Raw genomic sequence first — 72,089 nt, forward strand, 5'->3', positions numbered from 1 at the left:
TAGTCATGAGTAATTCAGTACGTGGACAGCAGAAAATGGGTGAGAGGGGTGGAGAGGGAGGTGCAATGTGGGAGATGTGAGGAGAGGGATTTGAGAGACAAGGGTAGAGATATTAAAGGCCAAAGGAGAGGGGAGTGTGTGTATTTCAGAGGACAGATTTGACCTGGACTTGAGCCTCCTGTTCCTGCCATTGAGTTCCTTCCTGATTGAAGGTAAAACTTGTTTACTACTTTACCCTTCCATTGTATCTTTACTTATTGCAGAACATCTGTCGGACACAACTCGGGAACGCCAGGGATTGGTGACCGGAGAGCCTGGTCCAGGGTTGACCACCGGCCCAGCAGGGTCTGTGAGCTCAGGTACAGATTCCCAGTCAGACACCACTTGGGAAGCCCAGGAAACAACGACAGGAGAGCCTGGTCCAGGGTTGACCACCAGCCCAGCAGGGTCTCTGAGCTCAGGTATTCATGATGGGGTTTGTGAGGGTCGATGAATAGAACGATCTTTCCCTCCTTTGGTCCTCGATATTCATCTGGACTTTGTCTGAGAGACGTGTCCAGTCACAGAAACTTTGGGAGGGAGAGGTGGTGAATGGTGACTAGATGGTTTTCGTTTCTTTTCAAATTAGAGACCTCTTTGTTAAATTCCTGTTCCGGTGGCTACCCAATTTAATTCTACTTACCATTCCCTTCTGATATGACTGTCCACTGCCTCCTCTAACTTGATGAGACCACCCCCAGGTTTGAAGAGCAACACCTCATAGTCTGTCAGGGTCACCACCAACCTGATGGCATGAATATCGATTTCTCTTACATCCTGTAAATTCTTCTCCCTCCCACTTCCCTCTTTTTCCATTCCCATTCGGGCTCTCCTCTTAGCCCTTCCCCTCTCCTCATCTGCCCATCTCCTCCCTCTGGTCCCCCTCCTCCATCTATTTAATCCATTGTCCACTGTCCTGTCTCGTTGGATTTCACCTGCTTCATCTCTTTACCTTTTCCACATATCACCTCCCAGCTTCTCGCATCATCCTGCTCACATTTCCAGACATCTTCTCACTGCCTGGCTTCACCTATCACCTGCCAGCTTGTACACTCTCCACCTTCTTATTCGGGCTTCTGCCCCCTTCCTTTCCAGTCCTGAAGAAGTAACTTGCCCCAAAACTTCGACTGTTTTTTCTCCTCCAGAGATGCTGATGGACCTTCAGCATTTTCTGTGCATTGTTCTGGATTCCCAGCATCTGGAGAAACGTTCGTCTGTACAACTGCTTGTCCCTGTTGTGATGTTTAAGGTCTGTCAATCTCCCGTGTCTGTGTTACTTTGTTCCAGACCTGGAGACTTCAATACTGGAACAGTCTACAGGATTGTCTACTGGAGAACACACCCAGGAACTGTCCTCTGTCCCAGCGGGAGACACATCCTCAGGTAGCAAGTCTCATGTCTGTCTGTGTTCATTCAGTCTCTGTCACTCTGTGAGGCTGAAACTCCCATGGACCAGTTCACCTACTGGATGTACAGTGCATTGTGGGTAGGGGTGTGAATGATGGAGTCAGTGGTTCCTCTCTCCTGTCTGTTGGGTTGGGTTTGGTGAGTCGTGAGGGATGAAGCTCTGTTGGGGGTTGGAGAGAGTAGGCTGGGAGGAATGAGTGGAGAGGTGTGGAGTGACTGAGTGGTACTGGACGGAGGAGCGGAGTGATGGAGGTGAGAGGGGAGGATGGTCACAGAGAGGAAGGAAGGAATGACTGTGAAGAGTTACACGGTGACTGATGAGACATAGAAACGACTGCCGTGGGAATTGAGTAATTCACTACGTGGACAGAAGGAAATGAGTGAAAACACACAGGGGAGAGGGATGGAGAGAGGTGGGATGCTGGAGTGTGAGGAATGAGGCGAGTGAAGAGAGAGTGATGACTGTATGAGGAAAGTTGGGCAGAGAGATCAGTGAGATTGACACTCCAACTAGAGGGAGGGAAGGAGAGACTGAAAAGAGAGTAATGCAGACAGAGTGAATGCCGAGAGGGAGATGTGAGGAGAGGGATTTGAGAGTGAAGGTTAGAGGTATTACAGAGCAAAGGATAGGGGAGTGTGTGTATTTCAGTGGACAGATTTGGATGCTGGTGATGGGTGGGGGAATAAATTTTGCGTACCGGAAGGAGACATCGATATTCATACGAATAGGTAGGAGGCTACCCGTATAAGGTGTCGCTCCTCCACATTGAGGGTGGCCTCATCTTGACCCAAGATGCACCTCCACACCTCTGCAACATCTGTTCACAGGTTGTGGTTTTCCATTCCAAGACATCAGAGATGTTCTCCTCATTTAAAGAACAGAGTTTCCCCTCCCTCACCCACAACTCCTCCATTTCACGTACATCTGCACTCACTCTACCTTCCCACTGTCATAATAGTGATCGTCCTTCTTGTCCTCATCTACCACCCATCAGCCTCCCTCTCCAACAAATTATGCTCTGAAACTTCAGCCATATCCAAAGAGATCAGACCATGAAACATATCTTTACCTTCTCTCCCCCACCACCCCTCTGCTTTTCACAGTGGTCGCTTCTTCAACAATTGCCTTGTCCATTTATCCCTTCCCACTAATCTCCATCCCAGCACTTACCCCTGCAAGTGGCCTAAGTGCTACCCCTGCCCCGACACCTCCTCCCTCTTCTCCATTCAGGGCCCCAAACAGGTGAGGCAACACATCAACCATGAATCTGCTGTCTGTTGTCCAGTGTTCCCGGTGTGGTTTCCTCTACAATGGTGAGACCTGTCGTAAGCTGGGGGAACAGCTTCTCGAGCACCTCCGCACTATCCACCATAAGCGGGATTTCCTGATGGCCAAATATTTTAATGACTATTCCCATTCCCGTTCTGACATGTTGATCCATGGTCTCCTCTTGTGCCAAGATGAGGCCACCCTCAAGGTCAAGGAGCAACACATTATATTCCTTCTGTACCCTCTAACCTGCTGGTATGAATATCGATTTCTCCTTCTGCTGAACAAAATTCCCCCCTCCTCCTCCTACTTCCTCTATTCTCCACTCTGACCTTTTATTTCTTCTCACCCAACTGTTACTTACCCCTGGTTCACATTCTCCTCTCCTTTCTCCTATTGTCCACTCTGGTCTCCTATCAGATTCTTTCTTCTTCAGCCCTTGACCTTTTCCACCCACCTGGCTTCACCTATCACCTTCCAGCCAACCTCTCTCCCCTACCTCCACCTTTTAATTCAGGCATCTTCCCCCTTCCCTCTCAGTCCTGAAGAAGTGTCTTGGTCTGAATCATTGAGAGTTTACTCTTTTCCACAGATGTTGCCTGACCTGCTAAATTCCTCCAGCATTTTGTGTGTGTTGCTTTGGATGTCTGGCATCTGCTGATTTTCTTGTGTTTGTTACAGTAATAAACAAGTGCATCGATAATAAATTTAATCTGAACTTTAATCTTTGATGCATCTGCTTTTGAAAATGTCCTCGATGATGGGGAAGATAGAGCCCATGATGGAGCTGGCTGAGTTTACAACCCTCAGCAGCTTTTCCGATCCTGTGCGGTGGCCCCTCCACACCAGACAGTGATACAACCCATCAGAATCCTCTCCACGGTACATCTGTAGAAATTTGCTGGAGTCTTTGGTAACAAGGCAAATCTGCTCAATCTCCTAATGAGATATAGCTTCTGGTGTGCCTTCTTCATGATTGTGTCACTGTGTGTTGCCCAGAATAAATCTTCAGTAATGTTGATGGAATCTCTCCACCCACCACCTCCCAACCCATTCCAGATTATTTACATCCACTGACCAATTTACATTTATGAAATGTTACTTTGTATCTGTCATAATGAAACATCCTTTGTTCCCTCACGAAAAATTAACCTGTGAGATGTTTCTGTTAGAATTGTTGGAGCACCAATAGACAATTATTCAGAAGATATGGTGTAGGAAACTGTAAATCAGTCCAGCAGCCCCATGACAGTGATTGATGGTGTCTGGGGAGTGTTGTACAATAGATGGTCAAGATGGTGTCTGGGGAGTGTTGTACAATCGATGGTGATGGTGTCTGGGGAGTGTTGTAGAATCGATGGTCAAGATGGTGTCTGGGGTGTGTTGTACAATAGATGGTCAAGATGGTATCTGGGGAGTGTTGTACAATAGATGGTCAAGATGGTGTCTGGGGTGTGTTGTACAATAGATGGTCAAGATGGAGTCTGGGGAGTGTTGTACAATCGATGGTCAAGATGGTGTCTGGGGAGTGTTGTACAATCGATGGTCAAGATGGTGTCTGGGGAGTGTTGTACAATCGATGGTCAAGATGGTGTCTGGGGAGTGTTGTACAATCGATGGTCAAGATGCTGTCTGGGGAGTGTTGTACAATAGATGGTCAAGATGGTGTCTGGGGAGTGTTGTACAATCGATGGTCAAGATGCTGTCTGGGGAGTGTTGTACAATAGATGGTCAAGATGGTGTCTGGGGAGTGTTGTACAATCGATGGTCAAGATGGTGTCTGGGGAGTGTTGTACAATAGATGGTCAAGATGGTGTCTGGGGAGTGTTGTACAATCGATGGTCAAGATGGTGCCTGGCTGAGCTCTCCATCGACATCATGTTTCAGGATTAGTTGTTTTTATAAGTTTGTAGAGATGGTATTGGGGACAGAGTGGGAAGTCAGTCATCAGGTTACAGTTTAGGGAGAGGGATGTGGAGGAGACCAGGGCATTTGAAGATGTCCTCGATGGTGGGGAGGCCAGTGACCATGATGGAGCTGGTTGAGTTTACAACCCTCAGTAGCTTTTTTCAATCTTGTGCTTTGGTATCTCCATATCAGACAGTGATACAACCAGTTACAATGATCTCCACAGTACATCTATAGAAATCTGCTGTGTCTTCAGTTATAATTTATTATTATAAACTGATTATTACTGATTATTAAAACACATTATTAGAATATTAGAATTACTATGGCAAGAAGTACAGACAGACATTGTTTACCCTTCTTGGTGCCTCAGTAAAGCAGCCAGCATAATCAAATACCCCACCCCAGACATTCTCTCATCTCCCCTCCCATCGGGCAGTAGATACAAAAGTCTGAAAGCACGTACCACCAGGCTCAAGGACAGCTTCTACCCCCACTGTCATCAGACTCTTGAACAGACATCTTGTACGATAAGAGGATCTGTCCTGGGACCAGTATGTAAGTGTCATTACAAAGAAGGCATGGCAGCTCCTCTACTTTCTGAGAAGTTTGCACAGATTCAGTCTGTCCCCTAAAGATTTAACCAACTTCTATAGATGTGTGGTGGAGAGTATTTCTGACTGGTTGCATCACAGCCTGGTCTGGAAACACCAATGACCAAGATCAGAACAGTAGTGGATGCAGCCCAGTCCATCACAGGAAAAGCCCTCCCCACCATTAAACACATCTACAAGCAGCATCCATCATCAAGGACCCCACCATCCAGTCCATGCTGTCTTCTCACTGCTGCCATCGGGAAGGAGGTACAGGAGCCTTAGCTCCCACACTACCCTTCAAACCATCAGGCTCCTGAACCAGTGTGGATAATCTCAATATTTATCTCAGTGTTTCTTAAATACCCCTAATATATCTGAATCTACCACCACCCCTGGCAGGACGTCCATGCGCCCATGACTCTCTGTGTGTAAAAAATATAAAGAAAAAACCTTAGCTTTGAAAATTATGACCCTTGGTATTAGCCACATTCGTCCTAGGGAAAAAATATAGCTGGCTGTCCATTTGATCCATTCCTCTTCCCATCCTTTACACCTTTATCAAGTCCCCTCTCATCCTCCTTCACTCCAGTGATAAAAGCCTGAGCACACTCTCGAAAGCTTCCACATCCTTCCCATAATGAGGTGAGCAGAACCACCCAACCCAGTCTGCCCTGACACACATGGGGAGCAGGGAAACATTGTAAAGGCCACGGTGGGGAGGAAGGGAATGGGGAAGAGTGAAGGCGAGTGGAGGGGTAGGAGAGGAAAGACTGGGGTGGAGGGAAGACCAAGGGAAGAGGAAGAAGGGTGGGGAGGAGACATCAGGGGAAGGGAAAGTGGAGGGAGACCGGAGGTGGGGGATGGGATTAATGTCTGGTGTGTGGGATGAAGCGAGGTGATTAGAGGTGTGGGGGGGAAGTCATTCCCTTCTTACCCCTCCCTTCTTTTCAATGTCCCCTCCTCTCTTCCCTTTACGATCTTCACATGCTCATTATGTGTGAGAGGGTCACAGGTCACCTCATTGTAGGAAGGATGTGGAAGCTTCAGAGAGAGTGCAGAATAGATTTACCAGGACAATATCTGGATTAGAGAGCAGGTCTTGTGAAGAGAGGTCGAGTGAGTGCGGGCTTTTTCTTTCGAGTTAAGGAGGATGAGGGGTGATTGATGGAGGTGGACAAGATGGTAAGAGGCATAGATCAAGTGGACAGCCAGACCTTTCCCCAGGGAAGAAGTGGCTAATACCAGGGGGTGTAATTTTAAAATGACTGGAGGAAAGTATAGGGTGGATGTCAGAAATTGTTCTTTACACAGAGAGTGGTGGGTGTGTGGAACACCCTGCAAGGGGAGGAGGTACACACAGAACCCCGAATGTATCTGTCTATACCGCAGGGTGTTCCACACACCCACCACTCTCTGTGTAAAGAACTTTACCTCTGACATCCACCCTCTACTTTCCTCCAGTCACTTTAATATTACACCCCCTGGTATTAGTCACTTCTTTCCTGGGATAAAGTTTGGCTGTCTGCTCGATCTATGCCTTGTACCATCTTGTACACCTCCATCACGTCACCTCTCATCCTCCTTCACTCCAAAGGGAAAAGTCCTCACTCACTCAACCTCTCCTGACAAGACATACTCTCTAATCCAGACTTCGTCCTGGTAAATCTATTCTGCACTCTCTCTAAAGCTTCCACATCCTTGCTACAATGAGGTGACTTGAGTCCCTGTATCCCCCCCCCGGCTGAACATCGCAAGGGAGGGGGGTGGACATTGAGGAGAATGGAGGGGTGAGAGGAGAATGACTGGGGTGGAGGGAAGTGGGAAAGTGGAGAGGAGGGAGAGTGATGGGTAGAGAAAGGGGAGAGAGGAGGAGGGAGGAAAATGAGGACAATAGAGGGAGATTGTAGGTAGGGATGGGAGAGAGGTCTGGGATACAAGATGGAGACTGGAGGGAGGAGGGGTGCTGAGAGGGAGCTGTAGACAGTTGTGTGCGTTGTGGGGTGAGAAACAATGGATGCCGGATGGTCCACAGCTGAGGAATTGGTGGTGGGATCATCTAAGGGAACGCTGATCCCCATGGTCAGTCCCAGAATTTCATCCCGACCCGTAGCGATGAAGGAGGAGACAGGCGTTCGAACATTCCAGAGGTCTGATCAGCGTAGGGAGCAGAGCACTGCAAATTAAATAAAAGTACAGAAGGGGCAAACGGGGCGGCCATTGTTGGGAAGTAGGTCAGCGATGAGGGTAGGAGTTGTCAGGCTTTGATAAGAAGAGGCTGAGGCCAAAGAAACAGGTTAAAAGATCTGGTCTTTGTTACCCATCGTACAGTGCAGGCAGGGTGGCAGATATGATAGTGGAATAGAAAGATAGAAATATAGAAATCCTGCAGCACAATTCAGGCCCTTTACCTACAAAGCTGTGCCGAACATGTCCTTACCTTAGAACTACCTAGGATTACCCATAGCCTCTATTTTTCTAAGCTCAATGTATCTATCCAGGAGTCTCTTAAAATACCCTATCGTATCCGCCTCCACCACCGTTGCCGGCAGCCCTTTCCACGCACTCGCCACTCTCTGCGTAAAAAACTTACCCCTGACATCTCCTTTGTACCTACTTCCGAGTACCTTAAAACTGTGCCCTCCCGTGCTAGTCATTTCAGCCCTGGGAAAAACCCTCTGACTATCCACATGATCAATGCCTCTCATCATCTTATACACCTTTATCAGGTCACCACTCATCCTCCGTCACTCCAAGGAGAAAAGGCCGAGTTCACTCAACCTATTCTCATAAGGCCTGCTCCCCAATCCAGGCAACATCTTTGTAAATCTCCTCTGCACCCTTTCTATGGCTTCCACATCCTCCCTATAGTGAGGTGACCAGAATTGAGCACAGTACTCTAAATGGGGTCGAGCAGGGTCCTATATAGCTGCAACATTACCTCTCGGCTTGTAAATTCAATTCCACGATTGATGAAGCCAATACACCATACGCCTTCTTAACCACAGAGTCAACCCGCGCAGCTGATTTGAGCATCCTGCGGACTCGGACGGCAAGATCCCTCTAATCCTGCACACTGCCAAGAGTCTTACCATTAATAACATATTCTGCCATCATATTTCACCTACCGAAATGAACAACTTCACACTTATCTGGGTTGAACTCCATCTGCCACTTCTCAGCCCAGTTTGGCATCATGTCCCGCTGTAACCTCTGACAGTCCTCCACCCTATCCACAACACCTCCACCCTTTGTGGCATCAGCAAATTCACTAACCCATCCCTCCACTTCCCCATCCAGGACATTTATAAAAATCACCAAGTGTAAGGGTCTCAGAACAGATCCCTGAGGCACATCACTGGTCACCGGCCTCAATGCAGAATGTGACCTGTCTACAACCACTCTTTGCCTTCTGTTAGCAAAGTAGTTCTGGATCCACATAGCAATGTCCACTTGGATCCCATACCTCCTTTCGTTCTCAGTAAGCCTTTTTAAAAAAAATTTTTTAATGCTTTTTCGACAACACTACAGGTAAGAAAAACCCCAAACCAAAATGAAGAAAATTAATAGTGCAAAAATAAACATACAATAATAATAAAATACAAAAAAGGTAATTGAAAAACCACCCAAATTGAAGTCATGTAAAGTTAGTATCCTCCCCAAGCCCCACAACAAAAAAAAACTCCAGACCAACCACAACACAATATAGAGCATATAAATCAGGACATTCAAACCCCCAAAACTGTAAATACACTTGAAAACAGAAGATAATAATGCCTACTACCAAAAAAGAGAGCTGAAAGCAAGGGACCGAAAAAAAAAACCTTAATTAAGAGGAAGGTTATAAAAGTACTCAATAAAAGGTCCTCAGACCTTATGGAACTTTATATCCGAATTAAGAACTGAATAATTAATTTTTTCAAGGTCTAAGCAGGACATAATATCATTAAGCCATTGAGCATGCGTGGGCGGGGCAACATCTCTCCATCTAAGGTGGATTAAACGTTTAGCCAGGAGAGAAGCAAAAGATAATATTCGACACTTAGTCGAACTCAAACGTATATCTGTCTCACCCAAAAAACCAAACAGAGCAATTAAAGGGTTAGGTACTAAATGGTGATTCAGAATATAGGATAAAGTTATGAAGACATCTTTCCAAAATTTCTCTAAGCTAGGACAGGACCAGTACATATGAATAAGAGAGGCCTCGCCCCTTTTGTATTTATCACAAAGAGGACTAATATTAGGGTAAAATCAAGATAATTTAGATTTGGACATATGGACTCTATGAACAATCTTAAACTGTAAAAGGCAATGGCGAGCACAGAGAGAGGTTGAATTAACCAATTTGAGAATCGAGTCCCAAATCTCATCAGATAAAGATCTGTTTAAATCATGCTCCCAAGCCATTCTAATTTTATCCACTGGGGCACACCGTAAGAATGCTAATTTATCACGAATAAATGATATTAAACCTTTACCCAGATTAATAGAAATAAATAAATCCATAACATTTTTCTCAGGCATTTCAGGGAAGTTAGGAATTAAAGGATTAATAAAGTGTCTAATTTGGAGATATCTAAAAAAATGGGCATTAGGCAGATTGAACTTAGCAGAGAGCTGTTGAAAAGATGCGAAGCGATTATCGATAAAAAGATCTTCAAAATGTCTAATGCCCTTCCTATACCAATCTTGGAATGTTGAATCATACATAGTAGGTAAAAAAAGGTGATTATGTAAGATAGGACTGGAATAGGAAAAACCATAGAAACCATAAAATTTCCTAAACTGAGCCCATATTCGCAAAGTGTGTCTAACAAGAGATTAACAATTAGTCTAGACAAACTACTAGGGAGTACAGAGCCAAGAAGTGCAGAAATAGATAAATCTATTGGCAATGGAGTTGAGTTCCGTAAGCCTTGCCTGGGGTACCTTATCAAATGCCTTGCTAAAATCCATATACTCTACATCTACAGCTCTACCTTCATTAATGTGTTTAGTCACATCTTCATAAAGTTCAATCAGCTCGTAAGGCACAACCTACCTTTGACAAAGCCATGCTGACTATTCATAATCATATAATGCCTCTCCAAATGTTCATAAATCCTTCCTCTCAGGATCTTCTCTATCAAATAACCAACCACTGAAGTAAGACTCACTGTTCTATAATTTCCTGGGCTATTGCTACTCCCTTTCTTGAATAAGGGAGCAACATCCGCAACCCTCCCATCTTCTGGAACCTCTCCTGTCCTCATTGATGATGCAAAGATCATTGCCAGAGGCTCAGCAATCTCCTCCCTTGTTTCCCACAGTAGCCTCGGGTACATCCCGTCTGGTCCCAGTGACTTAACCAACGTGATGCTTTCCAAAGCCTTCAGCACATCCTCGTCCTTAATATCTACATGCTCAAGCTTTTAAGTCCACTACAAATCATCCCTACAGTCACCAAGATCCTCTTCCATAGTGAATACTGCAGCTAAGTATTCATTAATACCCTGCCATCTCCTCCGGTTCCATATACACTTTCCCACTGTCACACTTGATTTGTCCTATTCTCTCATGTCTTATCCTCTTGGTCTTCACATACTTGTAGAATGCCTTGGGGTTTTCCTTATTCCTATTGGCCAAGACCTTCTCATGGCCCCTTCTGGCTCTCCTAATTTCATTCTTAAACTCCTCCCTGCTAGCCTTATGATCTTCTAGATCTCTATCATTGCCTAGTTTTTTGAACGCTTCATAAGCTCTTCTTTTTGACTAGATTTACATCAGCCTTTGTACACCATGGTTTCTGTACCCTACCATCCTTTCCCTGTCTCATTGGAATGTACCTCTGCAGAATTCCACGCAAATATCCCCTGAATGTTTGCCACATTTCTGCTGTATATTTCCCTGAGAACATCTGTTCCCAATTTATGCTTCCAAGTCCTTCTGGAGAGCCTCATATTTCCCTGTACTCCAATTAAACACTTTCCTAACTTGTTTGTTCTTATCCCTCTCCAGTGCTATGGTAAAGGAGATAGAATTGTGATAACTATCTCCAAAATGCTTCCCCAGTGAGAGACCTGACACCTGATCAGGTTCATTTCCCAATACCAGATCAAGTACTCTTGTAGGCTTATCTACATATTGTGTCAAGAAACCTGCCTGAAAACAGATAACAAACTCTATCCCATCTAAACCACTCACTCCAGGGAGATGCCAATCAATATTTGGGAAATTGAAATCTCCCACCACAACAACCTGTCTCTGTATCTGCTCCTCGATGTTCCTTTTTACTATTGGATGGTCTATAAAAAGCACCCAGTAGAGCAATTGACCCCTTCCTCTCCCTAACTTCCACCCACAGAAACTCCATAGACAATCCCTCCATGACTTCCTCCCTTTCTGTAGCCGTGACACTATCTCTGATCAACAGTGCCACGCTCCCACCTCTTTTTCTTCCCTCCCTGTCCTTTCGGAAACATCTAAAGCCTGGCACTTGGAGTAGCCATTCCTACCCCTGTACCATCCAAGTCTCTGTAATGGCCACAACATCATAGCTCCAAGTACTGATCCACGGTCTAAGCTCATCCACTTTATTCATAATACTCCTCACATTAAAATAGACACATCTCAAACCATCGGTCTGAGTGCATCCCTTCTCTATCACCTGCCTATCCCCCCTTTCACACTGTATCCAAACCTTCTCTATTTGTGACCCAACCTCCCTTTCCTCCGTCACTTCAGTTTTGTTCCCACACCCCGGCAATTCTATTTTAAGCTCTCCCCCGCAGAGCCTTTGCAAACCCACCTGCCAGGATATTTGTCCCCGTCAGATTCAAGTGCAACCCGTCCTTTTTATACAGGTCACACCCACCCCAAAAGAGGTCCCAATGATCCAGAAATCTGAATCCTTTCCCCCTGCTCCAAACTCTCAGCCACACATTTATCCTCCACCTCATTCTATTCCTATACTCACTGTCACGTGGCACAGGCAGTAATCCGGAGATTACTGCCTTTGAGGTCCTGCTTCTCAACTTCCTTCCTAACTCCCTGTAGTCTGTTTTCAGGACCTCCTCCCTTTTCCTGCCTATATCGCTGGTACCAATATGGACCACAACATCTGGCTGTTCTTCCCACTTAAATATATCGTGGACGCAATCAGAAACATCCCGGATCCTGGCACCTGGGAGGCAAACTACCATCCGCGTTTCTTTACTGCGTGCACAGAATCGCCTGTGTGACCCCCTAACTATAGAGTCCCCTATCACTGCCGCCATCCTCTTCCTTTCCCTACCCTTCTGAGCCACAGAGCCAGACTCTGCACCAGAGGCGTGACCACTGTTGCCTCCTCCAGGTAGGCCGTCTCCTCCAGCAGTACTCAAACAGGAGTACTTATTCTTAAGGGGGACCACCACAGGGGTACTCTCTAGCATCTGCCTCTTGCCCTTCCCTCTCCTGACTGTTACCCACTTCTCTGTCTCCCGAGGCCCTGGAGTGACTACCTGCCTATAGTTCCTCTCTATGGTCCCCCTGTAGGAGGTGGGAATTCCTGGAACCGGATAGTCTCCTTGATGACTGCACCTGCAGGAGGTGCAGCCAATTCCAGCTCCTGAAAGACCCCATAAAGGAGCTGGAGCTGGAGATGGATGAACTTAGGAATATCCAGCAGGCAGGACAATTGATAGATACGACTTTTGAACAGGTGTTAGATCCAGAGTGCAGAATTTGGGGAGCAGATGGGTGAACACCGAGAGAGGTAAAGGGAGAAGGTAGTCAGTGTAGAGTGCCCCTGTGGCCATTCCCCTCATCAACAGGTAGGATACTGCTGAGGGGGGTGACCTATCTGGGCAAGGCAGCAGCAGCCAGATCAACAGCACTGTGGTCAGCTCTGAACTTCAGAAGGAGAGGGTGAAGTCAGGCAGAGCAATAGTCACAGTGGACTCGATAGTTAAGGGGACAGACAGGAGATTCTGTGGCAGGAAAAGAGACGCCAGGATAGTGTGTTGCTTCCTGGGTGCTGGGGTCCAGGATGTCTCTGAGCAGTTGTAGAATATTCTGGAAGGGGAGGGTGAGCAGCTGGAGGTCGTGGTACATGTTGGTACCAATGAGACAGGAGAGGGATAGAGATCATGCACAGTAAGTTTAGGGAGTTAGGAAGGAGGCTGAAAAGCAGGACCTCCACGGTGGTAATCTCCGGATTACTCCTGTTGCCACGAGCTCATGAAGGTCAGAACAGGAAGATAGTGCAGATGGCTGAGGAGATGGTGTAGGAGGCAGGGTTTCGAGTTCCTGGATCTTTGGAACCTTTTCTGGGGAAAGGGTGACCTGTACAAGTGGGATAGGTTGCACCTGAATTGGAGGGGATCCAATATCCTGGGAGGGAGGTTTGCTAATGCTGTTGAGGAGGGTTTAAACTAGTGAAGAGCAGAGGATGGGGTGGTTGGCGCACAAGTAGTGACAGATTGTTGGGAATTATGAGAAAGGATAGGCAGATGATAGAGCAAAGAAGCACTCAGCCAGATGGTTTGAGATGTGTCTGTTTTAATGCAAAGAATATCATAAACAAGGTGGATGAACTTGGAGTGTGGATCAATACTTGGAACTATGATTTTGTGGCCATTACAGAGTCTTGGATGTCTCAGGGGCAGGAATGGCTGCTGAGTGTGCCGGGCTTTAAGATGTGTGAAAAAGGACAGGTAGAGAGGCAAACGAGGTGGGGGACTGGCACAACTATTCAGGGATAGTATCATGTTTGCAGAAAAGGAGGAAGTCATGGAGTCATTGTGGCTGGAAGTCAGAAACAGGAAAGGGCAATAACTCTGCTGTTTTTTTTACAGAACCTCCCCCCCCCCCCCCCCATAGACATCGAGGAGCAGATAGGGAGGCAGATTCTGGAATTGTGCAATAATAAGAGGGGTGTTGTGATGGGTGATTTTAACTTTCCTTACATTGACTGGCATCTCCTTAGAGCAAGGGGTTTGGATGGGGTGGAGTTTGTTAGGTATGTTCAGGAAGGTTTCCTGATGCAGATCAGCCACCTGTGGGAGAGGCTGTGGTTGATCTGGTATCAGGAAATGAACCTGGTCAGCTGTCAGGTCTCTCGGTGGGAGAGCATTTTGGAGATAGTGATCACAACTCTATCTCCTTCACCATGGCGCTGGAGAGGGACAGGAGCAGACAATTTGGGAAAATATTTAATTGTGGTGGTGGTGGTGGGGAGAATATGCTATTAGGCAGGAACTTCGGAACATAAATTGGGAGCAGATGTTCTCAGGGAAAAGCATGGCAGAAATATGGCAAATGTTCAGGGAACATTCGCATGGTGATCTGCAAGGTTTGTTCCATTGAAGGACAGAAAAGATGGTAGGGTAAAGGAACCATGCTGGACAAAGAATGTAGAAAATCTAGATAAGAGAAAATAAAAGTGTTAAGAGAAAGGTACAAGAAACTAGGTACTGTTAGAGCTCCAAAAATTACAGGGTGCCAGGAAGGAGCTCAGGATTGAAATTAGGAGTGCTAGAAGGGGCCATGAGAAGGCCTTGGTGAGCAGGATTCAGGAGAACCCCAAGGCATTCTACAAGAATGTGAAGAGCAAGAGGATGAGCCGTGTGAGAATAGGACCAGTCAGGAGCAATAGTGGAAATGTGCATGGAGCCAGAGTAGGTAGCGGAGGTACTTAATGAATTCTTTACTTCAGCGGTCATTACTGAAAAGGACCTTGGCATTTGTGAGAATGACTTACAGTGGACTGAAATGCTTGAGTATATAGACATTAAGAAAGAGGCTGTGCTGGAACATTTGAAAAATATTAATGTAGGTAAGTCGCTGGGACCAGATGAGATATACCCCAGGCTACAGAGGGAAGTGAGGGAAGAGAGTGCTGAGCCTCTGGCGATGATCTTAGCATCATCAATGGGGACAGGTGAAGTACCAGAGGATTGGAAGGTTGCAAATACTGTTCTATTGTTCAAGAAAGGGAGTAGTGATAATCCAGGAAATTATTGACCAGTGAGTCTGACTTCTGTGATGGGCAAGTTGTTGGAGAAGATCCTGAGAGGCAGGATTTATGAGCATGTGGAGAAACATAATCTGATTCGGGATAGTCAGCATGGCTTTGTCATGGGCAGGTCATGCCTTACGAAACTGATTGAATTATTTGAGGATGTAACAAAACACATTGATGAAGGTAGAGCAGTGGATGCAGTGTATATGGATTTTAGTAAGGCACTTGATAATGCTAGGCTCATTCAGAAAGTAATGAGATATGGGATCTAAGTAGATCTTGCTTTGTGGATCCAGAATCAGCTTGCCCACAGAAGGCAAATGGTGGTTGTAGGTGGTTTGTATTCTGCATTGAGGTCAGTGACCAGTGGTGTTCCGCAGGGATCTGTTCTGGGACCCCTCCGCTTTGTGCTTTTTATAAATCACCTGGATGAGGAAGTGGGTGTGGGGGGGTTAGTAAGTTTGCTGATGACACAGAAGTTGGGGATGTTGTGGATAGTCTGGAGCATTGTCAGAGGTTACAGCGAGACATTGATAGGATGCAGGACTGCTCTGAGAAGTGGCAGATGGAGTTCAACTCAGATAAGTGTGAGGTGCGTCACTTCAGTAGGTCAAATTTGAAGACAATATAATATTAATGGTAAGACTAGTGGCAGTGCGGAGCATCTGAGAGATCTTGGGGTCCATGTCCATAGGACACTCAAAGCCACTGCACAATTTGACAGTGTTGTTACAGCTATACAAGACCTTGGTCAGACCCCAATTGGAGTACAGTGTTCACTTTTGGTCACCTTGCTACAGGAAGGAATGGGGATACTATAGAGAGAGTGCAGAGGAGATTTACAAGGATATTACCTAGATTGGGGAGCATGCCTTATGGAATAGGTTGAGTGAACTTGGCCTTTTCTTCTTGGAGCAATGGAGGATGAGGTGTGACCTGGTAGAGGGGTATAGGATGATGAGAGGCATTGATCCTGTGAATAGTCAGAGGCTTTTCCCAGTTCTGAAATGGCTAACACGAGGGGGCATAGTTTTAAGGTGCTTGGAAGTAGGTACAAGGGGGATGCCAGGGCTAAGTTTTTCACGTAGAGAGTGGTGGGTGCGTGGAATGCAGATAGAGGCAGATACAATAGGGTCTTTTAAGAGGCTCTTAGGTAGGTACTTAGAGCTAGAAACATAGAGGGCTATATAGTAGGGAAATTCCAGACAGTTTCTAGAGGCTGTTTACATCAGCCTTTGTACACCACGGTTACTGTAGAGAAGGGCCTGTAATGTGCTGTAGATTTCTATGTTCGATGTTCTCTTTGCATTGTTGCCATCAGGAAGAAGGTACAGGAGCCTCAGGACACACACCACCAGGTTCAGAAACAGTTATTACCCCTTAGAAATTAGGCTGCTGAACCAGAGGGGTAAAACTTCACTCACCACTCAAACTGTTCCCACAACCTATGGACTCACTCTCAAGAACTCTTCATCTCCTGTTCACAATGTTTATTGCTTATTTATTATTATTATTATTATTATTATTTGTATTTTCACTGTGATGATCTTACAGTCTGCTGCATCACTTTTTATTCTGAGATTCTCCGACTCGAGAATCGGCAGAAAACTCCCGCAGTGTTGAGAGAGACAGGGAAAGGGAGAGGGGGAGAGATAGAGAGAGAGATCGACCACAGAGATTTCCATCCATACATCTGCCACAGTGAAATCCTGATGTTCCTTCTCCCATTGTAGTTGAGAGGGGAGGATGGTCACAGAGAGGAGGGAGGAATGACTGTGAGGAGTTACACGGTGACTGATGAGACATAGAAATGACCGGAATGGGATTTGAGTAATTCAGTACGTGGACAGAAGGAAATGGGTGAAAACACACTGGAGAGAGGGATGGAGAGAGACGTGGGATGGTGGAGTGGGAGGAATGAGGTGAGTGAGGAGAGAGTGATGACTGTGTGAGGAGAGTCAGACAGAGAGATCAGTGAGAGTGACACTCCAACTGGAGGGAGGGAAGGAGAGACTGACAAGAGAGTGAATGCCGAGAGGGAGATGTGAGGAGAGAGATTTGGGAGACGAGGGTAGAGGTAGTCAGATTTGACCTGGACTTGAGCCTCCCATTCCTGCCATTGAGATCCTTCCTTATCGAACGTAAGACCTGTTCACTACTTTACTCTTCCTTTGTATATCTTCTTATTGCAGATTCTCAGTCAGACACAACTCGGGAACCCCAGGGATCTGTGACTGCAGAACTTGGCCTGGGTTTAACCACCACCACAGCAGGGTCTTCAAGCTCACGTACAGATACCCAGTCAGACATAACTCCGGAACCACAGGGCTCGATGACAGGTGAACCTGTTCCGGGTTTGACCACCACACCAGCTGGGTCTGTGAGCTCAGGTAAAGATCCCTATTTCAATTCAACTTCCCATTCCCAGTTGTCTATCCAAGGCCTCCTCTACTGACATGATGAGGCCAAACTCAGACTGGAGGGCCAACAACTCATATTCCATCTGGGTAGCCTGCAAACTAATAGCATGAACATTGATTTCTCTAACTTCCATTATTTTCTCTCCCCTACCACTTCTTTCTAATTCCATTTTTACTCTGGCTCCCCTCTTAACCCCTCTGTTCTCCTCAGCTGCCCATCACCTCCCTCTGGTCCCCCCCCCCCTCCATCTCTTATTCTGTTCACTGCGATTCGATTGCTCCGCCTTCAGCCCTTTACCTCTTCCACATAACACCTCCCAGCTTCTCAAATCAACCCCTCCCTCACCCACCCACCTTCCCACTCACCTGGCTTCACCTGTCACCTGCCAGCTGTACTCCTCCCCACCTCTTCATTCTAGCTTCTTCCCCCTTCCTTTCCAGTGCTGATGAGGGTTCTCACCTGAAAGCATTCACTGTTTATTCCCCTCCAGAGATGCAGCCTGACCTGCTGAGTTCTTCCAGCATTTTGTGTGTGTTGCTCTGGATTTTCAGAATCTTTCGTCTTTGTGAATTATTGTCCCTGTTGTGTTGTTTCAGCTCTGTGTTGCTTTGTTCCAGACATGAAGGTTTCCACATTGGACCAGTCTAAACGATCATCTACTAGAGAAGAGACTCAGAATCCGACCTCTATCCCAGCGGGAGACGCATCCTCAGGTACCAAGTCTCATGTCGGTCTGTGTTCATTCAGTCTCTGTCACTCTGTGAGGTTGAACCTCCCATGGACCAGTTCACCTACTGGATGTACAGTGCATTGTGGGTAGGGGAGTGATTGATGGAGTCAGTGGATCCTCTGTCCTGTCTGTTGGGTTGGGTTTGGTGAGTCGTGAGGGATGAGGCTCTGTTGGGGGTTGGAGAGAGTGGGGTGGGAGGAATGAAAAGAGAGGGGTGGAGAGACTGAGAGTGACACAGGAGGGAGGTTTCATATGGCTCTATTTATTATCAGAGAATGTATGCTGTGTAGAACCTGAAGTACTTGATCTTTGCAGACATCCATGCTGGAGTGGGAGGAAAGAGAGAGTGATGACTGTGTGTGGAGAGTCAGACAGAGAGATCAGTGAGAGTGATGCTCCAACTAGAGGGAGGGAAGGAGAGACTGAAAAGAGAGTGATGCAGACAGAGTGAATGCTGAGAGAGGGAGAGGGAGATGTGAGGAGAGGGATTTGTGAGACAAGGGTAGAGGAATTAAAGAGCAAAGAAGAGTGAAGTGTATGTATTTCAGAGGACAGATTTGACCTGGACTTGAACCTCCTGTTCCTGCCATTGAGTTCCTACCTGGTTGAATGTAAAACTTGTTTACTACTTTCCCATCCTTTGTATATCTTCTTATTACAGATTCCCAGTCAGACACAACTCATGAACCCCAGCGATCTGTAACAGGAGACCTTGGTCTGGGTGTGACCACCACCCGAGCAGGGTCTGCAAATGCAGGTATGTGTGGTGAGGTCATTGAAGGGAACAATCTTTCTCTTCTTCAGCCCCAAATATTCATCTGGGCTCTGACTGAGAATAGTGACCGGTCACAGACATTCAAGAGGGAGAGTTGCTGAACAGGGACTGGATGGTTTTGGTATCTCTTCAGATCAGAGACCTCCTTTCCAAATTGTTGTCCCAGTGGCTACCCATTTCAATTCAACTTCCCATTCCCACATGTCTGTCCAAGGACTCCTGCACTCACCTGATGAGGTCAAACTTTGATTGGAGAGGCAACACCTCATACTGTGTCTGAGTAGTGTCCAAACTGACAGCATGAACATTGATTTCTCTAACTTCCAGTAATTTATACCCCTACCAATTCCCTCTCCTTCCACCTCTTTTTGGCTCACGATTTAGCCCTTCTGTTCTGCTCACCTGCCCATCATCTCCCTCTGGACACCCACTTCACTTCCTTTACTCTATGGTCCATTGTCCTCTCCAATGGGATTAGTCCTCCTTCAGCCCTTGTTCTATCACCTCCAAGCTTCTCAAATCACCCCTCTATCACCTCTATCACCCTCTATCACCCCCTCTATCACCTCCAAGCTTCTCAAATCACCCCTCCCTCATCCACCCACCTTCCCACTCACCTGGCTTCACCTATCACCTGCCAGCTGTACTCCTCCCCACCTCTTTATTCTGGCTTCTTCCCCCTTCCTCTCTGGTGCTGATGAATGGTCTCAGCCCAAAACATTCACTGTTTATTCCCCTCCAGAGATGCAGCCTGATCTGCTGAGTTCTTCCAGCATTTTGTGTGTGTTGCTCTGGATTTTCAGCATCTGCAGAATCTCTCATCTTTATGAATTATTGTCCCTGTTTAATCTCTGCCACTCTCCCATATCTCTGTTACTTTGTTCCAGACCTGGAGACTTCAACACTGGATCAGTCTACAGGATTGTCTACTGGCGAGCATACACAGGAACTGTCCTCTATCCCTGCGGGAGACACATCCGCAGGTACCAAGTCTCATGTCTGTCTGCGTTCATTCAGTCTCTCTCACTCTGTGAGGCTGAAACTCCCATGGACCAGTTCACCTACTGGATGTACAGTGCATTGTGGGTAGGGGTGTGAATGATGGAGTCAGTGGTTCCTCTCTCCTGTCTGTTGGGTTGGCTTTGGTGAGTCGTGAGGGATGAGGCTCTGTTGGGGGTTGGAGAGTGTGGGGTGGGAGGAATGAAAAGAGAGCGGTGGAGAGACTGAGAGTGACACAAGAGGGAGGTTTCAAATGGCTCCATTTATTATCAGAGAATGTATGCTGTGTAGAACCTGAAGTACTTGATCCTTGCAGACATCCACGCTGGTGTGGGAGGAAAGATAGAGTGACGCCTGTATGCGGAGAGTCAGACAGAGAGATCAGTGAGAGTGACGCTCGAACTAGAGGGAGGGAAGGACAGACTGAAAAGAGAGTGATGCAGACAGAGTGAATGCTGAGAGAGGGAGATGTGAGGAGAGGGATTTGTGAGACAAGGGTAGAGGAATTAAAGAGCAAAGAAGAGTGAAGTGTATGTATTTCAGAGGATAGATTTGACCTGGGCTTGAACCTCCTGGTCCTGCCATTGTGTTCCTTCCTGATTGAACCTAAAACTTGTTTACTACTTTCCCCATCCTTTGTATATCTTCTTATTACAGATTCCCAGTCAGACACAACTCATGAACCCCAGCGATCTGTAACAGGAGACCCTGGTCTGGGTTTGACCACCACCCGAGCAGGGTCTGCAAATGCAGGTATGTGTGGTGAGGTCATTGAAGGGAACAATCTTTCTCTTCTTCAGCCCCAAATATTCATCTGGGCTTTGACTGAGAGTAGTGACTGGTCACAGACATTCACGAGGGGAGTTGCTGAACAGGGACTGGATGGTTTTGGTATATCTTCAGATCAGAGACCTCCTTTTCAAATTGTTGTCCCAGTGGCTACCCATTTCAATTCAACTCCCCATTCCCTTTCCCACGTGTCTGTCCAAGGACTCCTGCACTCACCTGATGAGGTCAAACTTTGATTGGAGAGGCAACACCTCATACTGTGTCTGGGTCGTGTCCAAACTGACAGCATGGACATCGATTTCTCGAACTTCCAGTAATTTATACCCCTACCAATTCCCTCTCCTTCCACCTTTTTTTGGCTCACTATTTAGCCCTTCTGTTCTGCTCACCTGCCCATCATCTCCCTCTGGACACCCTCTTCACTTCCTTTATTCTATGGTCCATTGTCCTCTCCAGTGGGATTTGTCATCCTTCAGGTCTTTACTTCTTCTATGTATCACCTCCAAGCTTCTCAAATCATCTCCTCCCTCACTCACCCACCTTCCCACTCACCTGGCTTCACCTGTCACCTGCCAGCTGTATTCCTCCCCACCTCTTTATTCTGGCTTCTTCTCCCTTCCTCTCCAGTGCTGATGAAGGGCCTCAGCCCAAAACATTCCCTGTTTATTCCTCTCCAGAGATGCAGCCTGACCTGCTGAGTTCTTCCAGCATTTTGTGTGTGTTGCTCTGGATTTTCAGCATCTGCAGAATCTCTCATCTTTATGAATTATTGTCCCTGTTTAATCTCTGCCACTCTCCCATGTCTCTGTTACTTTGTTCCAGACCTGGAGGCTTCCACAATGGATCAGCCCGATAGATCATCTACCGGACAGACATCTTCAGGTATTAGATCTTGTGTGCATCAGAGTCCCTTAGTCTCTCGCTCTGTGATGTCGAACTTCTCACAGACCAATTCAGCTGTTGGATGTGCGCCGTAACGGGCTGCCAATGAGTGTTCAGTTATTCCTTCCCTTCTGTCTGTGTGAAATTTCTGCGAAGTTCAAGAGAGCTCACATTTGGTGAAGGCATTTGCTTTGTCATTAGCCACTGGTAACTGGAAGGGAGGGAGGGATAGTTGGGAAGGTAGGAGAGAGGGTAGGAGAGAGCACCAACAAGGGAATGGAGGGGAATGTGTAAGATAGAGTAGTGGAGGGAGGATGGTGACTGGATGGATGGAAATGGGGCAAGTGAATGGAGAAGTGGGTAGAAAGGAGGGCTAATTGGAGGGGAAAGGCAGACAAGGAGGGAATGAGGTATGAGAGGGTCCCATAGAGTTGGGGGAGTTCACGAAGAGGTGGCTGGAGATGAAGTGACGCTGAAGATTCACAGGTCCACAGCTGGACAGTGCAGATCAGGAATCAGTGGTGGGGATCATTGAAGGAAACACTGTGGAGATATTTGTTTCATCGCTCACCGCACATTGTTCCGTTGTTTAAAGAGGGCAGCGAGGATGGGATGGGGATGGGATGGCCAAGTGATTGGAGATTGGTCATCATGTTGGGATCGGAGGAGATACCTGGAGAATCGCAGCCCTTACGGTGGGTGGGAATACACTGGACACCTGCAGAATATTGGAGATTATATGGAGGTTGGGCAGGACTATGGTGCATCAGGGTATTGGGCAGTTTTTGAAGTCTTGGGTCATCAGAGCGATGGGGGACTGGGGCATTGGCGAATAATAGAGGTTTGATGAGTCTTTGTGAAAAGGTTGTATCATGGGGTGATGAATAGGGTCAGGACTGGTTTGAGTTTGATGGATGTGGGTGAGGTAGTGAGCCACTGTGGCTTTTAGACAGAGTGAGAGGGATGATTGAGCAGAGAGTGATGGAGTAAGTGTCAAAGGGATGTTCTGAGAGGTCAGAGGAAGACTGACAGATCAGAGGGAAGAAACTGGTGAGGAATGAGAGAGGGGAGGCAGGAACTGTGACAGGATGGAGAGGGAAGGTGAAGGTATGGTGGACCCCAGTTGTTGGGGAGAGTAACAGAGGAAAGTGGGATGTACTGGGTGAGTAGCAGACGAACTGAGGAGACAGTGTGTTGGTGTCTGGGAGAGGGAGGGATGGAGTGTCTAACAGGAGAAAGATGGAGTGGATGGCAAGGGTCATGTGTGTGGAGTGCGGGAGAATTAAGGGGAGGGATTTCAGTGTCTCAGATAGGAAGGATGGATGGTTATGAGAGAGGAATGGGGTGTGAGATTAAAGAAGAGGGTTGACTGAAAAGGGAGGTGTGAATGGCCTGGGGGGTTGGGGGGACAGTGTGGGGTTTGAGGTTTAACCCATTTGATTTCAGTTGATAGTTTCTTCCTGTGTTGTTACCTCCCATCTCCCCTGTGGTGTTCCCCAACACCACAGTTCTCTGACTGGTTCACATTCGTAGTGAACTAGTGGGAACCCAGGAAGCAATGACTGAGAACCTGGGCTGGGTTTGTCCACCACCAGATCTGGTGTCAGAGGAGAAGATCACTGAGGGGAATGTTCAATGTTCCCTGTTCAATCTGGGAATAGAGATTCATAATTGGAAGTGGCATCACAGGTAGATCGGGTCGTGAAGAGCGCGTTTGGCAGTTTGGCCTTCATAAATCAAAGTATTCGGTCGTGATGTTATGGTGAAGTTGTATAAAGCATTGGCGGGGCCTGATTTGGAATATTGTCAGCTGCTGGCAGGAAAGACGTCAATAAGATTGGACAGAGTTCGGGGAAAATTTACAAGGATATTGCTGGGACTTGAGGACCTGGGTTATAGTGAAAGGTTCAATAGGTTTGGGCTTCATTCCTTGGAGTGAAGGAGAATGAGGGGAGAATAGATGGAGGTATATATAATGATGAGGGTACAGGTAGTGTCAATACAAGCTTTTCCACTGACATGACAGAGGTCATGGGTTAAGGGTGAAAGGTGAAATAGTTAAGGGGGAACCTGAGGGTCAACCTCTTCACTGAGAGGGTACTGAGAGTGTGGAATGAGCTGTCAGTGAAGTGGTGGATGTGGGTTTGAATGCAGCAATGAAGAGATGTTTGGATAAGTACAAGGATTGGAACAGTATGGGGGACTATGGTCCAAGTGTGGGTCAATGAGAATAGGCAGAATAGCAGGTTGCACAGACTAGACCCTGTAGCTCAACACTCTGTGTTGGACTGGGGAATACACGAACAACGGAAACCCGTTAGAGACCTTGTGATGTCTGATACACATCTCCACAGATCTGGGTGTTTAGTTTGTGTGTGATCCCAGGGAGGGATAGAGATGAGTGGAGGAGGGGTCAGAGGATTAGAGAGTGTGGAGGGGAGGGATGAGAGAGAGCAGAAGAGATTAGGGACAGGGTAGGAGAGGAGATGAGAGAGGGGAAGTGAGTGAGGGAGAGTGGAAGGAAGGGACAGCATAGGGGAGGAGGGAGAAGATGAACAGTGTAGGTCAGGAGAGAATTGAATGGGGGGGAAGAAGGGCTATAGATGATGGAGGTTGAGAGAGGGTCTGTGGGGTGAAGGGTATGCAGGTAAGTGCTGAAGGAGTAGTGGAGGACTGACAGTGGGGGAGGAAAAGGAGGGAGGGGAGGGCAGGAGAGGGGAATGAAGAGAATGGAGGGGAGAGTGTGACAGAGAAGAGGGGAGAGTGGAGAATCGTGGATGGAACTGGTGAGTAGTCTGTAGGGGAGTGAGGATGGTTAGTGCAGAGAAGGGTGAGAGGGAGTGAAGTAAGAGGGCGATAGGAAGGAGGTTTGGATGGAGTGAATGACAGATTGGAGGGGAAATTGGGCTCTACGAAGGGGCAATTGTGTGGATGGAGTGAGAGGTGGCTGGAGAGGAAGTGATACTGGAAGTGTACAGACCCACAGCTGGACAGTGCAGGTCAGGAATCAGTGGTGGGGATCATTGAAGGAAACCCTGATCCCCATGTTGATCCCTGAACTTCGTCCGGACTCCCACTGAAGGGAATGATTAGGGGTGACAGGGAATTGGGAGAGACAGTGGAGAGACCCTGTGTGATGTTGGTTTCTACATGCACCTCTTCCTCTGTTCCTCTGACTCATGATGATTGCTCCAGTGTCTCCACTCTCTCACTCTCTCTGTTCCTCTATTCTACACACAGGTAGTTCCACAGGGAAACAGACCGATGGGTCAGTGTCTGGAGAACACACCCAGAAATCATCCTCTGTCCCAGCAGGAGACACGAGCCCAGGTGTGAATTCTTCTGTCTGTATGGATTCAATCTCACACTGTAAAATACAGTGTCTCAGTGATCAGTTTACCTGCTGGATGCAGGGGATGGGGTGTGAATGATGGAGTGAGAGGTTCCTCTCTCTTCCCTGTGACAAATTTCAGCACCATCCAGGATCACTCCAAGGGAGGGTATTGCAAGATTATAACATGGGCAGTAATGACCTTGGTCTGAGTTTAGTCCATGGGCCGGGTGAGGTGGGTTGGTGACCAGAGCGTGAGGACTCAGCTAGGGTAGTGTTAGGATGGGATGGATGAGGGATCGGACAATGATCATTGTGCGTTGGGGGTGGTGGGAAACACTGAGAGGGCCAAGGCCCCAGTGGCCGGGTGGGAACTGACTGGATACCTGGTGCGTCCATGGAGGTTAGTGATATTGGGGAGTTTTTAAAGAGTTGGGACATGAGAGTGCATTGTTGGACTCGGCAGTGGAGAATGGTGAACGTTTGAAGTAACGTTGTATCTTTATGTAGAGATTGTTTTTGTGACATGTTGAATAGGGTCAGGATTGGCGTTGGAGAGTGTGAGGTGGAATGAGTGAGCAGAGAGGGGTGGATGTTGGACTGGAGAGGCTGAAGGAGAGAAGATGATTCATGCTTGACCACTAGCCCATAAGAGTCTGCAGGCTCGGGAAATGGTGGTGGGATTCACTGAAGGGAACCCTCATTGCCATGTTCAGTTGCAGAAATTCATGCTGAGGAGAGAGACCTGGAGTCATGGTGGTTTGGGAGGGAGAGTCAGAATAGGGACGTGGATATTGTTGGTTTCTTCATACACCCCATCCCCATTCTCTCAGACTCATGTCTTGTCTAATGATCTGTTCCTGTGTTTTCCATCTCCTCCTTCTCCCTTCCTTTATTCTAGGTTTCTGGACTTACACAGGGAAACAGTCTGAAAGGTCATCCACTGAGGATTTTTCCCAGGAAACTTCTTCAGACCCAGCTCGAGATACAGTCTCAGGTACCAAGTCTTGTGAAAGTGTGTCATTCCATAACTTTGTAACCTGGATGTTCTCATGAGCCGATTCAAGTTGAAGTTTATTGTAATTCAACCATGCATTTATATATAGGGAAGTGAAACAATCATTCCTGTGTCAAACTGAGGGCAGTGAGGGGAGGATTGGGAAGGAGAGGGATGGTGTCAGTTTCACCACAGACCCAGTCTCCCATTCCCTGAACTCCTGTCCCACTGTGATGACCTGTTTTGGGTATTCCTTCATTGCAGACCAGGAGGCTTCCACAGGGGAACAGCCCAAAGGATCAACTACTGGAGGGTGTATACAGAAACCGTCCTCCGCCCCAATGGATACCTCAGGTACGAAGTCTTGGGACTGTTGGAGACATATGATCATTTCCACTCCTCCACTCCCCTCTCCCCCTCTCCCCCATTGCCCCAGTCCCCCACTCCCCCACTCCTGGGCCCATTCACCTGCTCGACCTGCAGTGCAGGGCACGTGAATAATGGTTTCGGGGAGACGAAGGACCGAGGGCCATTAGATGGCTGGAGAGGGTAAGTGTGGAGACCAGGGAGAGGGTCAGAGTAACCGGGAGAAAGGGTATGTGGGGGAGTTATGACAGGAAAGTGATGGGGAGACGGAATAGGATTCATCATTAAAGACACCCATCACTCAGGAATCCCTCTTCACATTGCGATCACAAAGGAGGAGGAACAGGAGCCTGAGGACACACAATCAGCATTTCAGGAACAGATTATTCCCTCCATCATCAGATTTCTGAATGGACAATGAACCCATGATCACTACTTCCATTACTTTGTCCTCTCTTTGTGCACTGCTGGTTTGTAAATGTATGTTTATGTGGGAGGAGATTATGCCGGTGACATTAAACCTGATTCTGAATAGAGAGACCTGATGTCACTGAGGAAGGAAATGATTGGATGTGATAGGAGGGATGTGTGGGTGAGGAGAGATGGTCGGAGTGATTGAGGAGGGAGAGGGTGACTGAGGAGTGGAGGGGGAATGGAGAGACCTGATGTCACTGAGGAAGGAAATGATTGGATGTGATGGGAGGGATGTGTGGGTGAGGAGAGATGGTCGGAGTGATTGAGGAGGGAGAGGGTGACTGAGGGGTGGTGAGGGCGAGTGGGAGCTGACTGATATCTGGAATGGCCTGAATACAGAGGGATGGTGAGTGAATGAGGGAGGTTTCTTGCCAGTTTCCATGACGTGTTCCTCCAAGAGTTCATTCTCCGTGTGATCATAAGTCTTCACTCCTCGTTAACACACTACACCCAATACCAGGAGCTCTAATCTTCTGCACCAATGACCGTGTACTGCTCTAATCTTACATGTGGATGTAACTGACATCATTTCCAATGTCCATAAAACTGTCCAATGCAGGTAATTGGGAAATCCCACATTCCATGTCTCTGTCTCTCACTCTGGATTCATCCATCTTTCTCTTTCTTTTCTCACTACCACTTTCCACCCCCCTCACTGTCTGCCCCTCCCTCGTTCTCTGCCTCTCTTCACTTCCTGTGCACACTCTCTCCCTGACCCCACCCCTGCCCTTTTCTCACACTCTCCCTGTCCCTGTCTAAACGGATATTGACATAGATATTTGATGAGGATGTGGGGAGGAATCAAACTGCTGGGGTGGGGGAGATGAGATTGCACGATCGAAGTGACAAAGATGAGGGAGCACATCCTGTAAGCAGCGCTTGACCTGACAGTGACACCATGTTGACACTGGGCTGTTTTGTTCAGGAGAGGAGGACGGGTGGATTGACGTGCAGGTGACAGCGAGTGGAGACATGAGTGAGGAAGAAGTGCGGGAAGCCATTCGAAAAAAGGTGAGAGAGTGAGCTGAAAGGGATGGGGTGGAGGGAGGGCGGAACACGGGGACAAATACCCTCTCCTTCCTTTCCCCTCTCCTCCTCCCATTCCCTCCCAATCCCTCATTTCTCTATCACCTTCTCAATTTTCTCTCCTCTCATCCTCCTCTTTCCTCTTAGCTCCCTCCCTCTCTGTCACACCTCTGCCTCCTGTCTCGATGCTCCTCTCCTCCTATCTCTCCATCAACTTCTCCTTCCTCGGCAATCATTCATCTTTCCTCCTCTCTGGCCGCAGCTCCGGGAGATGTTCGATGATCCAGATCCTCAGATTGAGCTTGTCCAGTGCACGTCGGAACCTCCGGAGGAGTGAGGGAGTGATCCGTCAACAAGTGAAGGAGTCCTCAGTTCCATCTCCCTGATGCTTTACAACCTCTCCCTTACTCCAGCCTGCCTTTCGACAAGTATACGACTCACAAAGGGTTAATCCTAGGAGAGCCAGAAGATGTTGCTACACTCTGCTGATTCCCCAGTGTGATGCAGCCTGCATGCTTTTAACCGTATAACCCTATAACAATTACAGTACGGAAACAGGCCATTTCAGTCCTTCTAGTCCATGACGAACGCTTACTCTCACCGAGTCCTACTGACCCACACTCAGCCCATAACCCTCCATTCCTTTCCTGTCCATATACCTATCCAATTTTACTTTAAATGACAATACCGAACCTGCCTCTACCACTTTTACTGGAATCTCGTTCCACACAGCTACCACTCTCTGAGGAAAGAAGTTTACCCTCGTGTTGCCCCTAAACTTTTGCCCCATAACTCTCAACTCATGTCCTCTTATTTGAATCTCCCCTACTCTCAATGCTATAAGTCTATCCACGTCAACTCGATCTATCCCCCTCATTATTTTAAATACCACTATCAAGAACCCCCTCAACCTTCTATGCTCCAAAGAATAAAGACCTTACTTGTACAGCCTTTCCCTGTAACCTAGGTGCTGAAACCCAGGTAACATTCTAGTAAATCTTCTCTGTACTCTTTCTATTTTGTTGATATCTTTCCTATAATTTGGTGACCAGAACAGTACACAATATTCCAAATTCGGGCTTACCAATGCCTTGTACAATTTTAACATTACATTCCAACTCCGATACTCAATGCTCTGATTTACAAAGGCCAGCATACCAAAAGCTTTCTTCACCACCCTATCCACATGAGATTCTACCTTCAAGGAACTATACACCATTATTCCTAGATCACTCTGTTCTATTGCATTCTTCAATGCCCTACCAGTTACCATGTATGTCCTATTTGGATTATTCCTACCAAAGTGTAGCACCATTAAACTCAGCATTAATCAGCATTAAACTCCATCTGCCATCGTTCAGCCCACTCTTCTAACTGGCCTAAATCTCTCTGCAAGCTTTGAAAACCTACTTCATTTTTCCACAATGTCACCTAACTTAGTATCATCTGCATAGTTACTAATCCAATTTATCACCCCATCATCCAGATCATTAATGTATAGGACAAACAACCTTGGACCCAATACAGATCCCTGAGGCACACCACTAGTCACCGGCCTCCAACCTGACAAACAGTTATCCACCACTACTCTCTGGCATCTCCCATCCAGCCACTGTTGAATCAATATTACTACTTCAATATTAATACCTAATGATTGAACCTTCCTAACTAACCTTCCATGTGGAACCTTGTCAAAGGCCTTACTAAAGTCCATATAGACAACATCCACTGCTTTACCCTCATCAACTTTCCTAGTAACCTCTTCAAAAAATTCAATAAGATTTGTCAAACATGACCTTCCACATACAAATCCATGCAGACTATTCCTAATCAGACCCTGTCTATCCAGATAATTATATATACCATCTCTAAGAATACTTTCCATTAAGTTTCCCACCACTGACGTCAAATTGACAGGCCTATAATTGCTAGGTTTACTCTTAGAACCCTTTTTAAACAATGGAACCACATGAGCAATATGCCAATCCTCCGGCACCATCCCCGTTTCTAATTACATTTGAAATATTTCTGTCAGAGTCCCTGCTATTTCTACACCAACTTCCCTCAAGTTCCTAGGGAATATCCTGTCAGGACCTGGAGATTTATCCACTTTTAGATTCCTTAGAAATGCCAGTACTTCCTCATCTTTAATTGTCATAGTTTCCATAACTTCCCAACTTGTTTCCCTTACCTTACACAATTCAATATCCTTCTCTTTAGTGAATACCAAAGAAAAGAAATTGTTTAAAATCTCCCCATCTCTTTCGGCTCCACACATAACTGTCCACTCTGATTCTCTAAGGCACCAATGTTATCCCTTACTATCCTTTTGCTATTAATATAACTGTAGTAACCCTTTGGATTTATTTTCACCTTACTTGCCAAAACAACTTCATATCTTTTAGCTTTTCTAATTTCTTTCTTAAGATTATTTTTACATTCGTTATCTTCCTCGAGCACCTCATTTACTCCAAGCTTCCTATATTTATTTTAGATATCTCTCTTTTTCCGAACCAAGTTTCCAATATCCCTTCAAAATCATAGCTCTCTCAAACTTTTAACCTTTCTTTTCAACCTAACAGGAACATAAAGAGTCTGTACCCTCAAAATTTCACCTTTAAATGACCTCCATTTCTCTATTACATCCTTCCCATAAAACAAATTGTCCCAATCCACTCCTTCTAAATCCTTTCACATCTCGTCAAAGTTAGCCCTTCTCCAATTAAAAATCTCAACCCTGGGTCCAGTCCTGTCCTTCCCCATAATTATATTCAAACTAATAGCATTGTGATCACTGGACCTGAAGTGCTCCACAACACATACCTCCGTCACCTGACCTATCTCATTTCCTAACAGGAGATCAAACACTACCCCTTCTCTAGTTGATGCCTCCATGTATTGCTGCAAAAAAAAATCTTGCACATATTTTACAAACTCCAAACCATCCAGTCCTTTTACAGGCTTCCCAATCTATGTGTGGAAAATTTAAATCTCCTCCAGTCACAACCCTGTGCTTACTACAAATATCTGCTATCTCCTTACAAATTTGCTCCTCCAATTCTCACTCCCCATTAGCTGGTCTATAATACACCCCTATAAGTGTTACAACACCTTTCCCATTCCTCAATTCCACCCAAATAGTCTCCCTAGACGTTCCTGCCAGACCACTGCTGTAATATTTTCTCTTACAAGCAATGCAACACCTCCCCCTTTTGTCCCTCGGATTCTATCACACCTGAAGCAACGAAATCCAGGGATATTCAGTTGTCAATCACACCCCTCCTGCAACAATGTTTCACTAATAGCTACATTTCCAGGTAACAATCCATGCTCTAAGCTCATCCACCTTTCGTACAGTGCTCCTAGCATTGAAATAAATGCATTTAAGAAATTCTCCATCTCTTCCTCTCTGTTTATCTCTAACGGTGCAAACAACTTTACTATCTTCTTTTTCTTCTTTTTCCCACACATCTGTTCCTACACTCTGGTTCCCTTCCTCCCTCGTATCTAGTTTAAATCCACTGGAGCCTCTCTCGCAAACTTACTTGCAATAATATTGGTGCCCCACCAGTTCAGATGTAAACCATCCCGCCGGAACAGGTCCCACCTTCTCCGGAAAACTACCCAATTATCTACAAATCTGAAGCCCTCGCTCCTTTACCATGTCTTCATCCACGTGTTGATCAGATTATGAAGTACGATCCCCTTGAGTAGTGATGCCACTCAAATCTAGAAGCCTAGAACTGAGAGTGAGCACACAGACTCAGCCTGTTTCAGGAGGAGCAGATCTCCCGAATGATGAGATTAATCACAGAACACCCCGGGTACGGTCACTGTAAACACCGACACCCCTCACTACAGAACCGGGTCAGTGTGAGACGTCACACACCTTCCACAGTGTACGGTCTGTAAACACCGACACCCCTCACTACAGGACTGGGTCAGTGTGACACACACATCTGGGTTTGCAACAAAATGGGAAAATTAACTGATGCTGGGCTTCATTGCATTAATATATCACCAATAATTTGCTGTAACTGATTGAACTGAAAATTTGTGTGAAATAATCGCTTTTTGATAAAAACACAGAACCGTGAAGACATCATGGTCTGTGGAAGTAGTGAGGAAGATCCCTGATCTCCAGAGGTTCTGAAGAAACTATCCTGTGCACCTTTGCAGACATCTGTGTACACTCGCAGAGCACAGGACAATCCTGCACATACCCACCCAATCAGCACAACACCCCGACACATCCGTCTGACACAGTACCGATCTCCATCTCTCCCTCAGACACTCTCATTCCCCATCTCTCCAGATAACACACAGTTTTACTCCATCTCGCTCTCTCTGATACGCTCTCATTTCCATCTGTTTCTCTCTCAGATACGCTCTCATTTCCATCTGTTTCTCTCTCTCCGATACACTCTCATTTCCATCTGTTTCTCTCTCTCCGATACACTCTCATTTCCATCTGTCTCTCTCTCTCCGATACACTCTCATTTCCATCTGCTTCTCTCTCTGATACACTCTCATTTCCATCTGTTTCTCTCTCTCTGATACGCTCTCATTTCCATCTGTTTCTCTCTCTGATACACTCTCATTTCCATCTGTTTCTCTCTCTGATACACTCTCATTTCCATCTGTTTCTCTCTCTGATACACTCTCATTTCCATCTGTCTCTCTCTCCGATACACTCTCATTTCCATCTGTTTCTCTCTCTGATACACTCTCATTTCCATCTGTTTCTCTCTCTCTGATACTCTCTCATTTCCATCTGTTTCTCTCTCTGATACACTCTCATTTCCATCTGTTTCTCTCTCTGATACACTCTCATTTCCATCTGTTTCTCTCTCTGATACACTCTCATTTCCATCTGTCTCTCTCTCCGATACACTCTCATTTCCATCTGTTTCTCTCTCTGATACACCCTCATTTCCATCTGTTTCTCTCTCTCTGATACGCTCTCATTTCCATCTGTCTCTCTCTCCGATACACTCTCATTTCCATCTGTTTCTCTCTCTGATACACTCTCATTTCCATCTGTTCCTCTCTCTGATACACTCTCATTTCCATCTGTTTCTCTCTCTCTCTGATACACTCTCATTTCCATCTGTTTCTCTCTCTCTCTGATACACTCTCATTTCCATCTGTTTCTCTCTCTGATACACTCTCGTTTCCATCTGTTTCTCTCTCTGATTCACTCTCATTTCCATTTCTCACATCGAGCAATTCAGTCGATCTCGAACCACAGATTCCCACAAACGGAGAGTGGGAGATTTGGACAGGGTGTCGGAGAACAGGGTGCAGAGACGGATTATTGTGTCCTCAGTCTGCAAGGGTTTGAAGGGTTGAAATCCAAGGGATCTTTGACATTCCTGAATATTATTTGTGTGTGAAGCTGATGATTTGCATTGCTATTGCTTGTTATGCTGCTCAATAAACATGGAACTGTCCGAACGCAAGGTTCTGAGAGATGTGTTCCTTTTATATCATCTGTAATTGCGGGTCAATGTGGAGAGCTGAGCATTGGCGCCCTCTGCTGGGGAGAGTGGGCAGGGCAGAATCAGTGGGTGGCGGGAGGTCAGGGAGTGTGTGTACAGGTCATTCGGGTGGGTGGCTGGGGTGGGGAGTGCACAAGACCCTTTCTGGACCTGGGGGAATTTGCTGCGTCTTTCCTGACGGAGTGGGGGGGGGGGGGGGGGTGGATCGAGTGATAATGAGGAGGTGGAGAAAGAAATTGGACCCCTACTCTCTCAGGTACCTAATTTGTTCTCCCTTCCTGTAAGCTCATTCTGTCCTTCCCTCTCCCCCCGCCCCATGGCACCATATCCCTGTATAGGGAAGAGTACGTATATCTGCACACTGTCTGTCTTCATCCTTTCCTCCCGTTTCCCTTCTCTCCTCCAATGTTCTCTCAACCCTTCCCACTCTCTCTCATTCTCCCTCACATACTTTCACCGCATCCCTCCCTATCATTTTATCACTTTCTCTATCCCATTCTCTTTCACTCCTTGATCTCCCATCCATCTTTCATTCCATTTTCTCTCTTTCATTGCATCTCTTTCTCGTTCTCTCACTCTGTCGCTCTCTGAAGACCCCGTTCGATCCCTGTCCCCGTGCTGTCTCTGTGAAGTGTGCATTCTCTCCCCTCCCCCTCCCTCCTTCTCTCAGACCAGGCGTGGAGGGAACAAATCCTCTCTCACCTCCTTGGTAAATGTGCGTCCTTTAGTCTGACCCTGTCCTCTGATATGAGGTTCCCATTTCCTCCCTCCACCTTTCCCACCCTCTCATCCTACCTCACTATATATTTCTCTCTCATTTTCTCAATCACTCTATCCTTTCTCATAACGTTGTTCCTCTCCCATTCATACACCATCTTCCCTCCTCCTCATTCCTCTATCTTCACTTAATCTTATTCTCCCATCCTTTTGTCTCCAGATCCCATCCTCACTCCATCTTTCCCTTTCCCATTATCTCACTCCCTCTCTCTCCAGCTTCTCTCCATCTTTTCACCTCTCCACTCCATCTCTCCATCCTCCTCCCCTGTTCTTCTCCCGTCCTCCCCACCTCTCCCTCTCTCCAACAGCCGTGCTTTCTCCAGGGGAGCCCGCAGTGAGCCTCAGCACCCCCTCCAGCTCGGCACTCCCCCGGCGCAGGGGAGGATCCAGTTTCCCCCTCAGGGGTCGGGCCTGGATGTCACCGGTGATCCTGGATCCTCACCTACTTCCGCTGGGCTTTGATGATGTCCGGGAACTCGGGTTTGAGTCCTCTCCCTCCCCTCCTCCCACCCAACCTGGAATCCGTCCACGTCTGGCATCCCGGCCAATTCCCTACACGGGGCCGCTGAGAGAGGGTTAATTACTCGGTCTGGGAGAGAAGGCGTTAATTTAAAAAGCAGGGTGCTAATGACCGGGGCCAAAGGAGCAGGGTGCTAATGTACGGGGATGAAAGAGGACGGTGGTAATGACCAGGGCCACAAGAGGAGGGTGGTAATGTACGGGGACAATGGAGCAGGGTGTTAATGTACGGGGATGAAAGAGGACGGTGGTAATGTACGGGGACGAAAGAGAAGGGTGTTTAATGTTCGGGGGCGAAAGAGGAGGGTGTTAATGTACGGGAGCGAAAGAGGAGGGTGTTAATGACAGGGGACGAAAGAGGAGGGTGTAATGTCTGGGGACGAAAGAGGAGGGTGTTAATGTCCGGGGACGAAAGAGGAGGGTGGTAATGTACGGGGACGAAAGAGGAGGGTCTCAATGTACTAGGCCAAAGGAGTGAGTGTTAATCCACCAGGCTGGGAGGGGTGGAGGAATAGTGGCAATTAAGAGGTAAGAGTGACGAATAGGCAAAGGGCGTGGGGTGGGGGGTGAATTTGTTCACCGGAAGGAGAAATCAATATTCATGCCTTCAGGTTCGAGGCTACCCAGACGGAATATACATTGTTGTCCCTTTACCCTGAGGGCAGCCTCATCTTGGCACAAGAGGAGGCCAAAGACTGACACATCGGAATGGGAATGGGAATGGGAATTAAGTTGTTTAGCCACCGGGAAGTCCCGCTTGTGGCAGATGGTGCGGAGGTGCTCGATGAGGCTGTCCCACAATTCAGACCGGGCCTCACCAATGTAGAGGAGGCCGCACCGGGAGCACCGGACACAATAGAAGCTGATACTCAGGTGAAGTGTTACCTCACCTGGAAGGGCTATCTGAGGCCCTGAATGGAAGTGAGGGAGGAGGTGTGTGGGCAGGTGTAGCACTCAGGCTATTTGCAGGGAGAATGAGGGAGGGAGATGAGTGAGGAGGGTTGGATGGACAAGGGGATCGTGGAGAAAGAGACCCCAGCAAAACGCGGAGAGGGTGAGGTGGGGGGGGGGGGGATTTGTTCTGCGTTACGATCCCGTTGGAGACTGTGGAAGTTGCAGAGGAGAACGTATTGGGTGCAGAGACTGGTGGGGTGGTCGGTCAGGACAAGAGGAACTCTCTCACTATTAAGGTGGCGAGAAGATGGGGTGAGTGCGAATGTAGGGGAAATGTAGGAGATGCGGGTGAGGGCAGCATTAATAGCAGAGGGAGGGAAACCCCGTTCTTTAAAGAAGGAGGACGCCTCTGATGTCCTGGAATGGAAAACCACCTCCTGGGAACAGATGCGGTGAAAACGAGGAAACTGAGAAAAGGGAATAGCATTTTTACATGAGACAGGGTGGGAAGAGGTATTGTTTAGACAACTGTGGGAATCTGTAGGTATATAAAAGACCTCGGTTGACTGTTTGTCTCCGGAGATGGGGACAGAGAGATCGAGAATGGAGAGGGAGGTGTCAGAGATGAACCTAGTGAATTCATGGGCAGGGTGGAAGTTAGCGGCAAAGTTGATAAAATTGACGAGCTCAGCACAGGTACATGAAGCAGCGCCAATGCAGTTGTCAATGTAGCGGAGGAGGAGTGGGGGAGTGCACCCGGGGATGGTTTCAAACATGGATTGTTCTCTGTAGCCAGTGAAGAGGCAGGCCTAGCTGGGGCTGATCGAGTGCCCATGGTCACGTCTCGAGTTTGGAGAAAGCGGGAGGAGGTGAAGGAAAAATTGTTCACGGGGAGGACCAGTGCTGCCAGACGGAGGAGGGTGGTGGTGGAGGGGGATTGCTTGGTTCTTTTGTCAAGAAGGAAACAGAGGGTTTTCATGCCTTCTTGATGTGGGATAGAAGTGTTCAGGGACTGAACATCCATGGTGATGATGAGGCGGTCAGGGCCAGGGAATTGAAAGTTACTGAGGGGATCGATTTCACCTTTCACCCTGAACCCATCACCTCTATTTGTAATCTCACCCAACCTCAGTGAAAAAGTGTGTTTGCATCTATACGCCTCGGTTTTGCACACTGTAGGAGTGGGATCCGTTGCCATTGGAGGCCCCAGTGAGCCTCAGCAACACCCCGTCCCCCGCTTGTCACTCTCTGCAAACTTTGATAATCTTCCTCACTGTCCACTACACTCCGAAACTTGGTGTCATCTACAAATTTTCTGATCTCGTAAACCATGTTATCATGCAGATCATTGATATAGATGACCAACCATGGATCCAGCACCGATCTACTCGTCACAGGCCTCCAGTCAGAGAGGCGATCATCCACTGCCACTCTCTCCCTCCTCCCACAAAGTCAATGTCTCATCCAATTTACTCTCTAACGTCAAATGCCGAGCGATTGAACCTTATTGACCAACCTCCCATGCCGTACTTCGTCAAATGCCTTGCTAAAGTCTGCATAGACAACATCCAATATCTTGTCTTCATCAACTTTCCTGGTAATTTTCTTGAAAAACTCTATCGAACCTACCAAGCAGAGAGCCATGCTGACCATCCCGAATCAGTCCATGTCTATCCAAATAGAGACAACCTGGGTATAGGAAGGGAAAAGATGAAATATGAGGGCAGGCTAGCCAATAATATAAAGCGGGATACCAAAAGTTATTTTCAGTTATATAAAGAGTTAAAGGGAAGTGAGAGTTGATATTAGACCACTGCAAAATGAGGCTGATGAGGTAGTAATGGGGGACAAAGTAATGGCAGATGAAATTAATGGGTACTTTGTATCTGTCTTCACTGAGGAAGACACTAGCAGTGTGTCAGTGGTCTGTGAATGTCAGGGAGCAGGAGTGAGTGCCATTGCTATTACAAAGGGAAAGTGCTAGGCAAACCCAAAGGTCTTAAGGTGGATAAGTCCACTGGACCAGATGGACTACATCCCAGAGTCCGGAGAGAGATTGCTGAAGAGATAACGGATGCATTGGTCAAGATCTTTCAATAATCACTTGATTCTGGCATGGTCCTGGAGGACTGTCAGTCCACTCTTTAAGAAAGGAGGAAAGCAAAAGAAAGGAGATTATAGGCCAATTAGCCTCACCGCAGTGTCTGGGAAAATGTTGGTGTCTACTATTGAGGATGAGGTTTGGCGATACTTGGCAACTAATGATAAAGTAAGTCAAAGTCAGCATGGTTTCTGTTAAGGGAAATCTTGCCGGACAAATCTGTTAGAGTTTCGTCATATGAAGTACTTTTAATGGATCTAGGTCTTTATTCACTGGAATTCGGAAGAATGAGGGGTGAACTCGTTGAAACCTATCAAACAGCGAAAGGCCTTGATAGAGTGCATGTGGAGAGGATGTTTCAACTCTAAGAAGCGTCTAAGACGAGAGGAGACAGCCTCAGAATAGAGGGGTGTCCCTTCAGAACGGAATTGTGGAAAATTTTCTTTAGCCTGAGAGTGGTGGATTTCTATGCCACTGGCAGATTTGTATAATTAATGTAGAGGTTAATAGATTTCTGATTGGTCAGGCTATGAAAGGTTACAGGGAGAAGGCAGGAGACTGGGGCTGAGAGGGAAAATAGATCACCCATGATGAAATGGTGGAACAAACTCGATGGGCCCAAAGGCCTAATTCTACTCCTATATCTTATAATCTTATGGTAATCTGCCATAGCCCTCTTCACTATGAGCAAGACTTCGTGCTTTTGTGTTATCCCTAGATGTACTGATCCTGTAACGAGAGACCTTGACGAAGGATGGTTTGGACGCAAATATTGGAGTATCCGACACCAGGATTGAGACGTGGTCTGAAAGTGGCCTCCAGTCCCAGAAAAACACATTCAACCTTCACCCTTTGTGTCCGAGCATCGAGCCAATTATGCATCCACCAAGCCACCTCTCCCTGGATCCCATTCGATCCAACCTCCCAGACGAGCCCTGTATGTGGGACCGCCTCTGTCCTCATACCCTCTTGATCTAAAAAAAAGTTCCAATAGATTTTTTTCAGACATGCGCAGAACCATCTAAAAGAAATGCTGGTAGATTATATCCCTCAGATACCCCATCCGGTACAACAAATACAATTAAACAGGTTGGGGAGGCAGCATTAAGAAGAGGGACGCCTCACGTCTTAATAAGCTGGTAAGGATGGCGGGCTCTGTCGTGGGCAAAGTACTGGAGAGTATAACATCGGTAGCAGAGCGAAGGGCGCTGAGTAGGCTAGGGTCAATTATGGAAAACCCTGAACATCCTCTACATAGCGCCATCCAGAGACAGAGAAGCAGTTTCAGCGACAGGTTGCTATCGATGCAATGCTCCTCAGACAGGATGAAGAGATCAATACTCCCCAATGCCATTCGGCTTTACAATTCAACCGCCAGGAGTAGGATATGTTAAAGTGCCGGGGTTAGGACTCAATGTATTTATGTAAACTACTTAAGAACTTTTTAAAAGCTATTATTAATGCTTTTTGAGAGAGTGATTTAGATGCATATCATATTTTTACTGAGTTAAGTATTGGTTTTAATTAGTTTTGCTACAATAAGTGTATGGGACATTGGAAAAAAAATGTTGAATTTCCCCATGGGGATGAATAAAGTATCTATCTATCTATCTATCTATCTATCTATCTATCTATCTATCTATCTATCTATCTATCTATCTATCTATCTATCTATCTATCTATCTATCTATCTATCTATCTCTCTATCTATCTATCTATCTATCTATTAACCAGGGCATTACAAGATGAAGCAACAGTTTCTGCAAGGGTTTACTCGATTTCTTCCTTACTTTTCTACAAGATCTAAAGGTAAACTTGCTGTGGCCCTGGGGATTTTATCCACCTCAGGCTAGTCAATACCACTCAGGTGGTAACCGGTGAAAATCACTGACGGCCCTTGGTGTTGGCACGGTACATAGCAGTTAGTGTAACGCTTCACAGCGCCATTGACCCGGGTTCAGTTCCGCTGTCTGTAAGTTTGTACGTTCCCAGCGTGGGTTTCCTCAAGGTGCCCCGGTTTCCTCCCACATCCCAGAGACGTACGGGTAAGCATGGTAACTGGTCACATGGGTGTAATTGGGCGGTGCGAGCTCATTGGCTGTTACCGTGATGTATCTTTAAATAAATCACTCCATAGAGATGGAAATGAAGCTGACGTCAATACAAGTGGGAGATGCGGTGAAAGTGAGATTGTACGTCTCTTGAAAGTAGAATGTTAAGTGCTGTCAGCATCTTACCCAGAACGTCAGCTTAATGTAATATGTATTCAGGAGTCAATATTGCATTCAGAGCAAAGAAAAAAAAGCTACATCTCAGTCTGAGTGTACAGAAGGACCAAATGCGTGGTTTATAGCATCAATACCTGGATATAACAGCAAGCTCCACAGCAGTGAGAATGCAGAACCGAGCAATATCTTTCACGTGTAATACCACGCTCTGCCTCGGGGCGGCGCTGTTGTCCCGGCAGAGCCGATGGAAATGATCTCACGGAAGTGTGGGAAGAGCCATATTTACTGATGAACTGGAGAGAAGGAAAAGTCCCCAAACGTCAGCGGTTTCCAGTGAGACCGTCATTAATTACAGTCACTGAACAAACACACTCATTTAACCGTTTCCAGCCAAGAACATCTCCCGCAATATCAGAGGAAACAAACGTGATCTTAAACACGTACATTTCTCAAAGCTGCAGAATAATTTTAGGTTATCACCGAGAGCTGGGACGTAGCTGTATTCGTGGCATATAATGGAGGGGTCAGACAGAGCATGGAGAACGGAATAGAAGGATTGAAGATACGTGGCCGAACAGGAAAAAGTTATACATACAAGCGCGCGCGAGCATATACAGTACTGTGCAAATGTCTGAGACACAGACAGATATACAGCTCAAGTGCCTAAGAGTTCTGCCCAGTACTGTATTTGTCAACATGCAGTGTAGAACGAGTTGGTAGATTTGGCGGGAGCAAAGGGTCTTGGGAATGGTGAAGGTGGAGCGCCGCGGGAGGGAGTGTTGGACGGGTGGTAGAGAAGGAGCTCCGGGGTCAGAGTGACGTAGGTGCAGGCACTCAGCACTGAGGCAGCAGGCAAGGTCGTCTGATTCCAAGCAGTCGGTTTATTGATCATCACCGAATGTCTCACTGGTGCTTTCCGCTCTCTCCCATCTCCCTTCCACTTTTCCCAAACATGATTCCCCTTTCCCTGTCCCCTTCCCACTCTCAGTCCACAACAGAGACCCATATCAGAATCAGGTTTGTCATCACTCACATATCTCATGAAATTTGTTGTTTTTTCGGCGGCAGCAGTAAAGTGCAATACATAAAATTACTGCAGTACTGTGCAAAAATCTTAGGCTTCCGAGCTATTTATATGTGTCTAAGACTCGTTCACATTCCTCTATAAGGAATTTGCTGTGTTGTGCTCGTCAACACGAAAAACACGCGATAAAATAACCCAACATTCAGCAATGATGAAGAATAAAGAATGTTATAAAATGTAGTTAGTGGTTAAAGTATGGATATGGAATAAAATACATTTCTAATATAAAAAGGCGTTTTAAAATGCTGACGGTGCAGTGACGTGGGTGAGGTAATAGATAGAGGAGGTGGGGGAGGTCTAACTAAAATAGTTGATCAGATTATCCAGGCGGAAATGGGGAGAACGTACAAACTCCTTGCAGGTGGCGGCAAGGAGAATGAAGGAAAGTTTAGGGGAGATGTCAGAGATAAGTTGTTTGTACAGAGTGTGGTGGGTTTTCGAACAGTGTGGTAGACGCGTTTGTAGCTGCGAATTTTAAAAGACACCTACGTAGACAGGTGAGCATTAAATTGTCGGATTATGGCCTGTGTAGGAGGGAAGAGTTATAGTTACGGGAAAGTAGGTTTACATAGGTGGAGAAAACATGGCGGTCTGAAGGGCCTCTAGTGTGCTGGACAAGGTCTTTGTTCTTTGTTCTACTTTGGTACTGTCTTCCAAGGTCAGACATAAAACACCTCCCAGATGTGTTGAGGAAGGAGATTGAGTAAGTGAAAGGCATCAGTTTTACGTCATACATATAGATTGGGCTCGTTGGTCTAGAGGTATGATTCTCGCTTTGGGTCTGAATTTACAAGCATCCGAGAGATCCTAGGCTCAAACCCCGGACGAGCCCCCTGAATGATACATTTTAGAACTTCTGTCAGTGGTGCGTAGGAGAATGAGAGGAGATATTTAGATGAATACAAAATTATGAGAGCTACAGGCAAGGCGAATTCCTGCAGGCTTTTCCCCTCAGGTTGGGCGAGATGACAACTCGAGATCAAAGCTTTAGAGTGGACGGTGAAATATTCAAGTTTAACGTCTTCATCCAGAGGTTGTGGCGAGCTTGGAACGAGCTGCAGGTAGAATTATAACAATTAAGAGAATTTTGGATAGGTATCTGCAATTTGAGAAGGATAAGGGCAGCTCGGAGGTGTCAGTGTTGCAGTTGAACAGGGGAAACTATGGAGCCATGAGGGAGGAGCTGGCCAAAGTTGACTGGACAGATAGCCTAGCAGAAAAGACAGTGGAACAGCAATGGCAGGTATTCTTGGGAATAATGCACAAGGTGCAAAATCAGTTCATCCCCCAGAGAAGGAAGGATTCAAAGGGGGAAAATGGGCTACAGTGGTTGACAAAGGAAGTCAGAGATTGCATAGCATTAAAAAAAAGGAAGTATGACAGAGCTAAGGTGAGTGGGAGGACAGATGATTGGGAAGTTTTTAAGGAACAACAGAACTTAACTAAAAAGACAATACGGGGAGAAAAAATGAGGTACGAACGCAAGCTGGCCAGGAATATAAAGGAGGATAGCAAAAGCTTTTTTAGGTATGTGAAGAGAAAGAAGATAGTTAAGAACAATGTTGGGCCCTTGAAGAATGAATTGGGTGAAATTGTTATGGGCAACAGAGAAATGGCAGAAGAATTTAATGAGTACTTTAGATCTGTTTTCACTAAGGAAGACACAAGCAATCTCCCAAATGTATGGATGGGGCAAGGACATAGGGTAACAGAGGAAATGAAACAGATTGACATTAGGAAGGAAACGGTGATGAGAAGACTGATGCGACTGAAGGCTGACAAATCGACAGGTCCAGATGGTTGGTGGCCCTGGAAATTGCGGATGCATTGGTAATCATTTTCCAATGTTCCTTAGATTCAGGATCAGTTCCTGAGGATTGGAGAATGGCTAATGTTATCCCACTTTTTAAGAAAGGAGGGAGGGAGAAAACAGAGAACTATCGTCCTGTCAGCCTGACATCGGTGGTGGGGAAGATGCTAGAGTCCATTATTAAGGATGAAATAGTGGCATATCTAGATAGCAGTGATAGGGTTGGGCCGAGCCAGCATGGATTTACCAAGGGTAAATCATGCTTGACTAATCTGTTGCAGTTTTTCGAGGATGCAACCAAGAAGTTAGATGGGGGAGATCCAGTGGATGTAGTGTACCTCGATTTTCAGAAGGCATTTGATAAGGTCCCACATAGGAGATTGGTGGGTAAAATCAGAGTTCAGGGCATCGGGGGGAATACATTGACATGGATAGAAAACTGGTTGGCAGATAGAAAGCAAAGGGTAGCGGTGAATGGGTGTTTCTCGGAATGGCAGCTGGTGACTAGTGGGGTGCCACAGGGCTCGGTATTGGGACCACAGCTGTTTACGATTTACATCAACGATTTGGATGAAGGCATTGAAAATAACATCAGCAAATTTGCTGCTGATACTAAGCTGGGTGGCAGTGTGACATGTGATGAGGATGTTAGGAGAATTCAGGGTGAATTGGATAGGCTGGGTGAGTGGGCAGATACTTGGCAGATGACGTTTAATGTGAATAAGTGTGAGGTTATCCACTTTGGGAGTAAGAACAGGAAGGCAGATTATTATCTGAACGGTGTAGAGTTAGGTAAGGGAGAAATACAAAGAGATCTAGGAGTTCTTGTTCATCAGTCACTGAAGGCGAATGAGCAAGTGCAGCAGGCAGTGAAGAAGGCTAAAGGAATGTTGGCCTTTATTACAAAGGGAATTGAGTACAAGAGCAAGGAAATCCTCTTGCATTTGTACAGAGCCCTGGTGAGACCACACCTGGAATATTGTGTACAGTTTTGGTCTCCAGGGTTAAGGAAGGACATCCTGGCTGTAGAGGAAGTGCACCGTAGATTCACGAGGTTAATTCCTGGGATGTCTGGACTGTCTTACGCAGAGAGGTTAGAGAGACTGGGCTTGTACACGCTGGAATTAAGGAGATTGAGAGGGGATCTGATTGAAACATATAAGATTATTAAGGGATTGGGAAAGATAGAGGCAGGAAATATGTTCCAGATGCTGGGAGAGTCCACTACCAGAGGGTATGGTTTGAGAATAAGGGGTAGGTCATTTAGGACAGAGTTTAGGAAAAACTTCTTCACCCAGAGAGTTGTGGGGGTCTGAAATGCACTGCCTCGGAAGATAGTGGAGGCCAATTCTCTGGATGCTTTCAAGAAGGAGCTAGATAGGTATCTTATGGATAGGGGAATCAAGGGATATGGGGACAAGGCAGGAACCGGGTATTGATAGTAGTTGATCAGCCATGATCTCAAAATGGCGGTGCAGGCTCGAAGGGCCAAATGGTCTACTTCTGCACCTATTGTCTGTTGTCTATTGACTGTGTGGATGAGTTTGGACAAAGACCCTGTGTCTGTGATATTTTTCTCTGTGACTGTGTGGATGAGTTTGGACAAAGACCCTGTCTCTGTGATATTTTACTCTGCGACTGTATGGATAGTTTGGACAAAGACCCTGTCTCTGTGATATTTTACTCTGTGACTGTGTGGATGAGTTTGGACAAAGACCCTATCTCTGTGATATTTTAGTCTGTGACTCTATGGGTGAGTTTGGACAAAGACCCTGTCTCTGTGATATTTTAGTCTGTGACTGTATGGGTGAGTTTGGACAAAGACCCTGTCTCTGTGATATTTTACTCTGTGACTCTCTGGCTCAGCGGGTTCGCACGAGGACATGCCTTGTGACTGGTGCAAGTGGACAATGGGCACCTTAAGTCTGACCGAGACTGATCGCATCCTATCAGGGCAGGCAATTTCAGGATGAACGCTGAATGCGTGTGAAATTCCTTTGCAATTAAACGCTTGATTAAAGCCAATAAGTAAATATTATACCAGTGGTCGGCTGCGCGTTACTGATGTAAGAGCGAAACAGACATAACGGGCATAACAAACGCGCCAATTATTTAAAATATAGTCACGATTCAATTAAAACAAACCTTTGTGCAATCACAAATAGAATCGATTGGTAGGATTTAACAAATGAAGAAAAGTGGTTTATGCTTTCTCGGAGGAGTGATTCGCTGTTACAAAAATTCTAAACATCGATTATATTTTTAACGATTCAAAGGACAAATTCTCAAAACTGAACATTTGGATTTGCGTTTAATTTCTGCATTTCCATCCCGATGTAAAGAAATGTAACAGCAACAACTAACAGAGTTGACCCTCAATACCGGAGTCTCACACTTACCGTCACATTCCACACATCACGGTCACCATCCATCCCAGCGCCACAAGCGTCATTGTTTCCATAGCCCCGGATCTCTAACCATCCATGTTCCCCCAAATCCTCTCCCCTGTCAGCTGATCAGACACTGAGTCCGATTCCTCCACAACCATCTTGGGTTAGGACACTGAAACATCCATCACATTCCTCGTGAAATGATTGATTCCGATTTCAGCGCCGCTGTGCCGGGACAAAGCAAATGCCGAGAAACATCGCGTCATCGCTCGAATGAATCCCGGTTCACCTAATATTCCCGACAGAAGCTCATGTGGACAGTCGGTAAACGACATTGCAAATGAGGTGTGTGGCGCAGATCAGTAATGAAAGCCATAGACATGGATTGTTTTTAGGAATTAAAATAAATACCACCGCCGCCGTCAATAATGTAGTGTGGGAGAAATGCAATGAGTGCACCGTGATGGAAAATTTCCCAATGTAACTGATTGGCGAATACTCGGAGCCGGAAGAAAAGTCGTGAACATTACTTATGAAACCCTGTCTGAGCGGAAGGCGTTACAGGTTACTGACTCGGGAAGTGATTGGTGAGCGAGAAATAGAGAGAGTCAAAGTGTCATTGTTAGAGTTCAGAAAAGCGGAATTAACTTCACTGTAAAGATGGGAATGCTAAAGGCAGACGGAGAAGTAACAGCTGAACTGAAGACAGACATAACATTGTTGTAGATTGGATGGTGCCTTGGAAAGAAAGCAGGCGAGGTTACTTGTGGCGAGTTCGTGTTGCTGGCCACATTTTCACGGACATGATCATTCTAGGTCAGGGTCCGGGTCTTCCTGACTATAGAGAGCTTCCAAACCCGAGCCTGCGACCGGCTGATCGATTTATTTGTTAATAATCCGGATGAGAGCGTTGACCGGATATTTCACAGCGTTCACAAACTCCTGTCTGAACTTGGCCTGAGTCACGCCATAAATGAAGGTGTTTGTACAAAGGCTCACGTTCTGCAGTATATACCCGACCTGGCGGAAGATATATTCAGCAGGGTTGTAATAATTGGGATTTCTTCCCGAAACGTTATAATATAGGTAATCAATCAGTGTCGTCAACCACAGAAGGATGAAGCTGCCGGATATGGTGAACAGTAAGATCACTGACCTTCTCCTGCTCTCCATCTCCGGGTCACTCTGGTTCTCCCCCTTTCCCTGTCGCCTCAGACCCGACTGATCAGTAAAATGTGCCTGACTGTCAGGACATTGAAGAGTATGATTACAGCGAAAGGGAGAAACGGGACGACGGCCTTATCAAACCGACTATATTCTACCCAACCCGGATCCTTATAATACGCCGGCTTTCTGTCACAGAACCAGGGCACGTTGTCAATGATCACCCCGGGTTCAGAGGTGACATAAAACGGGACGTTTTTCAAACAGCAAAGCGCCTGTTGTCGCCAGAACTACAGCCGCAGTTTTCCCCGTGCAATATCCGGTTTTCAGCTTCTGGCAACAAATGAGGACGAACCGATCGAAGGTGAAGGTGACGGTGAACCAGACGGAACAATCTCGGGTGACGCACATGAGGACAAATATAACGCTGCAGTACGGATAGATGTCCAGGAAAGTCCCGGAGAAGTAAAAGCTGATCCGCCTCAGGATGACGGCGGTGACGACAGCCAGCAGGTCCGCCGCTGCCATGACAACCAGGTAGCGGGTGGTGCAGGTGGAGAGGCCGCATCTTCCGCGGGCCAGGATCGCGATCGCCACCAAATTCACTGTAAAGGAAAAGACAGAATGAACTTTACGTCACCCGTGTTGAGGTCATTTACTCCAGCGCACACCGCACGGCAGATTGTGCTGGCGACTACAGACTGGGAGAACATGTGAAAGAGAGGCCTGCCCACTCCAAAGGGCGTCAGTCTCCTCAGGAAGCAGAGGCGACTCTGGCCCTTCTAGTTCACAGCCCCTGTGTCGGTGCGAGTTGTTTTCATCCGACTGTTGGAGCCTGGAATGCTCTGCCCAAGGAGGATGGATGTTGAGTCTTTCCCAACATGTCCGAACTGTTCAGAACGGGAATTGGAAAGCCAAGGCAGAGAAGGCTACGGACAATGGTCTGGAAAATGGGGTTGGTACAGATAGAAACGATGGAAATAATTGATCAAAGGGACTGCTTCTGATTGTATGTTGCCGGATGCCTCGATGACCTCGACTGAAATTCCCACACATGATATAGTGAAATGATCATATCGATCCCCACTGCCCAGTTTCGCTCTGATCCTCAGCACGAACCTGAGACTGGAAATGTGCTAAGACGAAGACTAATTCAATCGTTGTGACCCATTGCATCGCAACGTAAACCCGGAGTCCGCAGCCGGGTGAACTGGGAAAGAGTTGTCACTTTCTGCAATAAATCAGATGGGTTCCCGGATCCATTCTTTCACCTCACTGATTTGGTGCCGGGGACGTCCCCATTCCGCTTGATGTTGTCCCTTTAAAAACGCAAACACGAGAAAATCTGCAGATGCTGGAAACCCAAGCAAAACACACAAACCGGTGGTAGAACACAGCAGGCCGGGGGGCATCGATAGGAAGAGGTACAGTTGACGTTTCGGGCCGAGACCCTTCGTCAGAACTCATGTTTATGTTGTCCCTTTCCTTCGCTGAGGAGAATTCGAGGATTGCCACATACTCCCCGTCCCTGCTCCTCGCTCCACACACTTTATCCATCAGCAATTATTGACAATGATTGTGACCGATCGGCGAATCCTCGGGATTTTTCAGTGTTGGGCGTCATCCAAAGGTTAGTAGTAGAAGCGGGTGCCCGTGATGATCAGGGTGAACGTGAACAAAGGACTACGAGAAGGAATATCAGAATGGGGGAAAAGCCAGTTGACTGGGTGGCTGTGTAAGGTTGAGCTGTAAATTTCATGAATCTGGAATTATTCCTGGAATCGGACTTACGTGTTGAGAACATTGTTGGTGAAGAGCAAGAGGATAAGACGTGACCCAAGAAATGTGACAGTGGGGAAGTGTGTATGCAACCAAAACAAATAGCAGAGGTAGTTAATGGATATTTTACTTCAGTATTCACTATGGAAAAGGATCCTGGTGATTGTAGGGATGACTTGCAGCGGACTGAAAAGCTTGAGCATGTAGATATTAAGAGATAGGATTGCTGGAGCTTTTGGAAAGCATCAAGTTGGATAATTCGCCGGGACCGGATGAGATGTACTCCAGGCTACTGGGGGAGGAGGAGTAGGCTACGGTCAATTATGGAAAACCCTGAACATCCTCTACATAGCACCATCCAGAGACAGAGAAGCAGTTTCAGCGACAGGTTACTATCGATGCAATGCTCCTCAGACAGGATGAAGAGGTCAATACTCCCCAATGCCATTAGGCTTTACAATTCTACCGCCAGGACTTAAGAACTTTTTAAAAGCTATTATTAATGCTTTTTGAGATAGTGATTTAGATGCATATCATATTTTTACTGAGTTAAGTATTGTATGTAATTAGTTTTGCTACAACAAGTGTATGGGACATTGGAAAAAAAGTTGAATTTCCCCATGGGGATGAATAAAGTATCTATCTATCTATCATCTATCTAGGAGAGGGGGGAGATTGCTGAACCTCTGACGATGATCTTTACATCATCAATGGGGACGGGACAGGTTCCCGAAGATTGGAGGGTTGCTGATGGTGGTCCTTTATTCAAGAAAGGGAGTAGAGATACCCAAGGGAATTATAGACAAGTGAGTCTTACCTCAGTGGCTGGTAAGATGATGGAGAAGATCCTGAGAGGCAGGATTTATGAACTTTTGGAGAGTTATAATATGATGAGGAATAGTCAACATGGCTTTGTCAAAGGCAGGTAGTGCCTTACGAGCCTGATTGAAGTTTTCGAGGATGTGACTAAACACATTGATGAAGGAAGAGCAGTAGATGTAGTGCATTTGGATTTCAGCAAGGAATTTGATAAGATACCCCATTCAAGGTTTATTGAGAAAGTAAGGAGGCATGGGATCCAAGAGGGCATTGCTTGTGGATCCAGAACTGGCTTGCCCAAAGAGGGCAAAGAGTGGTTGTAGACGGGTCACATTCTGCATGGAGGTTGGTCACCAGTGGAGTGCCTCGGGGATCTGTTCAGGGACCCTCATTCTTCGTGATTTTTTATAAATGACCTGGATGAGGAAGTGGGGGGATGGGTTAGAAAGTTTGCTGACGACACAAAGGTTGGAGGTGTTGTGAATAGTGTGGAGGGCTGTCAGAGGTTACAGTGCGAAATTGATAGGATGCTAACAGGGCTGAGAAGTGGCAGATGGAGTTCAATGCAGATAAGTGTGAGGTGGTTCATGTTGTTAGGTCAAATGTGATGGCAGAATATAGTATTAATGGTAAGACTCTTGGCAGTGTGGAGGATCAGAGGGATCTTGGGGTTCGAGTCCATTGGACACTCAAAGCAGCTGCGCAGGTTGACTCTATGGTTTAAGAAGGCGTACGGTGTATTGGCTTTCATCAATCGTTGAATTGAATTTAGGAGCCGAGAGGTAATGTTGCAGCTATATAGGACCCTGACCAGACCCCACTTGGAGTACTGTGCTCAGTTCTAGTCGCCTCACTACAGGAAGGATGTGGAAGCCATTGAAAGGGTGCAGAGGAGATTTACAAGGACATTATCTGGATTGGGGAGCATGCCTTATGAGAAGAGGTTGAGTGGACTCGGCCTTTTCTCCTTGGAGCGACGGAGAATGAGAGGTGACCTGATAGAGGTGTATAAGATGATGAGAGGCATTGATCGTGTGGATAGTCAGAGGCTTTTCCTAGGGCAGAAATGGTTGCCACAAGAGGACGCAGGTTTAAGTTGCTGGGGAGTAGGTACAGAGGAGATGTCAGGGGTAAGAGTTTCACTCAGAGAGTGGTGAGTACGTGGAATGGGCTGCCGACGACGGTGGTGGAAGCGGATACAATAGAATCTTTTAAGAGACTTTTATATAGGTACACGGAGCTTAGGGAAATAGAGGGCTGTAGATAAGCCTAGCAATTTCTAAGGTAAGGACATGTTCGGCACAACTTTGTGGGCCGAAGGGCCTGTAATGTGATGTAGGTCTTCAATATTTCTGTGTTTCTTAAATAAAATAGATAATTTTCGATAAAAATTTAATAGCTGTTAGCTCATTAATGCAAAAAGGTGCAATTTTGGAGCAGGGTTTTCTTCCAGAGTGATTTGTTTACGATTGAAAGAATTGCTAGAGGGCTGGACAGAATGGATGTGTGTGAGGGAAAAATGAAGTACCCAACAGAGAGAGAGAGAGAGAGAGAGAGAGAGAGAGAGAGAGAGAGAGAGAGAGAGAGAGAGAGAGAGAGAGAGAGAGAGAGAGAGAGAGAGAGAGAGAGAGAGAGAGTGAGTGAGAGAGAGCAGTCAACTAGATAGTCAGGTAGTCAGCGATGTACAAACGAAATGTTATGCAGAATTTGTGAAATTCAGAGCTGCGAATATTTTGTCCTTTGTAATTCAAAGATACGAAAACTTACCGGAAGTTGCTCAATTCGTCATGCAAATCAGAAGGTTGTATTATGCCATCTTAACCACTCTCAATCTGACATGCTGGTCTGTTCTCACGTGTACTGTTATAATTCTTCTCAGATGACGCAGAAAAGTTCCTGCAAGGCAACTGGAGATACTTGTGGCTAAATAAGAAATCAAAGTTAGATCTTGCAGACAGGAAAGAGGTTCACATGTTAAAGAGTGACAGCGCCTGTGCACAAGGGCATTTGCCATAGCGGCCGACCCTGGATTTGGGGAGGCATGGATGCAGGACCATGGACAGTGCAGAGTGAATAGTTTCAGCACGATGGACAGTGCAGAGTGAACAGTTTCAGGACTAGTTTAGAGAAAACGCACGGGACGGAGGACATTTCTGGTAACCACACGGTTCCCACAGGTATCGCAGTATCCTTCCACTTTCCAAAGAAGTTATGGCTTGGTGGATAAATTGGCCACTATAAAGTTCCCAAATGAGCGCTGAAAAGTCTGTTCTACTTTGATGGGTTACTGAAGTCTGAACCTCAAAGGAAAGTTGCCCCACCCCCCGTCCTTCTGCAAGTGTGGTCATGTTCGGTTTCTTATCTAAAAGTGCTGATTCAGATCGAAATCATATTTAGGAGCACTGTTCCCTCTGAGTTGCCCGGGTACGCGGCTGCCCAGTCACTGAAACGCTCCTGTGCACACGAGTCTTTGCTGCCACGTAGCTGAAAGGGCGCGGTGTTTTCAGGCCGTGACCGAATTTCCTGCTCAGAGGAATGATTGGTCCGTGTACATGCAAACAAATATAGAGGGAACGTTGTTAAGGAGAATTATTTCGGATAGATTTAAAGGACAGCTACAACTTCATTATATTTTATTTTTCAGTTTACAAGATGCATTGTTATGAACATAGCTCTGAATGCATTGGTTAGAGAGTGTGTAAAGATTAAACACTTGCATTAGTTCCATGACTGTAGAATGGATGCGTTTACATGATCTGGGTTGCAGAATTATTTTAAGGTAATGTACTGACTGAGGACAGTAAAGTTTTAAATATCTATATCCAGATGCATTAAAATGGTTCCTTTGATTTATGGCACTGTATTCATTGAAATGTTTTATCATTTGAACTAAGTAAAACACTTTGAAGTTCACATTCTCAGACGTTTCCTCTGGGATTCAGATGGTATTTTGTACTATCATGCCGCTTCAAGATCAATTTTGTCTGCATTGTATATCGAAGGATTGCTATTGGAGGAAATTAATGATATTTTTCAATAGCTTTCTTTAAAAACATTGTTAACCGTGTGATTATTGTGAAATGTCTATTAATCTACCTCTATTAACTTAACACATTTGAGATCAAATTACGTTTTTTAATTGGAAATGTCTTAGGTAAAGAGGCTCAATCGCCACATACGGTATTACTGCAATGAGAGGTGACTGTAGCAAATAGTATTAACTACCGGCCTCAAATGAGCAATGCCCACAGTGAAATAATACGGGATCCGTTACTTAACACCAGCAAGTTTGAATAAAGAGCCTTATGTTTCATTGAAAGCGATTTCGCCTTTTCATTGATTAGCCTATTTAGAACTGTCGGTCCTCTGGGGCATTCATCACTCAGTACATCTAAACAGCTTCCAACTTTACTGACGTGTGATTTAATTAAAACAATTCTGAATGTCAATGATGTTGTAACCTGACTGTCCCTGTGGAGATGTGGAGGGGTTTATACTAAAGACAGCAGGAACAAACATCTCACTGTGGTTGCTTGTAAATCAACGGATCGGATCCTTCACACAGAAAATGCTGGAGACGTTCTACGGTATCAGGAAAATATATTATATCATAATTGCAATTGTTGGTGTCCCTGGTAAGCAACTTTAATTTTATTTTGTTATTTATGTAACTTTACACTCGGGATTATCTCCCGCTTTGATCTGTGGTTGAGAATGTTTGCCTTGAACTAACTGTTAAACAGTGGTGTCCGCTCCACGATCTGATGTCATCACTGTAAGTTTCTAGTACTGATAATAATACCACTAGTAATTGTAATAATAGAAAATATGTAATAGTAATACTAAATATATCTATGTAAATCTTCGGAAAGACACAACACGAAAAAGCAGCAGAATGGTCTGAAAGTTCCTAGCAATTGAAAAATGGGTGTACTTGGTTAAGCCCGTACCTCAGGTTTGACCACCTTGAGCTGAGTAAAAACATAAATAAATCTAATAGCAGAACGAATATTTGTCTTTCTGGGCGTTTAAAGTTCTTCGTGAGAACTCAGATTGAAAAACCACAGAGAGTCATTCTGGGAAGAAGTCGACAAGTCACCCGGTTACTGGCTGATAATAATTAACATAATTCCCAGATGAGATCTGTGCGTTGAGTTTTCGGCCACTATACTGAAGGATAGAAACAAATGCTTTACAGTCGTTGCGTTATGAGAATGATCCAAGTAATTCCTATTTTATTTGGTTGTTGCTGATGTTATTATTTCTTTTTTCACTGCTGCTGTTGGTTCAACGAGCTTTTTAACTGGTGAAACACAGCGGAAGTGTTTACCCTCTTCTGTTTGTTCTGTTTGAAATCCACAGAATCGATCGCTCTGGAGTTACTGAGAGTGATCGGCTGCTTATGTTTACAACAGGGAAATTGGTCTTTATTGTGTCAATAGTCAATTCAATTGTTCCGGCAACTTTTACCAATACTCACTGGTCTGTGACGTCACTGCACAGTCTGTGAAATATTGCTGTATGTTTGTGGATTGTTAATGTTCCATAGATTGTTAAAAGTAATTCACGTTTCCGAAGTTATCCCTTAATATTATTTGGTGCCCCACCACTGTACGGACCTGTGCACTGAACTCAACGGCGTGACCGTGAGTGAAGGAATTCTCATGGAGTTAGATTTTACCTTAGCATCCATACTGTGAAAATAAGATTAACATCAAACAACATATTATATCTCCTCTATGGGGTGCGAACCCAGAGGTTGCTGAAACTAGCGGCATAACAGGGTCGGGGCGGTGTAAATGTAATTTTATATGGCTGTCTTTATAAGCCAAGGCATTGAACGTACAGTTTTTACCTCATGTTGCAGCAATTTGACAGCAATTCAAAGTTTCCTCAGAGATCTGGTGGGTACACAACTGGGAGGATGTGATAGCGATAGAGAGAATGCTGATGGATTTTGCAAAGACGCGGCTCTCGATGGAGAGCCATACTTACAGGAATTCAATAAGCTGGTTTTATTCACACCGGAGCGCGGGAGGCTAAGGGGAGACTAATTGTATTTGTTTGCTTGGCGAATCATCGGGGGTCGAAGGGTCTGTTCCGGTTCTGTGTTGTTCTATTTTCTATTGTCTGTTGAGTTTAGACAATATCACAGAGATGGTGCATAGACAGAATCATCTTTTCCCGATGCAGACGAGTTCGAATTTATAAGACGCAGGTTTAAGGTGAGAGGGCAGATATTTTAAGGATATCGATGTAAAATGCAATATTTCAAACAGAGAATAGCAAGACCATAGGATCATAAAATCACATGACAGAGGAGCACGGAACCACATCCTTCAAAACCCCTCACTATCGCTTTCACACCTAGCCAAGGTTTTCGTAAATATTACAACCGAACTCTTGCACTGGGATCGACTCTGCCATTTAACTGATCGTTAGGAATTAACTTGTGACTCTTTCCCGATTAACGCACAGCCCTGGTGTGTTTTGATCTTGATTCCCCTGCCTATTTCCTGCTACCGGTGCAATGCATGGACCCGTGTCGAGTTTCTGACATAACAAGTTGTGTTTCGCTTTCAGCCCACGGGAAAGCACAAAACCCTGCCAACTTGGGAGATTTAGGGAAGATATATTATACTAATTGGCATTATATTTCTACGTCGATATTTTCTCTGGGATAATTCTCTTTCCACCCACAACAGCAAGCAGTGGTGCTAATTTCCTCCCTACTGCTTTCACTTCGAATTAATTTGTCTAAGTATACAGTTTTGAATTTCCCGCTCGCTTGCCTGCGGTTTAACCTAGGCGACGATCATTGGAATCCTTCACTCCTAGATAACCATTATGCTCCTTCATCCATGTCCCTACCTCAGAGATCCCTCAATGCTCCAATGTATTCGCTTTCCCACCAACCCTGGCACGGCGCTGCAAGTACATGACACTCTCTGGGTAAAGAATGAAGAAATCTCATATACTTTCCTCCAGTTATCTTAAAATTATGCCCCCTTGTAAAAGCTATTTCTTCCCTAGGCAAATGTCTCTCTCTGTCCACTTTATACCCGCCTCTCATCACCTCTACCAGACCAGTGCTGATTCTCCGTCGCTCCATACGCGCTGGCTCGCCACTCAACCTGTCCTCATAGGACACGTCCAGGAAATACCCTCCTCTGCGCCCGCTCTGAGGTTACCACGTCCCTGAATCAGAGCTTCCCTCCACATGAGCTGCTTAGGGCGTTCCATGGTTGCTTGATTTATTTTCGAATGATATGAGCACAATAAAATATCAGAGTCACAAGCCGTCTACACGAGTTAGCAGAGTCATAGTTGACCTAATTACAATCTCAGATGTCCAGTTTACGGTTCAGGATACTGACCTGACGATCATAACGCTTCACAAAGGCTGTGCTCCTCCTTTGCAAATGTTGTTCGACTTAATGATTAAGTCGATAGTTCCATTTGTTAATCAAATGTATCTGCAAGTGCGTGATACAGCGTTTACCGTATAGATTTTGCCCAAGAAAAAAACGCCTGCATGATGTCTACCGTCGGGAATTTAAATGAAATACACAGAGAATATATTTTAAAATGTGGTACATTTGTTATTAATGGAAGGCTACCTGAAGACGCTTGGATTCCAATTAGGCAGCGCGGACATTGTCGGGATCTACACACTGAAGCCCACAGTTAGTCGGGTCGTAGGATTTTGCGGGGGGGGGGGGGGGGGGGGGGCTCTCCAGCAGTTTCAGATTTCTGTTTTGTCCGAAATTCAAGTAAGGGCAGATCTAACTCAAAGAGATCTTCGCTCTCACTGCAGATTATTTCCGTCCATTTATTGCGTTACATCAGCAACAAAATATCAAGCTGATACCAACTCTTGCAAACCGGATGTTGGGTGCTTGGAACGTAGACTGGTGGACAGTATGATCCTTTCAACTTCCCTACATCCTCCAGTAACGTGTACTCCGGACACAGAAATTCATCGCTTAGAGTTTTCGTGATTTTATTTTTCTTCTCATTTTTTGCAGTGAATCTAGTTGCGATTGGGATCCTGTCCCGGGGAAGGTGCGGCCTCTCCACCTGCACCACTCGCTACCTGGTGGCCATGGCAACAGCGGACATAATGGCTGTTACCACTGCAGTCATACTGAGGCGGATCAGTTTTTATTTCCCAGGATCCTTCTTGGATATCTACCCAGTGTGTAGCATTATCTTTGTACTGCAGTGTGCATCCAGAGACTGTTCCGTCTGGCTCACCGTCACCTTCACCTTCGATCGGTTTGTCGCCATTTGTTGCCAGAAGCTGAAAACAAAATATTGCACCGGGAAAACTGCGGCTTTGGTTCTGATGACTACCTGCGCACTGATCTGTTTTAAAAACGTTCCTTTCTATTTTATACATAAGCCAGGGACACTGATTAATAACGTTTTTTGGTTCTGCAAATTACGGGCAAGTTATTACACCGAACAAGGATGGGTGGCTTATGATAGGTTGGACAAGAGTTTAACTCCGTTGATCCCCTTTGCTTTAATCCTGCTTCTCAACTTTCTGACAGTCAGACACATCCTATTGGCCAGTCGAGTGCGCAAGGCATTAAGGGGTCAGAGCAAGGGAGACAATCGGAGTGACCCGGAGATGGAGAGCAGGAGGAGGTCGGTGATCTTACTCTTCTCCATATCCGGCAGCTTCATTCTACTGTGGTTATCGACTGTTGTAAATTTCATAAAATATAACGTTTCTCAAACAGATCCTAACAATTACACCGATTCCGAATATATACTTGAGCAGGTCGGGTACATGTTGCAGAATTTGAGCTGTTGCACAAACACATTTATTTATGGGGTGACTCAGGCCAAGTTTAGGGAACAGTTCATAAGCGCAGTTAAATACCCTGTGACGTCACTGCTGCGATTCATTAATAAACTAAAGAACTGACCCCGGCCACGGCTGCTTTCAATATCTCCAGTTCATGAATGTTTATTTTTGCTATTTAATACTTGCATATGTTACACGTGGCTGCAAACAATGGGATCGACGTGTGGGAGTTTAGCTTAGAAAGTGACGTTGGATCTAATGGAAAAACGTGGGATCCCTTTTGCAGATATTTATCCAGATATTCTAGATTCAAGATTCATGATGGTTTGTTTTCATCCTTCATTCGACCAGTGTAAAGGAGAACGAAATGAATGTAACTCCGGATTTGATGCAGCAAGAACCTAAATAAAATGGAATAAGCAAAAATAACTCAATAAAGCACCAGTAATATAAGCAATCGCATCAACCCGTTTAAAATAACTGTTTTATACACAGTCTGATAGAATTACATACAGTGATATGTGTGAAGAGATGTGCGGGGGGGATCGGGGGGGCAAATCGGTGCAGGTGTTGACCACATACACAACGCTGGAAGAACTCAGCAGGTCAGGCAGCAACCGTGAGAAAAGAGCAGCCAACGTTTCGGGCCGAGACCCTTCATCAGGAATGGGGGGGAAGAGAGGGCCGAAGCCCAGTAATAGAGACGGGGAGGGGGGGAGGGCTAGAGGTGCCAGGTGGAAAACCAATCAGAGGAAAGATAAAGGGGGAGGGGATAAGCATGAAAGAACTGTAGAGATAAAGGAGCAGAAAGTTGAAAGGGGAGAGAGGCAGAGAGGGACCTGGGATAGGGGAAGGGTGAGGGGAAGGGAATTACCGGAAATTGGAGAATTTAATGTTCATACCACCAGGCTGGAGGCTACCCAGACGGTAGATGAGGTGTTGCTCATACCACGTTGGCTACTCTTTTCTCACGGATGCTTCCTGACCTGTTGAGTTCCTCCAGCGTTGTGTACGTATTCTTTGATCCACAGCATCTGCAGTTGTATTTTTGTGTAGGTGTTCATCAGCCTGACGGTTTGGGGAAAATAACTATTTTTCAGTCTAGTGACCCTGGCGTGGATGTTGTGTCACTTCTCCCCGATGGAAGAGTGGGCAGTTCCACAAACAGTCCGCAGATGTATCGGGACTGATCTATCTAGCAGAAATTTACCGCCTCACCTTGTAGTCAATACCCAGGAAGATTTTTGCTTCTAATATTTTTATATTTCAGTACTCATCATCCCTTGCTGCAGATTCTCTCAATAGAACGATCTGAATGTCATCTTTTTCACAAGTATCTGTTGTGATTTTCGATGAGTAAGTATATCAGAGAATGAGCTTGTCATCCTTGGAATAGTGTCTGCTAGAGGCAGCCTGGTAGATGTGTGCAAGGTAGATGTGAGCAGTATAGGAGAGGTAGATAGGAAGAAATTTACCCCCATGTCTACAATGAGGAAGCTCTATGTTTACGTTTGGGGATACAGCATCGGGAGTGTAAAAGGTTTTTTCAGCCAGCTGTTGGATACCGGAATGCACTGCGTGAGAAGGATGGGTTCAGAGTCTTTCACAACATGTATGAAACCGTTTAGTGAAAGAATTGGAAAGCCGAGACAGAGGAGGCTACGGACAATGATCTGGAAAATGGGGTTGGTATGGATAGAAACGGTGGAAGTAATTGATCAAAGAGACCGTTTCTGAGTTGTATATAGCCGGATGGCTCGATGGCCTCGATTCAAATTCCCACATCCTGTGTAAATAAATGATATAGTGAAATGCTCCTGTCGATCCCCACTGCCCAGTTTCGCTCTGATCCTCAGCACGAACCTGAGACTGGAAACGTGTTAAGACTGACACTATTTCAATCTTTCTCACCCATTACATCTCCACGTAAACCCCGGGTAAGCAGCCGGGTGAACTGGGAATTAGTTTGCATTTCCTCAATAAATCAGATGGGTTCTCGGTTCCATTCTTTCACTTCAGTATCTTGGTCCCCGGGGCGAATACCTTTCACATCCGGGAAGCTATCTATACGCCAGGGATTTATACCCTCAGCAGCCATTCGTCCTTTTCTTTGGCCGGGGACTTCCATATTAGTTTTCATTCTTTTTAGTAAATCAGATGGGTTCCTGGATCCATTCTCTCACCTCACTAACTTGGTCCCCGGGACGCAAACCTTCCGCAGACATTCGTCCTTTTCCTTGGCCGGGGATTTCCATATACTCCTTGTCTGTATTACTCCCACCACGCACTTTACCCACCAGCAATCACTGACAAAGATTACGACCATGAGCAGTGAATCCTCAGGAAGTTTTCAGTCATTGACGTCAACATTTGGTCAGTAGTAGAAGCGGGTATCCCTGGGTACTATTGGGGAGAATGAAAAAATGGATTATCAGGACGGATAAAGAGAAAGGTAAGGTTGATATAACTGCATAATCATAGATATGGAATTATTAATGGTAACTAACAAATGAATCGACTTACGTGTTCAAAACATGAAATAATATCGACAACTTTTGATAAATTCAATCACGAATTCTACAAGTTGCAATTCTGCAACTGAGCTTTCTTCCAGGTTAATTATGCGTGATTGAAAATAAAATGCAGGATGTCATGCGTCGGCGGAATGGGTCCGTGGGTGGATGACGACAATTACGTTTTCCGGGTCACGACTGCAAAATGAGTTAAACTGTTCTGTGTTGCGATCTACGTGTGTTTCACTTCCTCAGCTCCGATGTGGCGACCTTATGAACGGAGAGTGCAGAGTAATAAATTGCAAGGAAGTCGTTAATTCTAATGCACTTTCTTTGTTGCATTGCATTGCCAATGCCTGCAAGATATGAAAACTCAGGATAGTATATGGTGACATAAATATAATTTCATAAGAAATTTACTTTGAGCTTTGAATTGTCGTGCTGGCTGGTGGTTGAGTTGGTACCTGAACAGATTTGTGAGTTTGATCCAATTCATTCCTGGCCGACTTGGCCGCAGAGAGTGTTTGATTTGTCAGTCAAAGAAATTGCCGCATCCCCCATCACTTCTGCATCATTTACAGATGACACTCAACCATTGTGTAGTTTCGTCTGGGGCGCAATACTGGCTCAGAGCAAGAATTCTCTTTATTAACAATTCGAGGAATTATGGTCACGGGATATTTCACAGCGTTTAAAGATTACTCTCTGAACTTCACTGAGACACTTGGAAGTAAGCAGGTCGAGCACATACTTGATTCTGGATCGTGTAAACGAGATGGCCTAAGATATACCAAGATCGGTTATAATTACTGGGATTTGTTCCTGCAGTATTATGATATAAGCAATCCATAACCGAGGTTAGACACGGCAGAATGAAGCTGACGGATATGGTGAAGAACAAAATCACAGAGCTCCCTTTGTTCTCAACTTCTGCTTCGGTCGTTTTAGATACAGAATGTTTCTAACTATCAGATGCATATGGAAACGTACAGTGAAATGGGTTGTTTCTGGTTCACACCAACACGACCTCAGGTTGTTAACCTTTTCTTTTTTGCCTTGGACCCCTTCAGCAGTCTGGTGAAGCCTATGGACCCTTCTTAGAACAATGTATTTAAATATATAACATAAAATACACAGAATTACAATATAAATCAAATTATATTGAAATGCAGTTATAAAAATATTTTAAAATGAATTAATGATAGTAGCATGTATGTCTTTTTATTAACGCATTGAAAGATAAGGCAATACGTTTAAAATGTAGGCAAGTTAAAATCAAAATTTATTTTTAAAGACTTATCAGTGTGAAAGCCGTGATTGCTCAGCTTGAATAAGAACATTAAATTGTGAGGTGGTCCTTGATAAAGCAACACGCACGTCATGTTGGACGCTGTTACGTCATAACGCAGATAGTCTACAATAGGAAGTGCGGAGATAAAAACAAAAAAACAGAAAGAACCTCTGCTACTCACAGAATTTGCAACACAGTGCACGACCTGTATCACTTCACAATCTGCTAGCAAAAATACAATGTTACTTCAAGTAACACATTTCAAAAGTTATCCCAACAGTCTGAACCTGGTTGGTCTACACTCGTAGCCCGTACTATGACAAAAGGCAGCGCGGCATTACGGAGATTTAAGAACTATAATTTGAACTGTCCAGTTTTGCAAAACTTTAACACGCAATAAAAACGTACCACCTCCTTCTCCGGATTGATCAAGCGGCAATTGCAGATGAGTTCAAAGTTCAAAGTTCAAGATTCAAAGTATAATGTATTATCAGAGTACAAACACGTCATCACATGCAGGAACAAACACGTCATCACACGCAGGAACTGAGATTCTCGTTCTTGCGGGCATACTTAGCAAATCTATGAACCAGCAACTGTAAATTGTAGACATCAGGAACCGTTAACTGTAAACAAACTGTCCAAATACAGATATAAATAAATAGCAATAAATAAAGAGCATGAAGTGACAATAAAACAGACTCCTTCAATGGGTTCAGTTATCACTTTTTGCTCAAGAGTCTGATGGTTGGGATAACTGTTGAAATGTGTTACTTAAGGTAACTACTGTTGAATCCGGCGCTGCGAGTCCTGAGGCACTTGTACCTTCTACCTGATGGCAGCAGCAAGAAAAGCGCATGCCCTGGGTGGTGAGGATCTCTGAGCTTGGGTGCTGCTTCTCTCCGGAAATGTTCCTTGTAGATGTGCTCACTGGTTGAGAGGGTTTTACCTGTGATGTACTGCACCGAGGCCATGACCTTTTCCTGGATTTTCCACTGAAAGGCATTGATACTCCCATACCTGGCCGTAATGCAGACAGTCCACCAAACATCTACAGAAGGTTCTCAATGACATCCTGAGGAAGTAGAGGCGCTGAGGTTATTTCCTCGCAATATTAGTTATATGATGCTTCCAAGGCTGGTCCTCAGAGACATTGCACCCAGGAATTTAAGCGACTGACCCTCTCCACCTCTGATCTTCCGTTGATTACTGGTTCATGAACCCCTGGCTTCTCTCCACAACCAGTTCCTTGGTCTTATTGACCTTGAGAATAATGGAGAACAAAGTAGATGTCTGAGTCACAAATGTGAGAGCACGTGACGTCACCGTTTGGTGACTGGACGACTGCTAGGCGCAGGGTTGCGCTATAGTTGGCCAGCTACGTCACAGGAGTATCTGTGGAGAGGGAGACTGCGATCACTTTCCATCTAATGGCGGCTCTAAAACGTCGTAATCTCGAAGCAGTGATCAGTGTGCTGTAAAGGATATTTTCAAATATTTGTAACGACTGTGATTTCTATTGATGACAAAGTCACAAGTACTGCCCATTCTGCCGTGGTTTGTTGCCTAAATTCATATTTGTATGAGATGCTCAATTTCAGTTGGACCTTTATGAAAATCAAGGTGTATTTTCTGTTCATCTACGTTCATCTATCCACTGACCTCGAGTGCAGGTGAAAAACACTTGTTCTGGGCTCACAGGTTAATGAGAATGGAAGATTTATTTATAAACAGAGCACAACACTGATCGTTAGCAAAACCACAGTCGCCATTTTTTCTCCGTGAAATGTTTGTCTTTACTTCTGGGAAATGGAGGGGGAAAGAGTGGAAAAGGAAGAATGTCATCTGTGCTTGATTAGTCTAAGAATGTGTTTGATGGACTCGGTTGGCTGACGGGCCTGTGTCCGTCGTGTATCAGTAAACGTAAAAATTAATCAGAAGAATCGGAAGAATTTGTAAGACAACGAGATATCTCTCGTGCTGTAGAGCCAGGATTGCCGTGTTAATTGCTTCGACCATCCGATTGTCGGGTAAATGTGGACATTATGGAGCGAGATAGAGAGACAGACCGACAGACAGAGAAACAGATGGACAGTCAGACAGATAGATAGATAGCTAAATAGGCAGTCAGGCAGTCAAAGAAGTACAAACGAAGTTCTATGCGGAATTTGTGAAATGCAGAGCTGTTAATAGTATGGCAGAATAGGTCCTTTTTCATTCATGGACTGAAGATGACTTACTTAAAGTTGCTAAATTCAACATGGAAATCGGACGAATGAATTATGGGACGTTGAAATTGAGCAATTAGTTCTCCAGCAATGGACAGATTGGGCTCGGATAGAAATTAAAATACCAGGTCATAGGCATTGTAGACATTTTAACCACACTCAATCCGAAAGTTGGGCTGTCAACACATGCACTATTATAATATCCTCTCATAACGCAGGAAAATAAGTCATGCAAGGCAGTGGAAGATGCTTGTAGCTGAATTAGAATTCAGAGTTAGAACTTAAAGACTGGAAAGAAGATCACATGTTAAAGATTGAGAGCGCTGTGGACAGTGAAATATGCCGTAGCGGCCGAACCAAGAGTTCGAGAGGACTGGATAATGCAGAGTGAGCAGCTTCAGGACCGTGGGTAGTGCAGAGTGAGCAGATTCAGGATCGTGAGTAGTGCAGAGTGAGCAGATTCAGGACCGTGGGTAGTGCAGAGTGAGCAGATTCAGGATCGTGAGTAGTGCAGAGTGAGCAGATTCAGGACCGTGGGTAGTGCAGAGTGAGCAGCTTCAGGACCGTGGGTAGTGCAGAGTGAGCAGATTCAGGACCGTGGACAGTGCAAAGTGAGCAGCTTCAGGACCGTGGGTAGTGCAGAGTGAGCAGCTTCAGGGCCGTGGGTAGTGCAGAGTGAGCAGCTTCAGGACCGTGGGTAGTGCAGAGTGAGCAGCTTCAGGGCCGTGGGTAGTGCAGAGTGAGCAGCTTCAGGGCCGTGGGTAGTGCAGAGTGAGCAGCTTCAGGACCGTGGGTAGTGCAGAGTGAGCAGATTCAGGACCGTGGGTAGTGCAGAGTGAGCAGATTCAGGACCGTGGACAGTGCAGAGTGAGCAGCTTCAGGACCGTGGGTAGTGCAGAGTGAGCAGATTCAGGACCGTGGGCAGTGCAGAGTGAGCAGATTCAGGACCGCGGGTAGTGCAGAGTGAGCAGCTTCAGGACCGTGGGTAGTGCAGAGTGAGCAGCTTCAGGACCGTGGATAGTGCAGAGTGAGCATCTTCAGGACCGTGGGTAGTGCAGAGTGAGCAGATTCAGGACCGTGGGTAGTGCAGAGTGAGCAGCTTCAGGACCATGGGTAGTGCAGAGTGAGCATCTTCAGGGCCGTGGGTAGTGCAGAGTGAGCAGATTCAGGGCCGTGGACAGTGCAGAGTGAGCAGCTTCAGGACCGTGGGTAGTGCAGAGTGAGCAGCTTCAGGACCGTGGGTAGTGCAGAGTGAGCAGCTTCAGGACCGTGGGTAGTGCAGAGTGAGCAGCTTCAGGACCGTGGGTAGTGCAGAGTGAGCAGCTTCAGGACCGTGGGTAGTGCAGAGTGAGCAGCTTCAGGACCATGGATAGTGCAGAGTGCACAGCTTCAGGACCGTGGACAGTGCAGAGTGAGCAGCTTCAGGACCGTGGACAGTGCAGAGTGAGCAGCTTCAGGACTACTTCAGAAGAGTACTCGCGGGGTGGGGGACATTTCTGGTGAAAACTAGCTTTCCGATGGAAATCCCGGTATCCTTCTACTTTCCAAAAAGCCATCGGTTGGTAGATAAACTGGCCGCTATAAAGTTGCCATTAGTGTATAAATGAGTCATAGAGCTGTTCGAGTGGAGTGCGGTTGATTTGAGTGCGGTGCATGTTTGGTATAAAGATCTTCATTAGTCTGATGAGCAGTATTAATTAAAGTAATGTAATGACTAAGGACAATACCGTTTTAAATAGCTACATCACCATGTATTAAAATGGTTGATGTAATTTACGTCACAGTATTAATAGAAGCGTTTTATTGTTTTAACTAAGTAAACCACTTAGAAATTCAATTTCTTATGAGTGTCTATCGGAACTAACGATGTCTTGCATTCTTGTGCGGCTTTAAGGTCAATTTTATTTGAAGTTTATATCGAAAGTTTGATACTGGAATAAATTATTGATAATTTATTAACAAGTGAAACATTGTTAACTGTGTAACTTCGGTAAAATTGACGATATCTATTAATTTTTCAAGCTATGGCCAATATAGGTGTTTCATGTTTGAGATCAAATTACGTTTTACATTGGAAATCTCTCAGTTAAAGAGTGTCAATAGTCACATTCGGTATTAAGAGAATGAAAGCTGTCTGTAGCAAATAGAGTGCAACTGATCATAGGCCCACAGTGAACTAATACGGGATCTGCTGATTAACACCAGCCTGTTTTAATAAAGAGCCTTATCTTTGATTGAAGGAAAGTCGCTTTTTCATTGATAAACATGTTTAGAATTGGCCGTACTCTGGGGCATTCATAGCTAAGTACATCCAAACAGTTTCGATCTTTATTGACGCCAGATTTAATTAAAACAATTATGAATTTGAAAGGTGTTGTAACCTTGCTGTCCCTGTGGAAATGTGGGCGGGTTGATACTAAAGACAGCAGGAATAAATATCTCAGTGTAATTGCTTGTAAATCAACGGATCGAATCCTTCACATGGAAAATGCTGGAGACGTTCTACAGTGTCAGGAAAATATATTATATCATAATTGCAATTGTTGGTGTCCCTGGTAAGCAATTATGCTTATATTTTTATTTTGTAACTTTACACTCGAGCTTGTCTCCCGATTTGATCAATAGTTGAAAATGTATGCTTACTAATCCAATGGTTTTGCCTGAACCAAGAGTGGAACAGTGGTATCGTTTGCACAATCAGGCATCCTCAATGTATGGCACTAACAATGATAATTATACTAGTTGCAATAGTAATACTGATAAATAATAATAACAGCATTAAGAAATAATAATAATAATAATAATAATAATAATAATAATAATAATAATAATAATAATAATAATAATAATAATAAACGACTGTTTGTCTTTCCGAGTGTTTAAAGTTTATTGAAAGATCAGATTGTACAACCACAGAGAGACATCCAGCGAAGAAGTTGAAAAGTAGTCCGGTTACTGCCTGATAACAAATAACACAATTCACTGATAAAATCGGTGTTGTTGAATTTTTGGCCACTGTACTGAAGGCTAGAAACAAATGCTTTAAATGGTTGCGTTGTCAGAATGATCCAGGTAATTCCTATTTTATTTGACTTTTATTGATGTTATTTATATTTTTTTCCTCCTCTGCTGTTGGTTAAACAAGCTTTTTAACTGGTGAAACACAGCGAAAGTGTTTACCCTCTTCTGTTTGAAATCCACAGAATCGATCGCCCTGGAGTTACTGAGAGTGATCGGCTGCTCATGTTTACAACAGGGCAATTGGACTTTATTGTGTCAATAGTCAATCCAATTGTTCTAGCATCTTTTACCAGTACTCTTTGGTCTGCGACGTCACTATTACATTTTGTAAAATATTGTTGTATATTTATGGATTGTTAATATTCTATTGATTGTTAAACTTAATTCACGTTCGGGAAGATATTCTCTAACTATTACTTGGGGTCCCACCAGTGCACTGACGCGTGCACGCAACTCAGTGGCGTGACCGTGAGTGAAGAGATTCTCATGAACACATGTACTGTATTTGAATTTTACCGTACCAATTCAGGCCAAGGGGATTTGTGAAGATAGACAGCTGCACTTACATAACCGAAGTGGGCTTATAAAGCTCATGTTTTGTGCACTTCGATATTCCGATTGTATGAATGGAATGGAGATTCCCTACTGACCCGGGCATCCCATCCAGACCAGAATAATCTATTTCGCTCTTCTCACTTCAGTCTTTGCTTTGCTGGTCATGTTCGTATCCTTGTTCCCGGATTGTGATGTTCCTGCTATAGGCAAATTTGCTCTGTGTATATTTTGTTTGGTTATCAGACCCCCTCAGACTGACTCTAGACTGTCCACGCAACTCATCCTCTTCTCGGGGGGTCATCCCAATCGATCTGTTTCGCACAATTCTGAGATATTCACGGTTTTGTTAGAGAGCGGAACCTGAAATCTGATATCAGGGTCATCAGACATTGCAGATATATTAGTCAAAACGTGTCGCCATGACTCCCCGGCTCTTGGAGCCACTGAATCATCGAGATTTGCGGCACTGAACGAGGCACCTCAGACCATCGAGTCCCCACCGACTATCAGACACCCATTTATACTAATACAATATCAATCTCTCATTCTCTCCACTTTGTGTTCAGTTCGGTTCAGACTCCTCCATGCACATGTACACGAGAAGCAATTTGCAGCGTCGAATTGGCCGAGCACCACGAGTGACTTTCCGATGTGTGATCAAACCGGGGCACCCAGGAGGAACCCGTGTGGTCGGAGTTAGAACGAGCAAACTCCACACAGACAGTCACCGAGGACAGGGTTCAAACTGATTCTCTGGCGGTGCTGACAGGCACGCGTAGGACAATCTGTGCCAAAGTTTTCTCATAACTTCCATGGGTTTGGCAATTTAGTGAGTAAGTTCAGATGTCTTTTTAACAGTTTTCTCGGTCTCCCTCACAGTTTTGTGTGTTTATAGTTGGAGCAGAAATTCATACTTCCATCTGTGCTATTGCGGTATCTTCCAGAAATATCATTAAAATAACAAAAGGCAGGACTGAGCTAGAAAATACTGTTTCTCGCTCTCCGATTCATTTCGGCACAGAAGCAAACTTTCTTTCCATTTCGTCTATGCGGACATGATCTTAAAGCTAATCCCATCTACCTGCACAGAAACATGTTCGTCAAAACCATCCCTTATCTTTTTCACACTTACCCAAACCTCTCTTAACTCTGACAACTGAGCTCTTGCGCTGGGATCGACTCCGCCGTTTTGCTGAACCTTCAGAATGAACTTGGGCCTTCTCACTCAAATCCCTCACAGCCCTGGTGTGTCTTGAACTTGATTTCTCCGCCTATTCTCTGTTACTGGTGCAATGTGTGGACCCGTATTTTGGTTCTGACATAACAAGTTGTGTTTCACTTTCAACCCATGTGGAATCACAAAATCCTACCAACTTGGGAGACATTGGGAAGATTGGCATCATTATTTTTACTTCATGGATAGTTTCCCTGATATAATTCTCTTTCCTCCCACAACCGGAAGCTGTGGATGGTAATTTCATCCCTGTCGCTTCCACATGGCAGTAAATTGCCTACGTTCAGAGTTTTTTAAATTCCTGTTCTCTGTGTGACGAATTTACCTCTGACATCCCCCATATTTTCTTCCAGTCATCTCAAAATCATTCCCTCTTGTAATAGCTATTTCCACCCTGAGCAAATTTCTCTGGCTATCCACTATAGATACGCTGCTTATCATATTCTACACCTCTATCGGGCCAGTGCTGAGTCTGCTTCTGTTCAAAAGCTCTAGTTCGCTCAACCTGTTCTCATAGGACTTGCCATCTAGTCCAGGCAACGTCCTCCTCTGCACCCGCCTCTGAAACCTGATCGATCTAATGATCAATTTGATCATTCCCCTTTAATTATCACATTTCTAGAGAATTCACTGCATCGGTTTTACCCAAAAGGAACTGTCTGCATGTTGGCACGATGTGTTCATGTAGAACCGGGACAATGCGTCGGATTGTGAAGGAAATGCACACAGAATTTATGTAAAAATGTGCTAGTTTCGTTATCAACAGCAAGCTGAATGAAGATGCTTGGATTCCAATCAGACAGGATGGACGCTGAAGGTATCGGTACTCTAAAGCCCTTAGTCAGTCGTTCGTCGGATGGTGTATGGTAGTTACAGATTTTGAGTTTGTCCCATCGTCGAGTAAGGACAGGTCTAACCCAGAAATACGTTCGCTCTCCCTGCAGCCTATTTCCTTCGATCTGCAGCAACAAAATATGAAGCTGATGCCAGCACTTTGTCTCGGTTGCACACGGGGAGCTGGATGTTTGGAAGGGAGAATGATGGACAGTATTTCTTGGTAAACTTTCCGACATCCTCCAGTAGAGGGCGATATACTCCGAGCACAGAAATCTATTGCTCTGAGTTTTCTCGGTTTTATTTCTCTTCTCTTTTTTTTGCAGTGAACTTAGTGGCGATTGCGATCCTGGCCCGGGGAAAATGCGGCCTCTCCATCTGCTCCAGTCGCTACCTGGTGGCCATGGCAACGGGGGACCTCATGGCTGTTACCACTGCAGTCATACTGAGGAGGATCAGTTATTATTTCCCAGGATCCTTCTTGGACATTTACCCAGTGTGTAGCATTATCTTTGTAGTTCTGTGCGTATCTAAAGACTGTTCCGTCTGGTTCACTGTTACCTTCACCTTCGATCGGTTTGTCGCCATTTGTTGCCAGAAGCTGAAAACAAAATATTGCACCGGGAAAACTGCGGCTTTGGTTCTGATGACTACCTGCGCACTGATCTGTTTTAAAAACGTTCCTTACTATTTTATACATAAACCAGGGACACTGATTAATAACGTATTTTGGTTCTGCAAATTACGGGCAAGTTATTACACCGAGCAAGGATGGGTGGCTTATGATAGTTTGGACAGGATTTTAACTCCGTTGATCCCCTTTGCTTTAATCCTGCTTCTCAACTTTCTGACAGTCAGACACATCCTATTGGCCAGTCGAGTGCGCAAGGCATTAAGAGGTAAGAGCAAGTCAGACAAACGGAGTGACCCGGAGATGGAGAGCAGGAGGAGGTCGGTGATCTTACTCTTCTCCATATCCGGCAGCTTCATTCTACTGTGGTTATCGACAGTTATTAATTTCTTAAATTATAACATTTCTCAAACAGATCCCAACAATTTCAGCGATTCTGAATATATCCTGGATCAGCCGCGTACATGTTGCAGAATTTAAGCTGTTGCACGAACACATTTATTTATGGGGTGACTCAGGCCAAGTTCAGAGAACAGTTCATCAGCGCAGTGAAATACCCTGTGACGTCACTGCTGCGATTCATTCACAAACTAAAGAACTGAACCCGGCCACGGCCGCTTTCAATATCTCCCGAACATGAACTTAATATTTAATATCTGATAAGTTACATATGGATGCAAACAACGGCAACAACAGGCGGGAGTTTGGTTTAAAAGTGACAATAGTTCTCATGGTAAATCGTGGGTTTTATTTTGCAGAATTTTATCCAAATATTCCAGATTCATGACGGTTTATTGTTATTCGTCAGTGCCCGAGTGTAAAGGGGAACGAAATGAATGTTACTCTGGATTCAGTGCAGCATGAGAAATAAACACAATAATCATTGAGAAGAAATAAACCAAGGAAAAACTCAACAAATAAAAGAATTCCTAATTACTGTTTTAACACAATTATATGTGACTGTCATACACAGAGACGGATACTATGTACATAAAGTGACAATCGGTGATGTGTGTGTAGCGGTGTCGAGGGTGATGGGTTGGGTTAATGGGTGGAGTGTTGATCCGTCTGACGGTTTGGGGAAAACAATTGTTTTGAGTCTGGTGGCCTTTGGGGTGGATGCAGTGTAACCTCTTCCCTGATGGGAGTGGGACAAGCAGTCAACGGAAAGGGCGGGTGTGATCCTTTATGATATTGCTGGCCTTTTTGTATGTGTGTAATTGATGGCTGTAGACCGGTGCCGATGATGTGTTGGGCAGTTTAACTCCCCTTTGTAGAACCCGCGGAGAAGACAACCTTTCTACACACCACAGGAGATTATTTTAAGTCCAATGAGCTGCCAACCTGCTCATGTTTGGGATTTTGATGGAAATGGAAACGGTAGAGGAACGCCAGGTCATCCTGCCCCTGTCAGGGGTGCGGATCGAATCCAGTTTGGAGAAGCCAGCAGTGGTTGCTGGCTGCTGTACTAACCGCAGGTCGATTAACCATTTTGTAGTGGTTTAGTATCTCACCTTGTCGCTGATACCCAGGAAGATTTTTGCTTCTGAGGCAATTTCGGTGAGATTCACCAGGACATTGCTTGGGATGGTGAGATTCTTGATGGGGAGCGATGACAAAGACGGGGCTTGTTCGCCTGGGAACACTACCTTCTAAATACAGACCTAGTAGGTGTATGAAATGTACAGGCAAGGTAGATAGACAGAAATTTACCTCTATGTCAGAGCAGTCTGAAATTAAACAGATAGGAGATAGGTACTTTATTGATCCCAAAGGAAATGACAGTGTCACAGCAGCATTACAAGTACACAGTCATACAAATATTAGCAGAGAAGAAAAAATAAAAAAATCAAGTTATCTTAAACAGTCTAACAGAAGGGGTCATCACTTCCCTCTGTATAGATTGACTCATTATAGAGCCTAATGATCGAGGGTAAGACTGACCGCATATTACGTTCTTTGGAGCAGCATAGTTGTCTCAGTCTATCACTAAAAGTGTTCCTCTGTTCAGCCAAGGTGGCATGCAGAGGGTGAGAAATATTTACCTAGAATTGCCAGGATTTTAAGTAGGGTCCTTTGTTCTACCAAAGCCTCGTGTGTTCAGTTTGACAGCTACAACGGAGCCAGCCTTTCTGATCAGTTTATTGCGCCTGTTGACATCACCCGCGTTGACGCCATTGCCCCAGCACACCACCGTACGGCAGATTGTGCTGGCGACTACAGACTGGGAGAACATGTGAAGGAGAGGCCTGCCCACTCCAGAGGGCCTCAGTCTCCTCAGGAAGCAGAGGTGACTCTGGCCCTTCTAGTTCACAGCCCCTGTGTCGGTGCGAGTTGTTTTCATCCGACTGTTGGAGCCTGGAATGCTCTGCCCAAGGAGGATGGATGTGGAGCATTTCCCAACATGTCCGAACTGTTCAGAACGGGAATTGGAAAGCCAAGGCAGAGAAGGCTACGGACAATAGACTGGAAAATAGGGTTGGTGTGGATAGAAACGATGGAAATAATTGATCAAAGAGACTGCTTCTGATTTGTATGTAGCCCGATGCTACGATGGCCTCGACTCAAATTCCGACATCCTGGGTAAATAAACGATACAGTGTAATGCTCATATCGATCCCCACAGCCCAGTTTTGCTCTGATCCTCAGCACAAACCTGAGACTGGAGATGTGCTGAGACGAAGACTAATCCAATCGTTGTGTCCCATTGCATCCCAAAGTAAACCCTGGGTCCGCAGCCGGGTGAACTGGGGAAGAGTTGTCACTTTCTGCAATAAATCAGATGGGTTCCCGGATCCATTATTTCACCTCACTGATTTGGTCCCGGGAATGTCCCCATTCCGCTTTATAGACAATAGATAATAGGTGCAGAAGTAGACCATTCGGCCCTTCGAGCCCGCACCGCCAT

General features: G+C 45.6%; 1 protein-coding gene across 1 annotated transcript; it reads left to right on the forward strand.

The window, feature by feature from the left end:
• Nucleotides 1–1,349: 1,349 nt before the first annotated feature.
• Nucleotides 1,350–33,075, forward strand: LOC140724454 (uncharacterized). The gene is made up of 12 exons (XM_073038906.1): nucleotides 1,350–1,422; nucleotides 17,395–17,592; nucleotides 18,241–18,336; nucleotides 19,015–19,110; nucleotides 20,016–20,111; nucleotides 20,785–20,880; nucleotides 21,739–21,798; nucleotides 25,039–25,128; nucleotides 26,031–26,126; nucleotides 26,391–26,480; nucleotides 27,892–27,977; nucleotides 28,255–33,075. The coding sequence occupies exons 2-12, from the start codon at nucleotides 17,535–17,537 to the stop codon at nucleotides 28,327–28,329; spliced, it is 939 nt and encodes a 312-aa protein (XP_072895007.1). The 5' UTR covers nucleotides 1,350–1,422; nucleotides 17,395–17,534; the 3' UTR covers nucleotides 28,330–33,075.
• Nucleotides 33,076–72,089: the final 39,014 nt, after the last annotated feature.

This window comes from Hemitrygon akajei, unplaced genomic scaffold (genome assembly GCF_048418815.1).
Source record: "Hemitrygon akajei unplaced genomic scaffold, sHemAka1.3 Scf000226, whole genome shotgun sequence".
NCBI lineage: Eukaryota > Metazoa > Chordata > Chondrichthyes > Myliobatiformes > Dasyatidae > Hemitrygon > Hemitrygon akajei.

Excerpts from the sequence above, each read along its gene's own strand:
- LOC140724454 (XM_073038906.1), top strand. The coding sequence starts at position 17,535 with ATGACAGGTGAACCTGTTCCGGGTTTGACCACCACACCAGCTGGGTCT. Across the intron at positions 17,593-18,240 it reads AGCTGGGTCTGTGAGCTCAG|ACATGAAGGTTTCCACATTG; the intron begins GTAAAGATCCCT and ends GCTTTGTTCCAG. Across the intron at positions 19,111-20,015 it reads AGCAGGGTCTGCAAATGCAG|ACCTGGAGACTTCAACACTG; the intron begins GTATGTGTGGTG and ends ACTTTGTTCCAG.